This window comes from Miscanthus floridulus, chromosome 9, assembly GCF_019320115.1.
Source record: "Miscanthus floridulus cultivar M001 chromosome 9, ASM1932011v1, whole genome shotgun sequence".
NCBI lineage: Eukaryota > Viridiplantae > Streptophyta > Magnoliopsida > Poales > Poaceae > Miscanthus > Miscanthus floridulus.
In genome coordinates this window covers 126,265,767-126,337,855 of record NC_089588.1, presented here as the reverse complement: position 1 = coordinate 126,337,855, position 72,089 = coordinate 126,265,767, and the positions used below count along the sequence as shown (strand labels likewise).

At 46.8% G+C, this 72,089-nt stretch overlaps 2 protein-coding genes and 1 pseudogene across 8 annotated transcripts; all 3 read left to right on the top strand.

Moving 5' to 3' along the window:
• Positions 1–16,424: 16,424 nt before the first annotated feature.
• Positions 16,425–29,822, top strand: LOC136480863 (uncharacterized; annotated as a pseudogene).
• Positions 29,823–43,784: 13,962 nt separating this feature from the next.
• Positions 43,785–46,335, top strand: LOC136482889 (uncharacterized). 7 transcript variants are annotated; one of them, XR_010765237.1, is made up of 7 exons: positions 43,785–44,096; positions 44,174–44,241; positions 44,869–44,946; positions 45,020–45,116; positions 45,210–45,288; positions 45,741–45,952; positions 46,055–46,099. XR_010765237.1 is itself a non-coding variant. In XM_066480051.1 (7 exons), exons 4-7 carry the CDS (start codon positions 45,072–45,074, stop codon positions 46,157–46,159), a joined length of 336 nt encoding a protein of 111 aa, XP_066336148.1. In that variant the 5' UTR covers positions 43,785–44,096; positions 44,174–44,241; positions 44,869–44,926; positions 45,020–45,071; the 3' UTR covers positions 46,160–46,335. The 7 variants fall into 7 exon arrangements, 5 of the variants coding, with proteins under 5 accessions (XP_066336148.1, XP_066336147.1, XP_066336145.1 ...); XR_010765238.1 differs by having other exon boundaries at positions 45,856–45,952; positions 46,055–46,087; XM_066480051.1 differs by having other exon boundaries at positions 44,869–44,926; positions 45,207–45,288; positions 45,849–45,952; positions 46,055–46,335.
• A 1,314-nt stretch (positions 46,336–47,649) lies between these two features.
• LOC136482888 (probable glutathione S-transferase GSTU6) lies at positions 47,650–48,713 on the top strand. Its single transcript, XM_066480047.1, has 2 exons — positions 47,650–48,081; positions 48,188–48,713. Exons 1-2 carry the CDS (start codon positions 47,653–47,655, stop codon positions 48,581–48,583), a joined length of 825 nt encoding a protein of 274 aa, XP_066336144.1. The 5' UTR covers positions 47,650–47,652; the 3' UTR covers positions 48,584–48,713.
• The last annotated feature ends 23,376 nt before the right edge of the window (positions 48,714–72,089 follow it).

Sequence of the window (72,089 nt, the reverse complement as noted above, 5' to 3'; positions counted from 1 at the left end):
CACGGGATCATCCCGAGCAGTTCGGCGATCTGCTCCAAGTTCCCGGGCTTCTCCGACCAGCTACTTTTCTTCTCTGGAATCAGCCCCACATCGCACAGCGTGATGGTGTTTGGCTCTTCATGGATGTAGAACCACTTCTTGTACCACTCGTCCAATGAGGTGTTCCAGGGGCTGTGCAGGTATTGAGCCTTCATGCCGTCACGCAGGTTCAGGTAGACGCCTCCGGCGATCTTCGAGCCACCGCTTCCTTTCTTCCGAAGACAGAACAGGTGGCGAAAGAGGTCGAAATGGGGCTGGAAGCCACCATTAGCCTCGCAGAGATGGATGAAGGTAGAGACAAGAAGAATTGAGTTGGGATGCAGATTGCAAATCCCAATCTCATAGTACAAGCAGAGACCCTGAAGGAAAGGGTGCACTGAAATCCCAAAACCCCGTTTGAAGAAGTCTTCAATGACCACAATCTCACCTGGTTGTGGATCGGGGAAGCTTTCTCCTTCCGGCGCACGCCATCCCGCAAGTGCCTTGTTGTGGAGCACTCCCATGGCGACGAGGTCCTCGATGGTCTGCTCGTTGCTCCGCGACTTCCACCATTCCTTCGCCATGACCCCGCCTTTCTTCTGGGCGTCTCTCTTCGCCATTAGTTCGTCCTTACTAAGTGGGTGGATGCGGGAGACCGAGGGGATTGGCGATGATTTTTGGGGGAATAGGGTTTCGGCAGGAGGAAGAAGAAGGTTGTGGCGGCGGATGGCAATGGGGAACGGTGTGAGTAACTTACCAGATCTACATTATATAAAACAAAGAGCACCGTCATTTCGTTCGCCCGAGAATATTGGGAGTCGTGCGCACGCGCCGCAGACGGTTGTTCACACAACCTCGAAATCTGTGCCAATAAACACGCTCCTTCGTTAATAGTGTACGCACCTCTTCGTTGATGGTGTAAGAGGGCCCACACTGACACACCTCAATACAGGTGTCAACCGACTGTTTGCAAAAAAAAAAAGATAGAATGACGTACTATACCTATTTACTTTTTTGACCAGACGTGTCAGACTGGACTTGGCAAAGAATAGACAAAAATAAGTACACCAAATAATAGTACGAGCAGCGCAAGTGATCGTGGATTTGCCCAGACCACTACTGTGCTTGGATACTTCCCAGACCACTTTTGTGCTCGGGGACTGCTCCGACCACGGCCGTGCCCGGGAACTACTATGACCACCGCCGTGCTCGGGGACTCTCCCGACCACTTCTTATAGTTTTGCTCTCCTCAGCTACATGTGATTTGTACTCACATACAGTTGAGAGACATTTATTTAGACCTTGCTACAAGGCTTATACTTCGCCTTCCAGCAAGCTCGGGGACTAAGTGGGCACACTTCACCTTGCGGTGAATGTGTTTGTTTAAATCGACCCCTGTGCTCTGAATTATTATAAGGATTATTAATATGCTCGGGGACTGCCCCGACCACTGCTTGAATAATGGTTCTCCTTGGCTACATGTGATTTATACTCACATACAGTTAAGAGACATTTCTTTAGACCTTGCTACAAGGCTCATACCTCGCCTTCCAGCAAGCTCGGGGACTACATCGGTACGATGCACCTGTCGGTGCATCTCGTATCGCCTGTACGACGATTGGGTTCTCAATTTAACTGGGAATTCTTTTTAGACCCTGGCACCATGTGCCTAAGTCACCTACTACCAGGCTCGGGGACTAAGTGGGCACACTTCACCTTGCGGTGAATGTGTTTGTTTTTTGACCCCTACGCTTCTGATGTTCAAGGACGTTATGCTTCAAGACCACTTACATTTCTTATCAGAAATACAAGTGGGCACACTTCTCAGGACAGAAATCTTTTTCTTTTTTCTTAAAGAGCACCATACATTCTTCGGACAACCTACTTCTCCGGTGATGACGGTGGTCGGAGGCGTCAAGGATTCAAGCCTCGTTTGTCGGAGAAGGTTAAAATGGCGTGTCGCAGCATAATACATGATGCTCGGGGACTAGCTGTGGGGGTATTAACCCCTATACCCTTACGGCTAAGCTTGGGCTGGCCCGGATCGATGGGTTCAGTCCACCCGAAAGGCGACGTGCGGCCCAGTTAACCTGATCGGAGTCCCGCACAAGGAATCAAGACGGATTTGGTGACCAAGCAGGATCCTGGTCGGTTAGAATAGGAATCCTTATCCGGCTACATATGGCAATTGTAACTGACTAGGATTAGTTTCCAGATCTGTAACCCTGCCCCCCGGACTATATAAGGCGGGCAGGGGACCCCTCTAAAAAACATCTCTCATTGACATACAGCAATACAAATCAGACGCAGGACGTAGGTATTACGCCTTCTTAGCGGCCGAACCTGGATAAAACCTCGTGTCTGTCTTGCGTCACCGTCTTGTTTGGGGCTTGCGCATCTGTCTGCCGATAATCTACTACCTTGGGCATACCCCTAGGTAGACTGCCGACCATATTTCGTCGACACCAATACAAATTAATGATGTAGTGTTTTCATCCGCACGTTCCTATGGTGAGGTAGTTCAGGAGGAGGTGGAGCCGACATCCCGGGAATGATGATGTAGCGCTTGCGCCATAGAATGAATGTCTTCTCCGCTTCTCCTAGAGTCTTCTCGCTGTCACCTCCAGGAATGTCAAGAGGCAAATCACTAAAACCTTTTTCAGCTTTACCTACTGAGATGGTAGCATATCCTTCTTGGATTATATTCCCATGAATCCTTGGTGTCTTGGTTCGGTCGATAGGATTAACAAGACCGATAGCCACCTTGATTGTGGAATTCCCCTTCGGAATGTGTAGCTCACACGATATACAAGGTTCAGTGACGTCATCCACAGGGAAGCGCAGTCCTGTGTCCCCTTGATTTGGTATCTCTGTGGAAGCGCAGCTGCTTTTCAACTGAACAGATTGGCTAATGTTGATTCCTGGCTCTGATGCCTGCTTGCTTGCACTCACTGCTATTTGCACTTGCCTTCTAATTTCCTCCTACATTCTCGCTTCAAGGTTTTTTTCTCGCTCCTGTGCTTCACGCACCGCTTCCTCCAACCTTTGGAGCCGCTGTGCCTCTTCTTCCTTCTTTCTCTGGCGGCTTCTATAGAAAGGTCTGTCCTAAGGGAATCCATGCTCCCACGAGACACTTCCTTTGCCTCTAGTTCGGCCACCATGTTCAATAGTCCCGATGGCGTATGTCAGCTCATCCTTCTCTCTGTTGGGCCTGAACGCACCACTAGCAGTAGCTCTCTGAGCATAAAACAATCTTTCTGCTGCTTCTTGCAGTCTTGCGCCATAAACACACTTCCCTGTCTCCTGGTCTAGTGTTCCCCCATGAGCGAAAAACCAATTCTTTGCACGTTCTCCCCACTCGAATGATTCTGGTCTGATACCCTTGGCAAGAAGGTCTGCTTCCATTTTGTTCCACTTCTTAATAGCAGTCGGGTAGCCACCTGATCCCAAGTTATGGTGGTATGTCTTCTGTTGGGCATTATGTTGGTTCTTTATCACCCGACTCACACCCTCTTCCGAAGTCTTGTATTGTACAGATTCATCCCAATAGGGCCTCTACTTTGAGATCGGGCCTGGGACAGTAAAATCTAGTGCTATGTTCTTCTTGACATACGTCGTGTATAGGTGTTTCTTCCAAGTCTGAAACTGGGTGGTCATCTTCTTCATTGCCCAATCCCTAACTCGCTCCTTCAATTCATCACCATCTATTATATCATCATAACCATCTGTTTGGAGCGTGAAATGTACCAAGACATCTTTCCAAATTAACGTCTTATCACGATCAGAGACAAAACTGATATGAGGAGCATTGGTCTTCTTCTTCCATTCGCGGGTCCTGGTCGGGTGCTGGTCCTGTACAAGGTAACCACAGTGGTGCACGAATTTCATTTTATTCGGCTCCCCCGTTTCTCCTGTATCCATATTGAACTCCGAGATGATGAAGCGGCCCTCCAATGGCTTTTTGGGACCTCGAACATTTTTACTCTTCGTTGTAGTTGTTGATGTCGATCCAGAGGGCTACAAAACATAAACATTATTTTTAATGTCATGAGCACACATAAGACATATGATAATATATATAGCTAATAATAAAAAATATATACTTGGCCAATATGTTGTTGCTCATTTTGTTCAAGAGCTAAGTACTGACTCCCGTCATCTGCATCCTCTTGCACGTTATTTTTAGCACCATCATCGCCGGCAACTTGAGTGCCAGTGTTGATCAAATTCATCATCAACTCCTCATCCATGTTTCTCGAGTCGGCCATCTAGCTTCAAAAAACAAAACCAATATATAGTACGTCAAATCTTTGCTTACATGCGTAAAATCTACGAACAATATGCATTATTAAATCTTGCCCCTCGGTCATGGACGCAATTCGCCATACTAGGGCGAACTGCGTCGGTACTAGGGCGAATTAGGGCTATACATAAATGGCCGAGGGCGAATTGCGTCGGTGACTAGGGCGAACCACGTCGGTGACATCAACAGCGCGGTTCGCCCTGGTGTGATTGTTTAGCGTTAACGATAACGATAATACGAATGTTGATCGACTAGGCCGCGAGAGACGGCGGTGTGACAAGAGTGGCGGTGCTCCACTCCGCCGTATATATGTCTGTACACATGGGTGAACGAGGGCGGCGGTGCTCCGCCGTATACATAGAAACGCATGGGCGAACGAGGGCGGCGGTGCTCCGCGACGTATATATACATGCATATGAATACAAATGACGTATATATACGTGTCGGCGCGGTGGCCGGTGTGTTGACGACGACGGCGTGAGGCGGGCCGGCGTGCTGACGATGACGACGTGAGGCAGGCCGGCGTGCTGACGACGACGACGTGAGGCGGGCCGGGGCGGTGTCGGTGCGTGATGTTGTGATCCTATGTACCATGTGAACCATATAGTCATTCATCATATGAGAAAATTCTATGCAGATAATGTAAGTATAAGTCATTATGAAATGTAAGTATATGTGTCTTATTGCTAATATAACTATTACTATTTCTGAAATGATAAGAATTTATTTTCTTCTTCTCCAGGCACAGTATTTCTCTGATGCTATGATATAAAGTTTGAAGATAGTCTTCCCAAAAAAATATGTAATGCTCATATTACTTTAGCAACATTAATATATTATATCTGTATTCAAAGTTCACAAATGAAGAAACGTTGAAGTTTTCCTTCATTTTTATATGATATTTGCGTATATAAAATCTAGGACATTTGTAATTTACTTTAGAAGATCTATATTCGGTATCACAGCAAAATATAACATTTTTTGTTTGTGCAGATTTTATTTGCTGTAACGTTTTAACTACTTCGCGCATGCCAAAACTGTCTGGTTTGCTGTTAGAAAAATACTTTGACAGTTTTGCTTATTTCATTCATTCCTTGACGGTTTCGAACAGCTAGGAAAATTCCAGTCCCAATAGTGTTCATCGAAACAACTACGAATAATTGAACCAGAACAAATAAGATTGTTGCCCATATCAACATACGATCATTAGCTAGTGATGTTTCCAAACATAATACTCGATCCACCGTCTGAGAATGTACGTAGCTATAGAGAGACGAACTGATCACCTCGGCGGGCGCGGTGGAGGGGCCACGGGCGCGCGCGGTGGAGGCCGCACGAGGAAGAAGAGGGCGGCGGTGTCACGGAAGATGAATGGACGACGGCGCGAGGAAGAAGAGGGTGGCGGTGTTCGACGAGGAAGAAGAGGAGCGGATCGATCTACGCCAGGCGCTGGCGGTTATATACCAGGGAGATTTACTCCCGGTGCCAGCCACCAGCCGGGAGTAAAGGTCCTTTACTCCCGGTGCGTATTACCAACCGGGAGTAAAGGTCTCTTTACTCCCGGTGCGTACTCCCGGTTGGTAACACGCACCGGGAGTAAAGGATTTTTTTTGGCAGGCAACGAAACTGTAGCCCACCTTTACTCCCGGGTGGGCTTCCCACCCGGCCACCCGGGAGTAAAGGTGGCCTGCAGTTTCGTTTCCCGCCTGTTTTAAGCAATAGTCTTGTTAAATACAATAGAAATGCAATAGTTTTTGTTAAATACATAGTAAATTAAATAAAAGGCATAAAATTATTTTGTTAAAAATATGGATTTTCTTTTTCTTTATTGCACATAGGAAAAATCTATAACCTAACTTTTTTTAATTTTTGTTACAATTATAAAACATAATATAACTAATATTTATTATTTCGTTAATGCAAAAATGTAGTGTTTAATTAAAATTATTAAAACTATTGGTTTTGGACAGGAAATTTGTTTTCACGTCATTTTAACATTAATATTTTAATTTTTCATCACTCAATATCCTAATTTACCTTTTTGAGAGAGAAATCCCACCAAATCAAACATTGATTTAATTTGAAACATGACATAATAAACATCTGAATTCACAATTATTACATAATATCTCAAACACACACTACATTAAATCACTATATCATCAAGTGGGCACAACAGTGAACTTCTTCTTTACGTATATCCCTTGGTTATGATCGCGTCGTAACCATAGAGTGTCCTCATCATTTACCAAGATGCTAGGGTCTTTGTTCACATTGAAGGGCGGAATTCGGTCATCCTTTTCATAATCTTCTGACATGTCCGACTTATCCTCAATTCCCATAATGACTCTTTTTCCTGAAAGAACTATGTGGCGCTTTGGCTCTTTGGTTGAGTCATTATTGTTTTTCCCTCTTTTTGGTTTGGTAGACATATCATTGACATAGAACACCTGATTCACATCCTTGGCAAGGACGAATGGTTCGTCTTTGTACCCAATATTACTAAGGTCTACTGTTGTCATTCCATACTCGTTGTCTACTGTTACCCCGCCTCCGGTCACCTTGACCCATTGGCACTTGAACAATGGGATCTTCAAAGTAGGTGCATATTCTAGTTCCCATATTTCATCTATGCGTCCATAATATGTTTGCTTATTCCCATTCGGGTATGTGGCATCTATGCGGACACCACTGTTTTGGTTGATACTCCTTTTATCTTGGGCTACTGTGTAGAATATGTTCCCATTTATCTCGTACCCTTTGTATGTGACGATATGCCATGATGGTTGCATAGCCAATAAATACAGTTGCTCATGGATGCTCTCATCACCTTGACATTTTTTTCGCAACCAACCGCCGAAAGTTTCCATGTGCTTACGGGTAATCCAAGCTTCAGTCTTCCCTGGAAACTCGGATCGTAAGAGATCCTTGTGTGTCTCAATATACGGATCCACCAAAGAGGAGTTCTGTAGAACTGTGTAGTGCGCTTTATTGAAATAATCATCATCCGTACCAATATATGTTTTCTTCCCTAGTGTCCCCTTTCCGCTTAGTCTCCCCTCATGTCTTGATTCAGGAACACCAATTGAGTCAAGGTCAAGAATAAAGTCAACGCAGAACTCAATGACCTCTTCTGTTCCATAGCCCTTGGCGATGCTTCCTTCTGGGCGAGCACGGTTGTGAACATATTTCTTCAGGACTCCCATGAATCTCTCTAAGGGGAACATGTTGTGTAGGAACACAGGACCGAGAATGAAAATCTCCTTGACTAGGTGAACTAGGAGGTGTGTCATGATATCAAAGAAGGAAGGAGGGAACACCAACTCAAAGCTGACGAGATATTGAACCACATCATTCTGTAGTTTAGCTAGATCAGTTGGATCAATTGCCTTCTAAGAAATTGCATTGAGGAATGCACATAGCTTCACAGTAGCTAGACGTACATTTGGAGGTAGAATTCCTCTTAATGCAACTGGAAGTAATTGCGTCATGAGAATGTGACAGTCATGGGACTTTAAGTTACAGAATTTCTTCTCTGGCACATTTATAATACCCTTTATATTCGAGGAGAATCCAGATGGTACCTTGATGTTGTTTAAGCATTCAAACATGATTTCCTTCTCCTCTTTGCTTAGAGTGTAGCTAGCAGGACGTAAGTAATGGCGTCCATCATCTATCTTCTCTGGATGCAGGTTCTCTTTCTCTCAAACAACGCAGGTCCTATCGTGCTTCAAATGTGTCATTAGGCTTTCCATACACACCCATGAAGCCTAGCAGGTTCACACAAAGATTCTTCATCAGGTGCATCACGTCGATCGAGCTGCGGACCTCTAGGACTTGCCAATAGGGTAGGTCCCAAAATATGGACTTCTTCCACATGGGTGCGTGACCGTTAGCGTCGTTCGGAATAGGTTGGCTTCCATGTCCTTTTCCAAAGACGACTTTCACATCATTGACCATATCGAGTACATCCTCACCGGTTCTGTTGCGAGGCTTGGTCAGGTGGTCTGCCTTCCCTTTAAAATGCTTGCCTTTTTTTCTTATGGGGTGATTTGCAGGAAGAAATCGATGATGGCCAAGGTACACGACCTTTCAACATTTTTTCAAGAATACACCTCTAATATCACCGAAGCAGTGTGTGCATGCATTATATCCCTTGTTTGACTGTCCTGAAAGATTACTTAGACCAGGCCAATCATTGATTATTACAAACAACAATGCTCGCAGATCAAAGTGTTCCTGTTTGTACTCATCCCACACACGTACACCTTCTTTATTCCACAAAATGAGAAGTTCATCAATAAGTGGTCTTAGGTACACATCGATGTCATTGCCAGGTTGCTTCGGGCCTTGGATGAGCATAGGCATCATAATGAACTTCCGCTTCATGCATAACCAAGGAGGAATGTTGTAGATACTTAGAGTAATAGGCCAAGTGCTATGACTACTGTTCTGCTCTCCAAAAGGATTGATACCATCTGTACTTAAAGCAAACCTTAAGTTTCTTGCGTCATTTGTAAACTCTGGGAATTCTTTGTGGATTGCTCTCCACTGGGACCCATCAGCAGGGTGTCTCAACATATTGTCTACCTTACGGTCTTCTTTGTGCCATCGCAACAATTTTGCATGTTCTTTATTTCTGAACAGACGTTTCAAGCATGGTATTATAGAAGCATACCACATAACCTTGGTAGGGATTTTCTTCCGCGGACGTTCGCCCTCAACATCACTAGGGTCATCTCGCCTGATCTTATACCACGATGCATGGCATACCAGGCATGCATCCAATTTCTCGTACTCTTTGCCACGGTACAGGATGCAGTCATTAGGACATGCATGTATCTTCTTGATTTCTAGCCCCATAGGACAGACAACTTGTTTAGCTTCGTAGGTAGTGGCGGGCAATTCATTGTCCTTCAGAAGCATCTTCTTTTGGATTTTTAGTAACTCTCCAAATCCCTTGTCAGATACACCATTCTTTGCCTTCCATTGCAGCAATTCTAGTGTGGTTCCCAACTTTTTCTGCCCTGCATCATAAGTTGGGTACAACAATTTCTTGTGATCTTCTAGCATCCGCTCGAACTTGATCTTCTCCTTTTCACTTTCACATTCTCTTTGTGCGTCACGAATGACCTGAGAAAGATCATCAGCCGGCTCATCTTCTGCGGCTACCTCTTCTTCAGCTTCTCCCATTGCAGTATCATTGAAGCACGCACCAACGGGAATAATATCATTGTTGTCCCATTGTTCTTCTTCACCTTCTTCCATTACAACACCGGTTTCTCCGTACTTCGTCCAACAAATATAGTTTGGCATGAAACCTGACTTGAACAAGTGTGAATGAAGAGTCCTTGAGCAAGGATATTCCACCGTATTCTTACATATGGCACATGGGCAGCACATGAAACCGTCGCGTTTGTTTGCCTCGGCCGCACGTAACAAAGAATGCACGCCGTCAATGAACTCTTGGGAGCGGCGATTAGCATTATACATCCAATGCCAGCTCATCTGCATTACATGACATAAATACCATATTAAAACCTAGATCATAATTAATTATCTATACAACATGCGTGCCACCACAAAAGATACAAATTTATGAAAGCATCGCTACAATGTAGACAATCCCAACTACCACTAAAAGAACTAAAGCTAAAATACATTTTAGGAGCACAAGGATTTCGCGACCAATCTCAACTAAAACAGACAGATCCCCCGATTGTGCAACATCTTTGGGCTTCTTCGGCTGGATCACTGCCTCATTAGCCACCGTATCTGCCTGTTGTGCAAAATATTTTTGCACGAGTTCAACATACTCTTCCTCCCAGTAGAAGCCTGAACATCGTCCACTGCCATCCCACTGAAATTAAAACAAAAAATTAGAACTTTAATCACAACCATCATGAAAATAGGTATAAACTAACCATAATCATTAAATACGATAAAATAACTCACATTGCGATCCGGACACTTGTAGAAGATACGATCCTTGTTGGGACCCTCCTTCACTCGGTACTCCATCACAATCTTTGTCTCATTACGACACTTGCTGCATGGAATGAGAGGGAGGCCCGGCCTAAGTCGCTTTGGAAACCCATGAGAGGCCGAGGACCCGGAAGCAGTTGCCATCTACTCTCTATACTCATTTTTTAATACACTATAAATTTCTCCTTTTATAAACAAATAAAATTAAGAAACTATAAAATTATCTATATCTCTATACTCATTTTTAATACATTATAGCTCAAAAACATGTTTTAATAAATAACCATCCGTACTAGTTGACCTTGCTTACGTGATCATCTCGGCGAGCATTTCTCCACCGGACGGCACCGTACTTGGTCAAGGAAGAGCTCCGATTCTACGAGGAAGGGAACATGGTCTTCCACGACCGTTGTCGCTCTCCCTCGTAGAATGAAAGCTCCTCCTTGACGTCCGTTACCGCTCGGCAGAGAACATGCTCGCCGAGATGAACACGGTCCGCAAGTTCAACTAGTACGGATTTTCTATAATTTTCTAACTATTTTCTAAGTTTATATTTATATATATACTACGTTTGGGTATGGTGATTGACAGACTACTGCGACAATATCGGGACATGTGAATAAATAATCATCCGTACTAGTTGAACTTGCTTACGTGATCATCTCAGCGAGCATTTCTTCACCGGACGGCACCGTACTTGGCCACGAAAGAGCTCTGATTTTATGAGGAAGGGAACACGGTCTTCCAGGACCGTTGCCGCTATCCCTCGTAGAATCAAAGTTCCTCCTTGACGTCCGTTACCGCTCAGCAGAGAACATGCTCGCCGAGCTGAACACGGTCCACAAGTTCAACTAGTACGGATTTTCTATAATTTTCTAACTATTTTCTAAGTTTATATTTATATATACTACGTTTGGGTACGGTGATTGACAATCTACTGCGACGATATCGGGACATGTGAATAAATAACCATCCGTACTAGTTGACCTTGCTTACGTGATCATCTCGACGAGCATTTCTCCACCGATCGGCACCGTACTTGGTCAAGGAAGAGCTCCGATTCTATGGGGAAGGGAACACGGTCTTCCACGACCATTGTCGCTCTCCCTCGTAGAATCAAAGCTCCTCCTTGACGTCCGTTACCGCTCGGCAGAGAACATGCTCGCCGAGATGAACACGGTCCGCAAGTTCAACTAGTACGGATTTTCTATAATTTTCTAACTATTTTCTAAGTTTATATTTATATATATACTACATTTGGGTATGGTGATTGACAGACTACTGCGACGATATCGGGACATGTGAATAAATAATCATCCGTACTAGTTGAACTTGCTTACGTGATCATCTCGGCGAGCATTTCTCCACCGTACTGCACCGTACTTGGCCAAGGAAGAGCTCCGATTCTACGAGGAAGGGAACACGGTCTTCCACGACCGTTGCCACTCTCCCTCGTAGAATCAAAGCTCCTCCTTGGCGTCCGTTACCGCTCGGTAGAGAACATGCTCGCCGAGCTGACACTACCGGACTCAGTGAATTTGCCGAGTGCCAGGGGCACTCGGCAAAGCCCAATTTGCACTCGGCAAAGGCTTTGCCGAGTGCTGCACTCGGCAAAGAGCACTCGGCAAAAAAAGAGTCGGCAAAGACGTCTTTGCCGAGTGTCTTTTGTCGGGCACTCGGCAAAGCCTTTGCCGAGTGCCGACACTCGGCAAAGTTGGAACCGAAAAAAAAGCCGAAAAAATGGGAATTTTTACCCAAAAAAAATGAAATTTTTTTTTAATTGGTGGAGGCCCCCACCGGTCAGCGCCCATCCATCTCCGGCTTTTTTCGCATAAATTTCACGGCTACGTGGCCGACGGGATTTGAACCCAATACCTCCCGCTGCGCACAAACCTCCTCTACCACTACACCACACTGTCACTTGTGTCTAGATTCCGTTTTAGTTCCCAATATATTATACTAAACCGAGTGTAAATTGCTTATTTGAGACCCTAAATGAATTCAAATCAAAAAGTGGTCAACTACAAAGTTTCATAACTTTTTGAGATCTACAATTTTCATTTAGTAAGTTTTTCCATCCGAGGTCGTTTGAAAAATTTGAATTTTAAATTTGAGAGATTCAAACGTAGTTTTGCATGATAAGATGATTTCAAATCAAAAAGTTGTCAACTACATAGTTTCATAACTTTTGGAGATCTACAATTTTCATTTAGGAAGTTTTTTCATCCGAGGTCGTTTGAAAAATTCAAATTTTAAAATTTTCAAATTCAAACGTCGTTTTTGCATGAAAAATGATTTCAAATCAAAATGTTGCCAACTACAAAATTTCATAACTTCTCAAGATCTACAAAGTTTATTTTGGTCATTTGTTCATCCGACATAGTGGTAGTAACATTGTTCACAAATCATATATATCTCTCTTCTATTTTCATGAAATTAATGAGAGATGTATATTTTATGAACAACGTTATTGTCGCTTTGTCAAATGAAGAAATGACCAAAATAAACTTTGTAGATCTTGAGAAGTTATACAACTTTGTAGTTGAAAAGTTTTTCATTTGAATTCATTTAGGGCCTCAAAAATTGATTCGAAAAACTGATTTGCCGAGGGCCAAAAAAATGCACACGGCAAAATACCTCTTTGCCGAGTGCCAAAATATAGGCACTCGGCAAAATACGGCTTTGCCGAGTGCTAGAAAAAAGGCACTCGGCAAACTGAGAGTAAATTACTTGTTTGAGGCCCTAAATGAATTCAAATAAAAAAGTGGTCAACTACAAAGTTTCATAACTTTTTGAGATCTACAATTTTCATTTAGTAAGTTTTTCCATCCGAGGTCGTTTGAAAAATTTGAATTTTAAATTTGAGAGATTCAAACATAGTTTTGCATGATAAGATGATTTCAAATCAAAAAGTTGTCAACTAAATAGTTTCATAACTTTTGGAGATCTACAATTTTCATTTAGAAAGTTTTTTCATCCGAGGTCGTTTGAAAAATTCAAATTTTAAAATTTTCAAATTCAAACGTCGTTTTTGCATGACAAGATGATTTCAAATCAAAATGTTGCCAACTACAAAATTTCATAACTTATCAAGATATATAAAGTTTATTTTGGTCATTTGTTCATCCGACGTAGTGGTAGTAACATTGTTCACAAATCTTATATATGTATCTTCTACTTTCATGAAATTAATATGAGAGATATGAGATATGTAGATTTTATGAACAACGTTATTGTCGCTTTGTCAAATGAAGAAATGACCAAAATAAACTTTGTAGATCTTGAGAAGTTATACAACTTTGTAGTTGAAAAGTTTTTCATTTGAATTCATTTAGGGCCTCAAAAATTGCTTCGAAAAAATGATTTGCCGAGGGCAAAAAAAAATGCACACGGCAAAAAGCTTCTTTGCCGAGTGCCAGAAAAAAACACTCGGCAAAGACGTATTTTGCCGTGTGTTTTTGTTTGCCGAGTGTATTTTATTTGGCACTCGGCAAACACGGTATTTGCCGAGTGCCCGATAAAATACACTCGGCAAAGCCTCGGCACTCGGCAAATCGCCGGTTTCCGGTAGTGTGAACACGGTCCGCAAGTTCAACTAGTACGGATTTTCTATAATTTTTAACTATTTTCTAAGTTTATATTTATATATACTTTAACCTTCTTTCATGTAAATATGCAAGCTTGAAGTGATTTTGAGCTCAAATTGCTTACAAATGAAAAAAACCACAATAAAGAACCATATATATATATATATATATATATATAGTGAACAAAATGACATAAGACAATGGTAAAAAATGAGAGTATGAGATTGGTAACCTTTACAACTGAAGAATCGACGGAGGAATCGAAGAAATCGACGGAGGAATCGAAGAATGGATGGAGGAACAATGGAGGGAGGGAGGAAGCAAGAACACTAGTGTAGTGAGCTTCAAAATGTGCTGAGCTCGGGCTCGGGGAGGAAGAAGGAGACGACCGATATATAAAGGGGGGACATTTAGTCCCGGTTGGTGGCTCCAACCGGGACTAAAGGTAACTTTCCAACCCCGGGCACAGCCACGGCCCGGGAGTAGACCTTTACTCCTGGTTGGAGCCACCAACCGGGAGTAAAAGTATACCTTTAGTCCCGGTTGGTGGCTCCAACCGGGACTAAAGGTCCCTGCCACCTCTGTCTGGTGCAGTAGCCATTGGGCAGGGACCTTTAGTCCCGGTTGGAGCCACCAACCGGGACTAAAGGTATTTCTAGTCCTGGGCGCAAAAAATTCCGGGACTAGAGTCCATTTTGACTGAGGATCAAAGGTCTGTTCTCTACTAGTGTATGTATGTGAAGCGTGCTGGTGAATTCTGAGCACAACCATGTCTGCATGACAGCAGATGTTGCTATGCTGAAATTATTGTCATTTATCATTGCGTGCCCCTGTGAAGTCAAACAAAAAAAAATATGTGTACAGGTTTCATTTTGTTTGACATTCTCTATGGATAAAATCGTTTATATGACAATGCATTCCTTTCATGTTTGGATGGTTGAATTAAGTCAAAGAAACCTCTTAATTTTGCCACGTGCATGACCTCAACTTGCTCAAGCATGCTGTTATCTGTGACCTGATCAGTGATCACAGTAGGATCGGAGGCCCTTGTCTTGATATCCTCCGCTGCAGTCGTCCTGCAGGCCCGCTCAGGTTTCATTTAAGTCAAAGAAACTCTCACGCTTGTGTCAACACTGGGCTGAGCCATCACTTATGCATGTTTTCCTGCATGATGGGCCTCACTCAATGCTAACGACGGTGAACAGGCCCTTGATGTTACTCCGTGATTTCCGGATCGAAGTGCCCCTGGCGACCGTGACCTCCCACCTGATCCCGGATCTAGATCTCGGCCATACTCCGACAGGATCTCATCGCCGCCATGGACTTCCCGTCTACGACGTCCACGCCACGCTTGCGGCACTCCAGCCGCCTGCGGCCACCCGCATACCGTCGGTTAGCCAGTTCCGCGCCGACGTCCTAAAAAACCCTAGACTTCCCGTTGGGCCTAGAGCGCGCCGCTTAGGACCCTATCCTAGGATCACGTGTGCTGCCGGTCTTCTGTGATAGGTGCCATCCTCCTTCCCCCACCCTACGCGGCTGCTATGGCGGAGATTGGTGGTAGTGGATCTTTCTCAGGGGCGTCCGATGACCGGGAGGATGTTACAGACCTCCCGGATCGACTAAACCTAACCATGGATGAAGGCGAAGTCGCTGCCTTCAGTGATGATGAAGATGGGATGCTACGGTGGTGAAGTGGGCTGCGATCGCCAAAGTTTTCTTGCCATCAACCCTCCACATTACTACTATCTGTAATGCAATGAACCCGGCGTGGGGCAACCCATTCGGCCTCAAATTCCGCTCGGTCGGGGGCAAGACCGAAAACCTTTTCATTGCGGATTTTGGTTCCTCGGATGATAAGAAAAAGGCGTTGGAAGGCTCGCCTTGGATGGTGGGCAAGCACGCTGTAGTCCCGCAGGAGTATGATGAAACCCTGAAACCGTCTGACGTGAGCCTCGCTAAGATGGAGATGTGGGTGAGAATCCTCAATCTCCCCTTCGGCTGGATGAAAGAAATAGGGGATCAAGAGCTGCTGGTCTCATTGGCGAGGTGGTCTGGATGGACATCGATGGCGATGGGGAAGCTAGTGGGTCATTCTTGCGTGCCCGTGTGCTGGTGGATGTGGACATGCCGCTTCGGCGCGGGGTTATGTTGAAACCTAACAAAACCTCGAAGTCAGAGTGGTTCGAGTTACAATTTGAGAAGCTGTCGTTCTACTGCATCTCGTGTGGAATAATGGGTCATACAGAACTGGAATGTGCTACTCTTGCTCCGAGGAATGTGCTGGGGAAGCTGCCCTATGATCTCAGGCTTAGGGTGCCGGAAGAAAAGAAGAAGAAGTTCTAGAGCTTTGCACAAGCGGCGGAAGAGTCCTTTGGCAGTACCACGGGAGTGAAGAGTTCTTCTTCTCGCAACAGCTCTGAACGACCTCGTCATGGGCCGAAGGAGACAGGTGCAGAAGAAGATGAGGAATTGTCTTCACCTATCAAACCCAAGAGCAAAGGAGAACATGAGCTACTGACGGATGGGTGCCGATGAGCCTGTTCAAGGAAAAAGCCAGGGACAACAATAATGGCCAAAGGAAGAGGACACTGGGTGCTAGGAACCCACCAGACCTCAACCTTCTGGCTCTTGAAGCAGAGGAGGTCCTGAGCAGGTTGGTCCATGATAGAATTACTCAGCTTGGATCCACCTCAAGCCACGCTGAGGATGCTACAGAGGTACAAAAGAAGTAGAAGACCTCTACCGCCCAACATACGAGATCGGTGGCGATCGCAGGCAGCGACCCCCGCCGGGCACAATGAATCTCATATGCCTGAACTGTCAGGGTTGCAGGCGGTCCGAGGCAGTTTGTGAAATCCACGAGGCTACGGAGAGGTACAAGCACACGTGCTCTTTCTTTTAGAGACAAGGATGAGTGCCCAATGATCCCAGGAGTTGCGATAGCGTTTGGGATACCGAAATGCCTTCGGGGTTAGCATGCGTGTTCGCTAATTGAGTTAGAACTCTAGATAAATGCATTGCTCAGACATGCATGTCAATCAAACAAACAGAAACAATCTTGGGATATCTCAACCCGGACGTACTTGTTTGCAGATAGAGTCCGGCCATTATCCAAGACGTGAAGGTCGACACGGAGGACCAGACATGCTTCCTAGCAACAACGTACAACGTACACACAAGGACTCCATGTCAACAGCTCGACTCTCCCTGAAAAAAAATACAAACACACACAAAATCCACATTATCAGGCTTCATGCTGAAACCCTTGCTTTCTGACAAATTACAATAACAAGAACCAGGAGACCTGAGGCCAGTGAGGCCACGGTCGATGACTCGGCCAAGCTCAATTCCTGATTCCCCACGATGCCCAGGCTCGAAGGCAGGGTTGACCATGGCTCTTACAGACTTGTACCCGCTTGCCGGGAAATTTCAGGGGAATCTAAGCGCGCGACGCGCTCAGCAAATATTCCACACGGTCACTGTGTAGTATGTATGTGGACATGCCGTCACTATATCACCTTCTACTTGTATCTCTTATCTTTCCTTCTTGCTTTCATGAGCACTGTCTTTCTTTCTTTTTTTGCCTGTACTACTTTGTTTTAATTTTGGAATAGATTCCAGAAGGGGCCTCACCCCCTCCTGTCTCTTTACAAAAAGCTATTTATGTCGACATGCCGTCACTATATCACCCTCCACTTGGTACTTTTGTAGTTGCCGGTTGGTACAGAAGCTTTCGGAGCATTCCAGGAAACATGCCACAATCACCAAGCTCCAAACACGGAAGCGCAATGGCCGCTGGCGTTCATTACAAGCGCTACCGGTGAGCTTCGACTCCCGCCACTGCGTCTGGAATCAACTCTGCAGCTACCACGGAACCCAACTTCCTCTGGAAGCAGGGAAAGTATGTGTTGCTGCAGGCCATGCTGGTGGCCAGCATCACCTACTCGGCGGGAATGAGCCCGCCGGGGTGGCTTTGGCCCGACAACGGCGAGGCTCTCCAGGTTACGTATCCCCGCCGCTACAAGGTCTTCTTCTATTTCAACGCCACCGCCTTGGTCGCCTCCATCGTCACTATCAACCTCCTCCTCTTGGTCCACTCGCTCAGCCGCCACAGCTGGTGGCTACGTGCGCTCCAGGCCGCCGTTATCCTCAACCAGTTCTCCCTCCTGGGGGCCTATGCAGCCGGCAGCTGTAGGGAGGTGGCCATGTCCACTTACGTCATTGCCCTTGTTGGCATGGTCTCCCCCTACGTCAGCGCCCATGTTCTATCCTTCCTGCGGCGTGCCCTGAGAACACACGATGGCTGCAAGAACTTAGCACCACCTGATGATCAAGCGCCAGAATCCGTGGAGCTCGTGCCTAACGTCTTTCTAATCATCTCGCCTTTGGTGGCGACAGTGACTTAGCAGGCCGGGCTGAGCATGCCGTGTGGGTTCTTGTCGGACAGCAAGGACGGTGACCACGTCGCCAGGGACCCTATGCTCCGCGGTCACCATCCAGACTGCTTCACGGTGTTTTTCTACTTCAACCTAACGGCGTTCGTGACGTCTCTGGTCATAACAACGCTGATCATCAGCGGAACCGCGACGCGCACGCACCTTTGGCTCTGGGTGTGCACAGGTGTGTCTCTAATCGGGCTCACCGGTGCCTTTGCCATCGGTAGTAGTATGAGCGTCAAGGCAACCATCAATGTCGTCATTGCATTGGTGGCCACCATTACATTGTACATGGTCGTCCACAGCCTGAGTTCAGCAGCATCTGATCATCCGGTTCATGCAGTATCTGATCCACAAGTAACTGATGCTGATCAACTTCTCCCGGAGTCGCGCAAGTATCTGGTTCTGCTCGGAATTCTTGCGGCCATTGTAACATATCAAGCTGGACTGAACCCACCGGGTGACTTTTGGCAACAAAATGCTCCTCATGATTACAACATCGCCGGTGACCCAATCCATGACATCACAAATCCCCCGACCTGGAGATATCTGGTTTTCTTTTACTGCAATGCAACAGCATTTGTTGCGTCGCTACTTATTCTTATCCTACTCGTCAACAACATATTGAGCAACCAAGTCAAGGGGCTTGCAATCAAGGTCCCCATGATCTTGGACATTCTTGGGTTGGTTGGCGCGTTTGCAGCCCGAAGTTGCAGCATCACAGTGATTGTGCTTCCTGTGCTCCTCTACGTTGGCATCCGTGCTGTGGTACTCATGTTACAAGTCTGCCCAAATAGCGCAACATGGTGGAAAATGGTGAGAGAAAAGTTGAAACGATCTGTGCCCGATTGGCTCAAGAAGTTCTTTGAGCTGCCGCCTGAGGTGGAAGATGAGGGCATGAAATGGAAATTAGAGAAGAGTCGGAAGCATCTGCTGCTCCTTGCCATTCTTGCGGCCAGTCTGACCTACGAGGCAGGCATGAGTCCCCAAGGCGGATTTTGGCAATAGAATAAGACAGGCCATGTTGTCGCCGGCGACCCGGTGCTAACTAACGACAACTACGGACGTCGCTACACGGCTTTCTTTTACTCCAATGCAGCTGCCTTCGTTGTGTGTTTGGCCTTGATCATGCTGCTGCAGAATAGAAAGCTTTCGCCAAGAGGAATACTGTCACATGCGCTCAGGGTGTGTGTGATCCTCGACCAGCTGATTAGGCGGGTTCGTTACCCAAATATGCCGGAAGGTATCAATATCCATATATGTCTTCATCCTGGTCTTTGCAGTTGTAGTCTGCATATCCCGCTCCATGGTATTCTGGTCGTGCCAGAGTCGATCCCGGGTAGCCAGATACTTCTTTTCTTGTTCATCATAATGGAGGAAGAAGCCGGTCACATATTGCCGCGTACTGCCGTCGATCACTACGGAAAACAAAGCCTTTGCCGAGTGCAAACTGCTTCGCCGAGTGTCAAAAATCGGGCACTCGGCAAAGACCTTCTTTGCCGAGTGCCGCACTAGGCAAAGAATTGCACTCGGCAAAGGACTTCTTTGCCGAGTGCCAGGCTCTCGGCAAAAGCTCGGCACTCGGCATAGGCTGCCCCGCGTAACGGTGTTCGGCCACATCCTTCTTTGCCGAGTGCCTGCTGTTAGGCACTCGGCAAAGATTTTTTTTTTTGGAAAATACTTTGTCGAGAGCTTGTTTGCCGAGTGTCAAAAGATGACAGTCGGCAAACTAATTTTTTTTTATTTTGACCTCCAAACTTTTTCTATAGTCCTCTTACAGTACTGGGTACTCCATGTCGAAATTTGGTACATTTCCCGAACTGTTTGCTATTTTTAGTTACTTTATTTCATTTACTTGATTTTTTTTGAAAAATGCAAATTTCAACTGCACGTGCATCGAATAATGGAATTTAATGATTCAAAAAATGATATTCATGGTATTGAGTGTAGTGTGAGGCCGTATCCAGGAACAGATCCGAAATTTTGAACATCTTGTTCACGAAGCATGACCACGAACTTGTGGACGAATTGTTTTTAAATTCTATAAAATGCAAACGAAGTCCGAAAATCATGAAACTTGTCGAGATGTCATGATATCATATGTGGAGGATGTGAAAAAAATTTGAGAAGGTTTGGTGCACGTTATCACGTACGATGCTTACAAACGAGGACATCTCCACATGTGATTTTAGATATCATGTGATAACGTGCACCAAACCTTCTCAAATTTTTATCACATCCTCCACATACGATATCATGACATCTCGACAAGTTTCATGATTTTCGGACTTCGTTTGCATTTTATAGAATTTAAAAACAATTTGTCCGCAAGTTCGTGGTCATGTTTCGTGAACAAGATGTTCAAAATTTCGGGTCCGTTCCTGGATACGGCCTCACACTACACTCAATACCATGAATATCATTTTTTGAATCATTAAATTCCATTATTCGATGCACGTGCAGTTCAAATTTGCATTTTTCAAAAAAAATCAAGTAAATGAAATAAAGTAACTAAATATAGCAAACAGTTCGGAAAATGTACCAAATTTCGGCATGGAGTACCAAATACTGTAAGAGGACTATAGAAAAAGTTTGGACGTCAAAATAAAAAAAAAATTGGTTTGTCGAGTGTCATCTTTTGACACTCGGCAAACAGGCTCTTTGCCGAGTGCCAGCTACCAGGCACTCGGCAAAGTGTTCCCTTTGCCGAGTGTCCGTGGGAACACTCGGCAAAGAGCGTGGCAAATTTTTTTAAAAAATGTTTGCCGAGTGCCTCTCCGCCCGGCACTTGGCAAAGTGGTATTTTTTTAAAAAAAACGATGCAGTGCGGTTTAGGGTTTAGATTTCAAAAAAAAAGGAAAACACGTTTGCCGAGTGCCCCGATCTGGCACTCGGCAAACCGCCCTCCTTTGCCGAGTGCCAGATCGGGGCACTCGGCAAACGGCCCATCCACTTAGGCAAACCAGCCTGTTACCGCCCTCCCTCCCACGCACGCTCAGACGCACAGACGCGCGCCGCCGTCCCGCCCCGCCCTGCGCCGCGCGCTGCCCACCCTTCCCCGCGCTGCGCGCCTGCCCCCGCGCCCGCCAGCCACCGGGCCGCCACCCTTCCCCGCGCCGCGCGCCACCCGCCGTAGCCCCTCCCCGCGCCATGCGCCTGCCCCCGCCCCCACGCCTGCGTGTGGCCGAGCATGGCCAGCTCGCCCAAGCCGGCCCGCCAACGCCGGCGGGTGGAGGAGGAGGAGGAGGAGGGGAGGAGGAGGAGGAGGAGGAGGAGGAGGAGGAGAAGGAGGAGCTGGCCCTGCCCCTGGCCGCGCCCCGTGGACCGCCCTCCCCGACGCCGCCCGTGCCCGTTCCCGACTCTGGCGACCCCGACCCCGACCTTGACGCCGCCCGCCCCTACCCCCGGTGCCCATCAGGTATGCCCTCTCTCTTGTTGTTGTCGTGGTAGTGATAGTTGTAGTAGTATTAGTTGTAGTAGTAGTGCTTGTGGTAGTAGTAGTATTAGAAGTAGTGGTAGTAGTAGTAGAACTAGTGGTAGTAGTAGTAGTAGAACTAGTGGTAGTAGTAGAACTAGTGGTAGTAGTAGTAGCAATTGTGGTAGTAGTAGTAGTAGTAGTAGAACTAGTGGTAGTAGTAGTAGTAGCAATAGTGGAAGTAGTAGTAGAAGTAGTGGTACTACTTGGATATATTCTTCTGCATGGATTGATATCAAAACTACATGGCTTCTCTTAAGACATATGTGCTTGTCGGCCATCGTGCCGTTGTTTTTTGCAGGTTTTGGAAACCTCACCATGCAGGGGAGGTTCTGCCGATTTTTTTTAAATGACAGTATTTTATTCCATTTTTGTAGAGAAGAGCCCGTCGGAGCCGAGTTGGAGTTCCCGTCACCGTGCCGGTCTGCCTGCACCACGTCGCCTCGCCACTGCACTGACCCGCCATGACCCTGCTAGCCTGACTCCGCCACCACCCTAGGTATAACCCCTCTTTCCGTATCATGGTCGTAGATCGCGTAACCCAGTTAGGTGTCTCCCGTTCGAAAGAGATACGGTTGGAGGTATGCAGATCTTTGCATATCTATGACCGTATCTGTTTCGGATTGTCCACGTATTTTGGACAGCCCGCGGATGCGTAGATGGGTTAGTTTCCATGGTTTGCTCCGGTCTGAGACAGAGTTTCGGCATCACCTCCCCGTTGTTCTCCGGATACGCACTCTTCTTTGGCGGGACGTGTATCTGGAGAACAGCGGTGAGGTGCTGCCATAATTCTATCTCGGATAGGAGTAGAGCATGGAAACTAACCTCATCTACGCATCTGCGGGTGGGATTAGGACCTATCCTCAGCTATTAGACAGTAGGAACACCATGTAGATGCAATTGATGGTTACATTACTCGCTGATACATATGTTAGAGGATGGATGACCGTCAGTGGATGTACACGGGCTGGAGAAGTCAGAGTGATTACACCACGGAATGGATGAATAAGACCGATGCTTTCTTGAACAGTGCATTTGGCAAGGCTGCTAAAGGACATTGCCTAGTTTTGTGTCCCTGCAGCAAATGTGGAAACAGGAGAAGGGTAAACAAGGTGGAAATGGGTAAACATCTTGTGAAGAATGGATTTACGCCGAACTACACCCGGTGGGTCCACCATGGTGAAGCCCATCGTATGAGAGAGGAGGTGGTGAGACCACGGGTGGAGGCTTTTGATGAGGGACGTGAGAAGGAGGAGATGGAGGTAGCCGCACAGGCGTTCTACGACATGATGGACTCGGCACAGAAACCCCTTTCACTTTGCCGAGTGTTGCACTCGGCAAAGGACCCGTTGCTGAGTGCCATGACAATGGCACTCGGCAAAGAATTTTTTGTAAAAAAAAGAAATTCAAATTTTACCGAGTGCCGGCCAGAGGGCACTCGGCAAAGAAATTTAAAAAACAAAAATTCAAACTTTGCTGAGTGCCGGCCAGAGGGCACTCGGCAAAAAAATTTAAAAAAAAAAATTCAAACTTTGCCGAGCGCCGGATAGAGGGCACTCGGCAAAGAAATTTAAAAAAAATAAAAAATCTTTGCCGAGCGCCTGCAGGGTTGGCACACGGCAAAGCGACCGTCAATGGGGCCAGTGCCATGACGGTCGCTTTTCTTTGCCGAGTGCCCCCGGGGCTCTCGGCAAAGCCTTTGCCGAGTGCCCGATAAAAGACACTCGGCAAAGAGGGCTTTGCCGATCAATTTTTTGCCGTGTGTTCTTTGCCGAGTGCAATTTGGCCTTTGCCGAGTGCCTCAGGCACTCGGCAAAGAACCTCAATCCAGTAGTGGATGGTCCCTGGTATGGAAAGTTGACCATATACCTGATGCTCTCTTTAATTTATTCATCTTGCACAATAGCGTTGATCTACTCATATAGGTACTTTTCTAATATAAATAATCTTTATCTGATTGTAATACCGTTCAAGTTAATTACTTTAGGTTATTTCAGTCGGGGAGGGCGCCTGAAATTTTAGGACGGGCCGACACATAACTAATGGAAAAACACATTCTTATTGAAATCACACATTAATGGTTAATATAAATTGCAAATTAAAAGAATAAAGATGTTACATCCCATTAGAGCAACTCTAGCAATAGCCCTTAAAACATGACCCTTATTTTTTATTTGAGGGCTCCCCTACTTTGGAGGGCCCTGTTTCCTAAGTTGCACTCTAGCAGGAGCCCTCAAAACAGAACCTTCAAATTCATTCTTAGAGGGAATGGCACATAGGACCCACTCATCATCATCTTTCTTATCTTATTCCTCAATGAGGAACTCTGGCCTTGTATCGACAACGGAAGAGGAGACTTGGCGAAGGGACTGTCGCAAGGGAGGAGCTCACTGAGGGGAGCCATCAAGGGAGGGGTAGATGCTAGCCTCTCGACAAAAGAGCTGGGAGGGTGATGACGAGCCGCGCGGACGGATCGCGAGGGCTGGCCCCTCGATGGAGGAGAGGGGAGGGTGTCGCGAGCTATCGAGGAGCCACGGGGACGGAGTCACGAAGGACACCGGGGAGTGATCTGTAGGGAAACGCCTCATTAGGGACGGAGGATTCTCACCGAGGGAAAAATCACCTGGAGAGGCCTCGCACGTATACGGCCTCGCCAGAAGACGTGCATTCGGGCAAGGACGGGCTGTGGGGGGGGTGGTCAGCTTTGGGTGGGGGCAGGCCACCGGAGGGGAAGAAGAAACAGGTAGAGGTTGGCGAGCCACGCGGAAGGCCGAGTGGAGGTTGGCAGAAAAGCCTATGGGCAAGCGAAAACCATCAAAACAGAAAAGTAGGGGCTTCCTCTAGACCCCCAAGATTGAGTGCTTGACGGGAAGATTTGAGGGCCTCCTACTTTTGTCGGCCAAAGTAGAAGCCCTGCTGGAGTGAGTATTTTTGTCCCCCGACCCTTAAAAGTAGGATTAGGGCTCAAGTATGAGCCATGCTCGAGTTACTCAAGGTAGCACGGATGCCTGTTAGGGGCACCTTAGCCTCGCCCAACGCTGGCCCTCACCGATGAGCAATGAATCCCTCTTCCTCGGCTTCACGTCAGCACCAACATCTCATCCAAGGTTTCAACAGAATATGTTGGGGAAGTCGCTAGGAGGAAGGTGGAAGAGGGTAGGGGTGTGGGGTTCCTCACCCGTGGTAGGCAGGGCAACTATCCCATCCTACTGCATGGGGCTCTGGGTTTGGGTTATTTGCCGCTACTCTAGAATACAATGCCACCTATTATAAAGATGCTTCAGACTAGAATGAGTGAGGTGGATAGCTCACCTTCCTCTTTTTCAGGGCCTGCTTTAAATTTTTAATCAAGTTTACAGAGTTGGTGCTTTATGCCCACCTCTATTAGGCCTTGTTTAGTTGGGCACCAAGTTGGCGCCGGCCGAATCTGCCACGTACTGTAGGTACAGTAACTTATTTGTTTTTATTTGGCGATAATTGTCCAAACATTGACTAATTAGGCTTAAAACGTTCGTCTCGCAAAGTACAACCAAACTATGTAATTAGTTTTTAATTTCGTCTACATTTAGTACTCCATGCATGTACCGCAAATTTGATGTGACGGGGAATCTTCTTTTTGCATAGTGTCAAATTCTGGAATTTGGAGGAACTAAACACCCCCTTAACTAAAAATGGGCCACCCACCTGGCATCAAATTCAGGTTGCTCGAGGCCTCCACCTGGGCCGCTGCCACGAGCTTGGTAGTGTTGATCTGGGTGGCGCCGCCCCATTCGGATTGATCTGACATTAGAGGTGCCACCACTGCACATAGGCATTGGAGTCTTCCTCCGGTCTCCTCGGCCCGACGCTAGGGCATTGCCAGTCATCATCCACCTTGGATCTGGCAAGGACGGCAGCTCTATGGATTTGACTACAGCTCCACACCACTGCCTCCCTCTGACTGTGACACCACTTTGCCACCGTAGATTGCCACGGCAATATGAGTGAAAAGGGATTGGAGATTAAGGGAGAGAGCGGTGATTGAGAGATGGGCAGAGTGAAGAATATAAGGGCCTGTTTGGTAGGGCTCCTCTCCCGCTCTGACTCCTCCGGAGGAGCTGTACCAAACTGCTTATTCTCTAAATTGTGGCTCCTCCAAAACGGCTCCGGCTCCTCCGGAGAAACCTCTCAAGAGGAGCCTTGCCAAACACCCCTTAAGAAATGAATAAAATAATAATGTGGTGTCTTACTGTAAATAACCATAATTTTATACGATAATAAATTTTAACTTTCACTGTGTGAATTGGTCAATACCATGTCTGCCCGACAACCCATAGCAAAATTTTCAAAAAACAATTGGTTGGACAGTGTTTGAATGATGTGTGTCCATTGGTCTGTGGTTTCAGTCCAGAAAGCCAAGATCTGATGGTTGTCGAGATCGAGTCAGAACACGATAAGATCGAGACGACGCTGGATGGCGACGTGTGGGTTCTTGATTGCAGTGCGCGGATGCACTACACCTCCGACGTGCAGCTGCTCGATGACAGTGAGACGCTGCCTTCGTTTCGGGGCGACGAGGCTCACATCCTTGCACGTGGGTACGTATCGGACCAATCGGTTTGAAGTCCCGATCCGAACGTCAGCTGCGTCCGGGGAGACGCGAGGAACGTCATCTCCGTGGCCCAGCTCGCTCGCAGCCGTGGCTTGGTTTCGGTTTTTGAGCTGACCGTTGGTTATGTGAGGGATACATCGACAGGGAAGGACGTTGGCCGGGCCTATGTACGAGAAGGCGACGGGGTATACGTGCTGGAGTATCTGCTCATCGGTGAGCCACAGGTACGTACTCCAACTCCTACTCCAGTAGGCACCAAGCATATACGGCGGTAGCAATAAAATAAAATGTAATAATAAGTATATATGTGTGTAATAATAAGTATAATGAGAAACTTTACTGTTAACAAAGCTAACGTAACTCAAACAAACCATAACCATAAGCTCCAACATAAGGGCAAAAGTATAGATTCAACTAAGAGCATCATTTTTGTTATAACACATATGTCCCAACGATATATATAGCTCAAAAGTGATGTGCGTACGTGTCGCTACTCCCGCCCCACATATACATCCTCAAAGCTCAATTACCTAAGAGGGGGAACAATGTATGAGATTATGGAAAACCTCAGGAAGCAAATTGCTTTAACAAAGTTATTTGAATCATAGTTCGATTAAGCATCAAATTTGAATAGCATGGTAATAAAGACTTCAATTGCTCCATAACTATACTTCATAATGCAAATACGAATGATGCAGTGCAATGAATAAGCTCACTTCTACCCACATGTTCCAAGGAGGGAGGGAGGGCAGCAACCACATTGCTCATTGATAATTTAGATATAAATTTGAGAAACATCATGTGTTTAGTCAGATGCAAATTTATGGTGTTACGTGTATTGTCTATCATAATAACATATCGGTACTATCATGTTTCTTAATGGCATAGGTGTGTAACTTAAATATAGATTCATGCTCTACTTTTAACACAATAGCAAACTTGGGTAATTATTCTTCAATTGTAGAATAGAGAGATGTTTTTGTTTATTTTATATAACAACTCAGATGGATAATTTAGTTACAAATTAAAAGGTTTTACATTATAATATCTTTTATAATAGCAAAAGTAGGTAATATTTGAGAACTGCCGAATAGAGAGATGTTTTAGTTACAAATTTAGTAATAGCGAGATGGCTCACTTTGGATTTATCTTAAATCAAACTTTAGTTTATAGAAAAAAGTACACCAACATCTAGAAAATTATATTAGTTTAATTAATTTTTTATGCCAAATATATTTTGATGGAGCATTTATTTTAATTTGTAGATGGTACTATTTTTTTAAATCAGTAAAAATTAAACAAATTTGATTTATGACGTAAGCCAGAGTATTCTTGAAACGTTGTGTAATAGGGTGCTGTTTGGTTCGCTTGTTTTACCGCGTGAATCGATTACAGTGCCAACCAATCGCGTTGGTTTTTGTTTGTCTAACGTCGGATGTAACCTGATGCCAGGGCAACATATGCCACCCGGCCCCTTCAGAAATCTGCTCCCCTCCAATTTAAGCCCTAAAGGATCCCTGCAACGATTTCGGTTCCCGTGGGCTCAGCCAAACCAAACTATTAATCAATTGTTCCATTTCCGTTACCGATGCTTATACATTCCCTTTCCATTGCCATTACTTTTTACGAACCAAACAGCACCCTAGTGAATTGCTATGTCCTGTGATGTCTCAACTTTCATCGCATATTAAGAAAAGTATTGTGCTGTTTTTTCAGTGCTAAGGACCCCACTGTTGCAAATGTTTTTCCCATGTTGTCGCCATATGGAGAACAAGGCGGCACCCGCACCAAGCAATTTTACATGGACTCAGGCGTATGCCACCACATGACATGGAACGGAGATGTCCTAAAAGCCTACGTCGGCACACTAAATATCAAGCCACCCGTAGAGTCAGTGATGGGAACCAGGGACATACGGTGGTCTGCCACCAGAGTCAATTCTGATGAGTTGTCTCATCCTCTCAAAGTTGGAGGAATTGGGTACATAGATAGTACAGGAGGGTCACTAGATGGTGTGCTATTTGTTCCTGGCTCCGACGTAAATCTGGTTTCCGTCAACCAGGTTACCAGGGATTATTCTGCGAGGGTGGTGTTTCACCGGGATGAGTTCTGGATAGAGAAGCTTGAAAGCAAGGAGAGGATTGGGCATGGCCAACGGGTTGGCGACAACTACGTGGTTGCAGTGTTTGATGTAGGAGCAGCCACCGGCTGGGCTCTGGACAGCTCCGCATGGATCCACCATACCTCTAATCGGCAGATGTTGTACGACTTCCAGGAGGCACCTGAATATCTGCTCCAGGCCCCGGCGGGTGTGGACCGTCTGCACATTCTTGGGCATGGGTCGGTAAGGACCCAGCGCTTCAAGGTGCCAGGCATCCGCTACATTGCATCATTAGGGGATGCAAGGAATGTCATCTCAGTGGCTCAGCTTGCTGATGATCATGGCTTCGTCTCCACGTTTGAGCCAGGATTTTGGTACGTCAAGGATAAGGTTACAGGACAGATCGTTGGCGTGGGCCATTTACTGGACGGCGTATACGTGCTGCAAACTCTTCGAATCAATCAGGTACCTATGTTAGACCCTTGGATCATCTAGGTGTAGATCAGAGGGTGATTTCTTTAACAATTGAATCAAATGTACCTAGAGCTTCCTTCGGGAGTAGGAGACAGAGAGAGAGGGAGACGTAGGAGCATCTGACCGTCGGAAGAGCTCCCTGCCTTCGCTGGTTCGTCGGTGAAGATCTGCGCTAGGGTAGCGATGGGCGATGAAGAAGGAGTGGTGCAGTGAAGTGGTGTTGGCGCAGTGCCGTGGCGGCAGCGGTGCGTCCCGTCACTGGCTGCGCCCCTCTGTTAGATCGGAGTAGGGTTTTTCCGGTGGGGCGTACGGCTCAGGCCAACCTCGTACTGAGAGCCGCCGGCCCCCACCTCTATTTAATGCGCAGTGTGACGGGGGCCCGCCAGTCATAGATGGACTGGGAGCCCCCGATCAGGGCGCGAGGTCAAGGCCCAAGTGGCCGTTGGGCCACTATGGTTGGGAGATCAAACCAACATTCTCCCCCTTGATCTCAACTCATACTTTAACTTGAAACTTTGACTTTAATCCCTTTCACTTTTATTTGTTCCATCACAAATTAGTGCATAGAGCATGCTTCATCGTCACGGTCAATCGCCGACAGATTTAACAGCTACAATACACGTCTCTGTTCTGAAACAGATTCTTTAACTTTGGGCCCTTTATTGTCCGGAAATCATAGGCTATACCATAAACCCATGTCGACTGTGTGTTCTCTAAACACACTGGGTGATAAGCCTTTTGTACGCGGATCCGCAAGCACTAGCTTGTTACTTTAATGCTTTTAGTATGATTCCGGACTTTCTCCTTCACAACGTATAACTTTAACGTCAATGTGTTTGGCAGGACATTTGACCCGTTGTTATAGGAGCGAACTACTTAAATGATTATTGCTGTTGTATACCATTATCAATTCCGGGTGTAAGTTCTTTTAACCATTTCGCCTGTCCTTTAAGCCTCATAACAAGCTATACTGTAGGTATGCATCTTTGATGACACCACAACTGTTTCTTTGGAGCTTTTCGACAATAAAACTCCAAATGCGAGTGTTAGCTACTATGTGGGTTTCACTAAACATCTCGCCAAAATTTAACATTTGTACCCACAACTATTTGAGAGTACTTATTCTTTCTTACTCACCATGAGGCCTATAAATCTTTGCACAATTGCAAAAACATTCTCAACTCCATTCCAGTGATCTATATCTGGACTGGACTTCTGCCAAAACATCCCGGATACATGAATTATATCAGGGTAAGTTCTTACTTATAAGCATTCATTAAGCTTCCAACAGCTGAAGCATATAGGACGTCCTTTCGATCGATCTCACATTCGTTCTTGGAACACTGAAAGTTTCGAAAACTATTACCCTTGACTATAGGAACAGGCGCAGGTTTATTCACATATATACTTTATTTCTTTAGGATCTTCTCTAAGTATACACTTCAGATAGTTCTAATACCCCTTTTTTCTTTTGTCTCGGTAAGTTACAATTCCTAGAACGAATGACGCTTTACCAAGATCATTCTCATTGAAACTTGAGGACAAGAACTGTTTCTTCTCCAACAGTAGATTAACACCACTACTTGCGAGTAAGGTGCTACCCACATGCAGGGTTAGAAAAATAAATTTCCCATGTTTAAACTTTGCATAAATACAATTGTCCTCTACATTCTCTTTAAAACCCAAACTTTCTTATTGTACTGTCAAACTTCAAGTACCAATGTCTTGAAGCTTGCTTTAATCCATAAATGGATTTCTTCAGGCAACATCCCTTACGTTCTTTTCCTTCCACGACAAAACCTTTTGAGTTATGCCATGTAAACTTTTCCATTCAAATCCCCGTTGAGGAATGTGTCTTTACATCTTTCTGATGTAACTGTAAAACGTAGTGTGCCATTAACGCCATCATGATTCTAAAAGAATTGTTGCGTTCTCATTATAATCTATTCCTTCTCTTTGTGTAAATCATTTCACCACAAGTGGCGCTTTATAGCTTTCCATATTCCCTTTGGAGTCACATTTGTCTTGCAGACCCATTACAGCCTACTATTTTGGCTCCATTGGGAATTTCTTCTAAGTCCCAAACATCATTGGTATTTATCGATTTCATTTCATCTTCCTTTGCTTCTTGCCATTTAGACGAGTGAACGCCTCTCATGGCTTTTTTCAAATGAGGTGGAATTACCCTCTATTTGAATTTCTTTCTTAACATTGACCTCTTAGTCACCAGAAATATCTGATTTTCTTATTCTTTGAGACCTTCTGGGGCCTCGTGGCAGTTCTTTCATATAGGGCTATTGTTGCTCTTTATTGCCAAAAGGTAAATGTTCTATAGCCTCCTGTATCACAAGATCCTTGTTTACTTATTCATCTTCTTTAAGAGCTAACATCAGGTGTTGTATATGTCATACAACATCAACATGTATTAAGCAATTTGTTGCTCTAAAACACTGTAGTGGATATGTAATCCCACTTCTATTCAAGCTTTAGGTATCTACATACCATGCTCCCCCAGATTACTCTATCTTCTGTAAAGATGGTGTATCTTCAAATTTCTTATTTTGGGTTTAATCTGCTAAAACTCATATGACGTCGTCCAGTATGAATACTAGCTGACTATGCTATCTTCCTATCAAAACTATAAAAGGTCCAGGAATTTAGCTATTTCTTTACTTTAGGGGTATCGTTATTATGTCCGTCTTACTCCCCAATGATCACATTCATCTTTTATAGATTACTTTTACCTTCAATGCATAGTATGCATTGCATTATCTGAAGTATGGGGAAGTATCTTTCTTAATTATCTTTCTTAATTAATCTTACATTTCTTCCCCTCGAAATGTGGTATGAACTTTTCTACCACAATTTCAAAACATTCTGAACTCTTGTGAATGAGGAAACTTTGATTACTTACTTCATCCACATGATTACATCATGCAAACAAAATTCGTATGGGAGTACATTTTCCTCATTTCACTTCAAAACTCAACATAGTCTATTATTTTCAATACTTCTGCAAGTCACGCTTGCATATCATTCTTATCTTTTGGTTCACATGCAACTTTCTTTTGTTCTTAAACTCATTGAGTACTTAATGACCATGACACAATCAGAGTGTACGGTCAATTCTAGGATAGCATAAGAGCTACCCTAAACTTCTCTCCATGTGCGGAATACACTTAGAGCACATGAGTCATCATATCCTTCTCCCGCCATGCAGGATTGGTCAACATATGTACTATGCCAACTTTACCCCATCATGCGAGTATTTTCTCAAACTTTTTCCGCCATGCGGGAACTATCATAAACTTTTCCCGCCATACGAGATAATTCCCTTGAACGGACATAATTGCCAGGATTGGCTCGTGTTCAATCATCAAATTCAGAAATATATCCAAATATACTTTTAACATGTATATGACTTTTACAACTCTCATAAGTGAAACTTAAAATAAATTCTTCTTCACAGAAAGTACATAAAAGACATTTCTCAATGAAGACTCTCATTGATCTATCTCTTTTCTTGGATCAATATCCTAGAATTCTTTTCTTTTGAAGCCATTCTTTAAAGAGAACACAGTCCCTTGAGCAATGGCATTCTTTCATACATAACTTGCCCTTAGGCATTTCATCATCTGAGTCACAAGTACCCAGCTCATTTCTCTTACTGCCTTCAAGAATGAAAGCATGGAGGTCTTTTGTCTGAAAAATATTCAACAATAATGCTCATTAAACTTTGAAATCTTTATGTTCTATTCTATATCACCGTTGGGCAGAAATAGAATAAAACATCATTCTTCTACATTAATTCCACATCACTGTTGGGCAGAAATAAAATTAACGTATAGAAATTCAATAATCTTGAAATCATAGAACTGCTCCTCAAAATTAAATTCTCCCGTTGGTTCGAATTTAATTAGAAGACAATCAACTTCATTGCAGCGGAAAAATGAAAATACATTTATCTAGTTTAAGAGCATTCTTTGATCTTTATCTATTCTCTGAAAATTGGTCACTTTGATACAAAATTATCAGAGATTTAAACTTTAAATATAAAACTCATAGAATTATAATATTGTTATCATCAACGTTGGTCAGAAAATAACAATACCATAATTTAACTTTAACTATCAACTCATAAATAAACTTATAATATTGTTATCATCAACGTTGGTCAGAAAATAACTATATTATAATTTATCTTAACTATCAACCGACTATTCCTCCAATTAAAAAAATTTCTAGTTGGTTCAAATTTTAACTGGAGGATAAACTTTTCATCATTTACTGAATAACTATAACTGCTCTTCAAATTAGAAGACAATAAACCTTTAACTTTGCAGCGGAACTATGAACATAATTGTTGAATTTTACCCACAGGAAAATTCTCTTTTCCAATTTTCTTTGAGCCATTTATCACTGGAAAAAATAGAAAAAGAAAATGGCTTAACCTTTTACTGCGCTGTGGCCCAAATCGGCACCCAGCCCGGCCTTGCTCCCTTGCGCGCGCGCTCTGCCACACAGGCCGCAACGTGGGCCTGGGCCGGCAAAGCGCCGCGGCCGCGAGCCCCCGCCTAGGCCGCGATGCAGCCCGCTCGATCTCGGCCGTCCGTGCGCATCCGACGACCGATCGCGCATCTAGGGCCAACAAAAACGTCGGGCCGCCCGCGATGCAGAAACCCTAGCTTCATTTCCTCTTCTCCCTTTCTCTCTCACGCGTCTCTCTCTCTCAGCAGCGCGACGCATCTCGAGCGACAGCGAGCCACGCCGGAGGAGAAGACGAAGACGGCACCACCGCAGGCCCTCTTGCCGGCGAGCGCGCTCCCCATCGGGAGAGCGCGCCATCGTCAAGCGGCTCCGTGTCAGCACCCTATACCCGTACCCGCGTGGATGCAGCTCGGCGATGAACACCGACGAGGTCCGGTCTTTCCCGCACGACGGCGGAGATGGCAGCGGTGAGGTAAGCCACTGGCCTTGCTTTTCTTTTTCCCCTTCTACGTTTCTGCTTGTTTGGATCTTGCTTCTCTCGGTTTTGACCGATTTGGGGATGGGGATTGGATCTAGGGTTAGGGTTTCGGTTCCTATTCTTCTTCCCCTAGTTCGAGTCATGGGTTTAGGGTTCGGATCAAGCGATCTTGAGGCCGAGCCCCTTCTATCTTCACCCAGTTAGGGTTAGGGTTAAGGAACCCCTTCTGTCTGCTCAAATCCGAAGGATCTAATCCGTTCTTTTCTTTGCTGTTCTTTTGATTCTCTTCCCGCGCGTCAGCAAGCCTGCGGTGGGTGCTGCATCCCGCGTGAGGTGGTAGTGACGGCGGCGGGGAAGCCCTGGTAAGACTTCCCCTGGACCGCCGTCCATTTCTTTTCCATTCTGTTAGGGTTAGGGTTATGGGTACCCCTCCCCTTTGTCTCTATTCTTTGCGAGGATTAGGGTTTCTACTTCTTCCGATTTAAAAACCGTTCATCTTCCCCACGCGGTTCTTCGTTCTCTGTCTAGATCCGAACGGATCTAGTCTATCTTTTCTTTTCTAATCGGTTTCTGGCCCCTGACAAGATCCACACACTAGATCGATGGCTCTGATACCATTGTTAGACCCTTTGGATCATCTAGGTGTAGATCAGAGGGTGATTTCTTTACCAATTGAATCAAATGTACCTAGAGCTTCCTTCGGGAGTAGGAGACAGAGAGAGAGGGAGACGTAGGAGCATTTGACCGTCGAAAGAGCTCCCTGCCTTCGCTGGTTCATCGGTGCAGATTTGCGCTAGGGCAGCGACGGGCGATGAAGAAGGAGTGGTGCAGTGAAGTGGTGTTGGCGCAGTGCCATGGCGGCGGCGGTGCTTCCCGTCACTGGCTGCGCCCCTCTGTTAGATCGGAGTAGGGTTTTTTCGGTGGGGCGTACGGCTCAGGCCAACCTCGTACTGAGAGCCGCCGGCCCCCACCTCTATTTAATGCGCAATGTGGCGGGGGCCCGCCAGCCATAGATGGACTGGGCACCCCTGATCAGGGCGCGAGGTCAAGGCCCAAGTGGCCGTTGGGCCACTATGGTTGGGAGATCAAACCAACAACCTACGCATGCATGTATCTTGGGCTTGGGGTATTTTTTACGTCTGCGTTGTACGGTATTAATGTCGATCCATCCATCCTTGCAAATTATAGCACTTGCTCACTGCTAAAAAATGATTTCGAGATACCATCATTTTTGTGTAGAGGCGGCTCAATCAAAATCCACCTCTAAACATCTACCTGCAGGGCCCTAGATACAAAAACCATCTTTTAAAATAAATTTTTAGAGGCAGATGGTTTTACCAACTGCCTCTGAAATTAATCTCAATTTCTAAAGGCGTTTGGAACAATAGCTATCTCTGAAAATTATTTCAATAGACGATTAGAACAACAACAACCGCATCTAAAATCAATTTTTAGAAGGATCACTAAGTACAGTACGCCTCTCTGTGTTGACGCCCACCTTTAATTTGTGTTTGGTTCTGGGATGGCCTCCTCGGCGGCGCGCGGCAGTGCCTTGTTTAGGTCAGAGCCTTCTGAATGCAGCGATATCTGTCCATTTCTGATCTAGCACTGCATAAATGTTTGTTTGTCTATGTCTGTAGGACAAAGCAGGAAGCAGCGGCTTATCACATCAGCCACGAGACCATTAATTAGTGGAACCAAATCGGTGATTTCAGAGAGAAAGGAGGCAGTATGACGTTGGTCTGAAGGCGCGTACACGTTAGTGACGGTAATAATGGATAAGTCAGACATTGTTGAGAGGAAGGCAGTTTGTAAGAGCGTAGGGCCGCTGGATGGTGTTTGTGATGCATAAGGTGTTACCATCCCAAGCAGTAATAATTCCACCTCTAGCACCGTTTGACGGATTGAAGGTATAATTAGTTGATAGTTTGGTGTGTAGGAAGGTTTTCGCTTTGAAGGAGCTGAAATCGTGCAAGTTTGATTCTTGAAGACAAGCAATATCTGGATTTACAAAAAGTAAAGCATTTCGAACGGTAGCGCATTTTTCCGTGTCGCCTAAACCGCGAACGTTCCAAGAAAGAACCGACAAGCCACGGGAAGGGTTCCTATTCATCGAAAGTTACAAAACACCCTGAAAAGAGGAAAGGAAAACGACCCAAGATTGACACAACCTGAAATTAGACTGAAGTGACAAAACTGGTATTGGCAACGAAGAGCAGGCCCACATGTGGGATACCAGCCAGGAAAGATAAGACAAGTAACAAGGTTCAACCGATTAAGGATACAAAAGGGGTCGAACAGGCATGCAGGAAGACACATGCCAAAACTAATCGAAAAGGCGTCACTCATTCAGCCACATCATTCTCCACACCGGGGGTGTCGGTGGGACTTGCAGCTGACCTTAGCAGAAAGAACGAGCCTGTGCAGTTCTGAAACGCCGACCGGAAGCTTGCTACGGGACAGGATGCTGCGTTTGTTCACCTGTTTCTTGAGGCCAGCAGAGCAGAGCCTTGCGTTTGATCGCCTGGCTAGCAGTGTCAACAAAGGATCCTTTAGTTTTTGCAGCTAAGCGGGCAGTCTGATGCTGGGTTCTTGGGAGAACATGGTTCTTGGGGCGTCGAGGCTTGTAGGACCGGCTGCAGCAAATCAGTACCAGCAGGGAGCTCAGGGGCAGGTTGAGGCAGCGTGGGAGGCGAGCTAGTGACTTGGGTCTCCGCAATTTCTGGCACAAGGTTAACAGGTGTTGCACTGCGGAGCAGTAGATGAGCAAAAACAGTAGCAAGGCCAAGGACCTGCAGCGAAAACTGTAGATCCTCAAGCGCAAGCTGCCTGCCACGATGAATCCAGCAGAAAGAAGGACGTACACGCCCAAGCTGAAACTTCCCTCATCTGCAACTGCAATGCAAGGGTAAAAAGCAAGAACCAGACACCATGAGTACATCATAGCATAGGAGAACGAAGCGACCCAGAGCAACGGTCTGCTCTGCAGGAGGCTACATCCATGAGATCATAGATTGTTAGATTCGTTGGCTATTCTTTTTGAGTCAAGGAATTACTGTTACTATTATAATCAGAGTTCACGAAGCAGGAGGAGATTTATTTATGAAGCGCCGTTTATTTATAATCAGTTTCATTGGTGCCTTTATTATTGGTTTTATTATTATATATACACAGCTCATGATAAGCTAAGCACATGCATCTCTGTGATGTCACTCTGATGTAGGCGCGGCAAATATGCATGCTTTGGTGAGGAGTTTAGATTAGTTGCCGGGCCTAATATAAAGTCGTAAGAATGCGGCCCATTTCTCTTGAACAAAAAAATATATAAATTCCTTACCGGGCCCCTTGCTCCGCGGGTGCCGACGACCATGCCTGGCACGCCAAATAATAATTGGGAGCGCCCGCTGAGGGTATGCCCATGTTGCGCTAACTAGCTTGCTACATCGTTTTAAATTTCTCTATATGGATGCTTTAAGTGATCGATGTAAAAGAAATCTTGTTTTTGAAGGATGTAAAAGAAATTTAGCATATATCATAGCAAGAAATGATATAATCATGAGCAATATGATACGACCTCTACACATCTCTAACTAGTCCCATATTCATAGCAAGAATCAAGTCCATTCCTCCTACGCGGGGCATTAAAAAACAAAAACTAGACAACGGCTACAGGTGGTAGGAAAGCGGTGCAACTCTACCTAACGCCTCCATCCTCTTTTTAGAAAAGGCGAGGCCTACACACACGAGTTGAAAAATGGACTACTTGTCCTAGCTTATATATTTGCATAAAAAAACTCAACATTTCCTATTCGTTCTATTGTTTTAATGCACTTGTTGCAAAATCTAAAATATCATAAGATGTAAGAGCATCTCCAAAAGTTTCCAAAACCAACTCCCAATGTTTTTTTTTTTTGCAAGATTGAATAAAACAGCTCTCCAACAACAACTCCTAATCTTTCCGCACTTGGAAAAATCGACCAAATCGCGGGGAAATATACAAGCGCGTATCGACCGGCCAATCTAGAGGTGGTAGGACAGGTTTTCAATGCAAATATGCAAGAGAGAAAGAAAATATAAAAGTGGTTAGGGTGATTTGGAAATGGTCCGTGCGGAATTCCTGATGCAAAATTGTATTCTATATTTTAGGTGCGAGGTTTTATGAAATATTGGAGAAATTAAACTTAACAAATGTGCTCCTAACTTTTTTTTATCTACTTGGAAAACTCATTGATTTACCAATTGCTTTTTTAGAACTATATTGGAGATGCTCTAACTTCATGCAAAACACGCGGTGTAAGCCTAGTACATAATACCTTTAGCTATTGAATTTTATAGATTCATTTCCTGTGTACGATATATTAACTTTATATGTCGGTACTTACTTCTAAGATGAACAATTCTCTATTCTAATTTTTCCTAGGATTCTTCTAATTAATATGAAACCTTTATAATAACAATACATTAACTTTATATGGTGGTATTATTGGTTCACTAGCGGGCTCTTACTTCACGGGAGCACCCTACCACTATATCATACACTAGCATGTGGCAAGCGTAGGATGCTAAATGAGTTTAAATGAAACTAGCTTGAACCACAGAGCTTTAGATCTTGTTGAGCACTGCAACTTTGGTACAGAGCATGTCTGTCATTTGTAAAATTTCGATGAATCCAAGATTCAGGCCTTGTTTAGATTGCAAGTTTTTTCACTCTCTCCATCACATCAAATCTTTGGACACATACATGGAGTATTAAATATAGAAAAAAAAAACTAATTATACAATTTGATTGTAAATTACGAGACGAATCTTTTGAGCCTAGTTAGGCCATGATTGGACAATAATTGTCAAATACAAACGAAAGTGCTACAGTACCAAATATCGATTCCTAACCTCAATCTAAACAAGGCCTCAGAACATATACTTGGGACCCTTAAAAAAAGCTGAACATGTGACCCACAGACGGATGCTTTTGCATTTGCATGGACTCAAAAAACTGAACATGGATGCCGCAGGCTCAGGCAGGTGAGTCAAGCAACGCATATGATCGGAGTAGTAATAAAAATAAAAATAGAACATGAGGAGGGACTCATACGGTGGTTTTGGGGGATTGGGGTGATCGAGCCCACGCGACAGTCCCTTGGCCATCAATCAAAATCGCTGGCAGCGTGGCATACGCGAACTCCTAAGATTTTTGTGTCGATAGCAGGCAGCCAAGGCTCCACGTGCCTCCATCAATTGTTTCGATGAACAATTGATAGCAGTCAGTCAGCCGGCCATGTGACCTTGTCCCCCTGGCCCTCCATTATTGCCGACGTCGACGCGACCACAGGCACAGGACGAGCACGAGAGAGCGGCGTGCTACCAAACCTTTCTACGAGTAGATGGCATAAGGTCCTGTTCACTTTGCAAAAATTTTTTTAACTCGATGAATAGTACCACTTTCGTTTTATTTGGCAAATATTATCCAATCGTGGACCAACTAGGCTCAAAAGATTTATCTCGTGATTTCCAACTAAACTATGTAATTAGTTATTTTTTTACATACATTTAATACTCCATGCAAGCGGCTAAAAATTGATGTGATGAAAAGAGAGTGAAAAAACTTGAAATTTGGATGGCATCTAAACAAGACTTAGGCGACAAAATAAAGGTCATAATAAGTGCACCGGCCCGCGATCGATGGCAGTAATAATTTCGAGTGGTTCCCTAGGGCCTGTTTGGTTCGCGTACCAGTAGAGCGTGGCTCGTATCTGAGAGCCTGGCTCACATGGGATAGGCTGAGTGCATGCGACCTTATCATGTTTGGTTGACTGCGTCGACTTAGCCTGGCTGAGAAGAGATACTGTTTAATTGCTTGTATGAAGATATATTGCATGAGATAAAAATATTATAAGGTTATGAATATGATTTTTTATTTTATGCAAATACACTCGTAAAGTACTTATTTTATCTAACTATGTCTTAAACATCTTTAAAATACATTAATATCACTTGATATTCACTAATCATACACTAATAGTGTCATTAGGTGTGAAAGCAGCTGCATCCAGCGAGCCAGGCCCGACAGGAACGGCCAATTTGCTCGTTCCTGCAGAGCCTGGCCGCAGGGTGCCTCGTGCACGCGCCGAGCCTGGTTCAACTAGGTGAGCAGGCAACCAAACGGCCAGTCCCTGCATCCCGCCGGCCTGGTTCAGGTGGATGCAGGAACCAAACAGGCCTTTACATGTTCTTTCCGAGTGGTTAGTTCCGATAAGTGTACGGGCTTATTAGGTATAGATTTTAATTGATAAATCGACAGATAAGTTTAATCGAACAGGGTCTGAGTACGAGTTACCAAAGAGAGCTCTCACCTTGCCCACACCCTACCATTGTGTGTTCTCGACAACTCCGCTGAGCGCCCGTAATTTGGTAGTTAATTTGGTACATAAGTTAATTTGGTAGTTGGCTTGTCAGTAAACGCAAGAATATTGGCAATATTTTGGTTTGAACACCCCATCCCCGGAACGAACAACTCTAAGGCGACCCGGAGGAGATGCAAGTATCCGTTGAATAGCATTCTGCATGATATAAATGCCTGCTACTCTGCGGGCGTGTTTAGTTTCAGGAAGTTGGAATTTGGGGTTACTGTAGTACTTTCATTTTTATTTGGCAATTAGTGTTTAATCATGGACTAATTAGGCTCAAAACGTTCGTCTCGCAATTTCCCATCAAACTGTGTAATTAGTTTTTTTTTTTCGTCCACATTTAATGCTCCATACACGGACCGCAAACATTCGATATGATAGGTACTGTAGCATTTTTTGGGAATTTGGGGTGGAACTAAACAAGGGCTGCTTCCTGCTTGGGCTCGCAAGAGCAGTGCCATCAGGTCACGTTAGGGGGTGTTTTGTTGTCTCTCCTAAATTTTAGTCATTGTTCCATCGGATGTTTGACACATACATAGAGTATTAAATATAGACTAATTATGAAACTAATTACATAGTTTACGACTAATTTGCGAGACGAATCTTTTGAGCCTAATTAGTCCATGATTTGACAATGTTTTGCTCCAGTAAACATGTGCTAATGACGGATTAATTGTGCTTTAAAAAATCGTCTCGCGGCATACCGACGGATTATGTAATTTGTTTTTTTTATTAGTATCTGAACATCCCATGTAACATTCTCGCGACACACCTCCTAAATTTTAGTAGCCGGATCAAACACCCCTTATCATTCCCGGCCAACAAGCTCATCCCTCGTGCACAATCTAATATATGCCAACTTAACAAGAGATCGACGTATCCTGATCAAGACTCTTGATGAATTAAGCAATTAGCTCAGCCTTCCACGGCATTGTGGAAAATATAGAAACAGATTCCAGTTTGAACTAAACTTGTCATTGGGCCTAGAAAAGCCAACGAGGCCTGTTATCCACAAAACACTAGCAGGCTGAACCCATCTCGATAACAACGGCGGCCTGAAGGATTAGGGTCCTTGGATAAGTATTAAGAGACCGAGACTACAAGCATGCTGAACTAAATTATTTTTGGTTTATTTATATTCTTGCATGTGTTGCTCATCTCGTGACTACAGTACTGTAACTTGCAGCTTCATTGCCTAGTCATTATTGATCCCCACCAACGTAAGCATAAACTAATCCACCATTGCTGTTCCGTCATATCCACTGCAGTGACCGAGACCGCCATTGCTGCCTGTCCAAATCCAAGCCATCACTGTCGGCACTGCGCTGCTGCCGAGGACAATAATGCAAGCATGCGTGGAGCCTACCAAGAAGGCCCGCTGCATGCAGTGGTGTACGGTGTTGTGGTCGGGTGTTTGGTTCCTCCCATTATGTCACATCGGAAATTCTAATTACAAAACAAGACTAATTTAAGAGATCAATTTATTAAGCCTAATTAGTTCATGATTTAATAATTGTGTGCTACAGTAAGCATATACTAATGATATATTAATTATGTTTAATAGATTCGTTTCGCGAATTAATCACGACTTCTGTAATTAGTTTTATGATTAGCTTATATTTAGTCCCTCTAATTATTATCCGATCACCCCTTCAACAAAACAGCCCCTTGCCCCGCGCGGCAGCTGAGCCAAGTCGTTGTGCTCAAATAAAAAATGCTGAGCCAAGTCGTTGGCCTGGCCCCACGCCCCACTCACCGGCAGAACAGAGTGCGTGGTACAGCTGAAGCCACTCAGACGCAGTCTATATGAAAGTTATAGTTCTCAATACGATCTATAATTTTATTGTTGAAAAGTTTTTTTTTGTTTAAAGTCATTTAGTGTCTAAAATATAATTTTAAATTTTAAATTTCAAAGTTTATAAACCTATAATAATATTTGGGACTCTAAACAACTTTAATTCAAAAACTTTTCAACTAAAAATATTTACGAGTTTAGAGACCAGAATAACACAGCGGTATAAGTTTAGGAACCGTTATGCACTTTACTTCATAAAAAATGCTGAGCCAAGTCGTTGGCCTGGCCCCAGGCCACACTCACCGGCAGAGCAGAGTGCGTGGTACAGCTGAAGCCACTGAGCCCTTGTTTAGTTTCACCCCCAACTTCCAAAAAGTTGCTACAGTATCTGTCACATCAAATGTTTACGGCCCATACATGGAGCATTAAATGTAGACGAAAAGAAAAACTAATTGCATAGTTTGGTGGGAAATTGCGAGACGAACGTTTTGAGCCTAATTGGTCCATGTTTGAACACTATTTGTCAAATAAAAACGAACGTGCTACCGTAGCCCCAAAATCCAAAATCCTGGAACTAAACAAGGGCTGAGAGAAGTCCATATGCTGCGTCAGTGACATGTCAAGAAGATGCCCTATGGCAGTGGGATGGAAGTAGTAAACCTGAAGCTGTACCAAACGCTTTTCAGGATCTTATATCCATGTAGAGCTGCTCTAAGGTGGGGCTCCACGTATCCGTAAATTCAGAACTATTTTTTTTTAGAGTTGAAGCTCGGCCAAACAAACTCTAAGCTCCATGTGCAGTTCTACGAGTGAAGCTAAACTGCCTGAATATGGTTTGGTGAACCATTTGATAAAACAACTTCTCACAACGAAAAATATGAAATAACCATAATGCCTCTCTCTTTATTTTTTCTTCTTCTTATTTCTAGCTCTATATTTCCTCCTTTGATTATTCCCGTACCATTCATTGACAACTACAGTCCCGTACCATTAGAGTAAGACTATTGTGCTATCTTCAAAATCACACAAAATTGTGCACCTTAAATCGCAAGCTACATATCATTACTAAAAATTTCCAACAATCTACAAAAATGAAATACCAAATGTGCACCATATCCTTTAATTTACCGCCAACCACACAGAAAATTAAATACTAGTGCCCCTGTTTTATGTGTGAATCTATGAGCTACGTGAGGAATTGTGGCCGTGAATAAATTAAATATGAGTTATATACTAGTATATATAAAAAAATCGGATATGCATGATTGGTTGTTTATGGTTCGTTAGCGTGGGATGACGCAGTCAGGTATCATGCATCCTCCACAACGGAATTAACACTACACCACAATACTGTTTCACCGTCAGACATCTGACGCTAAAAATTATATTTGGCGATGGATGATCTGACGCTAAAGATAACTCAGAGACCATCTGACGCTAAATCCTCATTTAGCGATTTAGTGCCTGACGCTATAGGTATTCATATTTAGCGTTGAACCGTCTGTCACTAAAGCCAAGTATACCGTCAATTTGTCTGATGCTAAAGAAAATGGGCCCCATGCTAACTCACGTGCCCCACCTCTATCAAGCTCGCTCGCAGATTTTTGTTTGGCCCACAAAAGAACCTAGACTCTCCTCTCCCCCGAAAATTCCCTTTTCCCTTATCCCCTCCCCCCTCTCTCTCTCGTCTCGTCTCTCCCGTGCTTGACACCCGAGCGCTCCGCTCGCTAGAGCCCGCCAGACGCCGGCGGCCGCCATACCGGGGCCGCTGCTCCCCAGTCCACCCCGCCCCCTCCTGCTCGCATCCAGGCTCGTGGGTCGCTGGCTTGTCCCCAGGCCGCCCACCCCGACGCTGGCTCGCGGCCAGGCCATGCCGCCCGAGGCCACGCCACCCGCAGGCCAGGGTGCGGTACCCGCAGGGCGCAGGCCCAGGCTCGGCAGCACCCTCCTCCAGAACTGAGGTGAGATTTCGATTTGTCCCAAAATCTACATTGATTTGTGGATTCAGTTGGTAAAGTGTTAACTTAGGATTTCACAGGAGTATGAAACAGTGATTCTCTGATTTGCTTGTGCTATGGATTGCAATTGGACTGATCTAGTTCCTGGGTACGCATCATTATTTTCTCTCTGTTTTAAACATCTATCTTGCTGTTGTGCGAAGTCAGCACCTGAACCGTAACTTAAGCTATTTGGCTATTTGCATCTGGATCTAATCTAATTACAAGTGTATGCATGCCTACTAACTTCTTCTTTTTTTTGCAAAAATTATCGAAACTGTTAACCTATATAAGTAACTAACCCTAACTTAAGCTATTTGACTATTTGCATCCAGATCTGATCTAATTACAAGTGTATACATGCCTACTAACTTCAAATTTTTTTGCAAAAATTATTGGAAGCATAAGTAACTGTTAATGTATATTTATGGGTAAACTTTGATGTGGATTTCGCAGCAGATCAGAAGTTCAATATGAATACTGACGTTATAAATGGTAGAGCATCAAGTGCGTAGTATCATACTGCTGAAAAATTAGCTGAAATACTGTGTGGGAATGTCTGTATCTATGTCTTGTTTTGTAGGAATTATATTTCTGGAATTCATGTGCAAGCAATGCTACATAGTAGATTCTTGTCTAGGATGATTTCAACATCAGATTAATTATTCGATCCTCTACAAACTGAGCATCATGTTGAAAGTGATCTGAGCTGATTCTAACTTGTATCTTTTTCCAGCTGAATTTTTCTACTGCAATAATGGTTCTCATTGATGCTTCTATGCAGTGGTGCAAAGGTGTGTGTCTTCAACAACCGGTGAGTACTTGTAAGTTAATGGAAAAATGGCATACCTTTTTGGCTTTCTCTAGACTCCATCTTACTGTTGCAGGAAACAAGGACAATTTGTAGCACAACACCAGTTGTGTGGGGCCTGTGGCTGCATGCCTGCATCACCAACATGTAGGCAAGCAAGCAGGTCGACAAAGGTGCAGCTCTCATCCAGTCCTCATATTTGTGAAATGTCCCTTTCTAGCTACAAAGACGTTCTATTTATCCTAAAAACTGATTGTCTGCAGCAGGCTCATCTTGAAGGATACAAAATGCTTATTGATCTAAAGGCTGCTCTTCACCAGAGTAATCTGAACCCTGAGAGGCCTGGTATTATCTTTTTTTCTTCTTCGAGTAGTGACTATTTTCATGGAAATCACTGCAATTTGGTTTCATGTGTCTATTTTCTTTCTTGATGGAGGCAAAATGGATATGCAAGTCCTTGTTTGAATTTATTCACCGAATACTGCTTAAGTTAACTGCCAATGTTTTTTTATGTATCTATTTCTTTAGCAGTCTAGGTTTAAATTGATGTTCTTTCCATAAAAGCTATTTGCAAGGGCTCTCCACACCTTTTTTGCTTCAAACTTCTCCTTTTGGCCTATACTTGCAATTACTTTCAAGCTTAAGGCACTATTAGATAGCTAGATGTCTTGTAGAAAAGAATCATATTTCATGCATGCATTCACTTGTGTTCCTAAGAAGTCTACATTGTATGCAGCTCTGAAATGTTGACATTTACGATGTGCATGAAGGTTTTCAACACCTAATAAAAAACATAGTTCCTAGGAAAATGTTTATCTGGTACCCTAATGAGACTAAGAATCAGAGTCATACGAAGGGTATATAAGGCAATATTTGTAGTTTTCAACACCTAATAAAAAACATAGTTCCTAGGAAAATGTTTATCTGGTACAAGAACAGCAACAGCGCCAGCATTGGTGTGGAGAACTTGCAAGATCAGATGAACGAGATAAAGATTAGAGATGATAAGGTGAAGATGCAATGACATCTTGTTTCGGGCTTACTGTAATTTCTTCAAGATTATGTGAGAAATGGACCGTGCTATAACATTTGACGTGAATGCCAATTGCAGGAAGTTGAAGCAACCATAATTAATGGGAAAGGGACTAAAACTGGGCACATAATTGTTACTACTACTGGTGGCAAGAATGGTGTTGGTGTATCTCAGAGCAATTAGTGTTTGACTTTGATGGATGTGATGTACAAGACAAATTGGATGTTATATGTATTGAGCTGCTTGTGATATGTGTTTGTGTATCTTCACGTGACATGTGGACACTACATGAGCATTGAATATCGTTTTGATATGTGCCAAAAATTGTATTTTTTTCTATATTAAATTGTTCTGTTGAATAGTCTGTCGCTGTAAATGTATGGAGTGTTGGATGATCCGACGGTGAATGTGTGGTAACAGATTATCTGTCGCTAAAGAGTGGCAACAGGCTATCTGTCGCTATAAATATTCACTGCAACAGACCATCTGACGCTAAAAGTACCATCTGACGCTAAAGATTTTTAGCGACAGGACTTACAGCGTCAGTTCATTTGTCGCTGTAGCCACTTTTAGCGTCAGATTGTCCATCGCTAATCTTGGTGTTGTTGTGTAGTGTAACAGCACTATTCCTCCAACAGGTCCTATAATAATACAGCAGTGCTAGCACCCGGACATCTGGACGGACGCCCATGCCTACACTCCGTGTACTGCTCGGCCCCACACAGCGTCTGTGCCCCACCCAACCGGCGTATGCGCCCCACCCGGCCCCTCGCGCCCCTCCAGCAGCTGCAGCAGGCAGGTCACACATAGCAAATATGTGTAACTCCTGATCTACTTTTGAAACATCCAGATACAACACTTGTAATGCAATATACGTTTAAAGACAGATGAAACACTTAGAACATGTGTCTGAAACGCTTGCATAAACACCAGAAAACACTTGAAAATCATTGCAAACATACGCAACATCCATATAAAACCATACGTGCGAAATATATGCAACATCCATATAAAAATACTTGCAACATACGTCTGAAAATAGATGAAACATTGAAAATAGACTCTTGCAACATACATGTACTACAATTGCAACATATACAATATCCCCATCTATATTTGCAACATTTATACGAAACACTTGCAATATATCTTTGAAAGATCGGAAACATTTGAAACATACGCTTTCAACATGCACTTTGAAGCGCAACATCTATAGTTGCTGCTTGGACAAAATGGAGGCTTGTTGATGTGGAGCTCGACGCCGGCGCAGAGCTCGATGCCGCGGAGTGATGCGGGGATGCCAGCAAGCGGGAGGCTATGTGTGGCCTCGGGGAGCGGGTGGTGGATAAGGCAGCAACGGCGTGAGGAGGAATGGGGAATCGAAGTTTCTTTAGATGGAGAAGCTGTCAGGACGAACGGACGCCCGAGGAGAGCATTACCTATAATAATAGACTAGGCTAGCCCAGGCACTACATATATGAGATCTAGAAAATCCAGATCAACACCACGTCATTGGTGACGAACGGTAACCAACCAAAGCACAGGACCCACACATGGGCTGCACCAATTTCTAGCTGCAGTCGCGTGAGAACGAAGTAGAATTTGCTACTCTAAGGTCTCGGAAGACAAGAACTAGTCCCATGTGTGTGTTTATATATAGATGCACACACACACGCATGACCACCACGGCTCACACCAAACAAGTTCAAAGATATCACCAGTACCAGGAGCAGTTACAATTCTTTTCACCTTTCTTAAAAAAAAAAGTGAGCGTAGCTAGCATGGCAGCAGAAGAGCTTACGCTGCTTGGTTTGTGGGCGAGCCCGTTCGTGATCAGGGCGCGCATCGCCCTCAACCTGAAAGGCCTCACCTACGTTTACGCCGAGGATAGCATCTACAACAAGAGCGAGCTTCTCCTCAAGTCCAACCCCGTGCTCAAGAAGGTGCCGGTGCTCATCCACGACGGCAAGCCCGTCTGCGAGTCTCAAGTCATCGTGCAGTACATCGACGAGGCTTTCCCGGCCGCCGCCGGCGCTCCCATCCTTCCCTCTGCCCCTTACGACCGCGCGGTTGCTCGCTTCTGGGCCTCCTACGTCGAGGACAAGGTCTGTACTAGCAGTCATGGCCATGGCACCCTCATACGACACACAGATATATGCTTCTAGCTCCACAGTAACTAACACCGACGCATACATGCTACATGACATACAGTGGTTCAGCACGTGGCTACCGGTTTTCAGTGGCAGGACGGCCGAGGAGAGGGTGGACGCCGCGACGCAGGTCGTGGCGGTTCTCCAGACGCTGGAACAGGCGTTCAAGGAGTGCTCCAAGGGGAAGGCGTTCTTCGGAGGGGACACCGTGGGGCTCGTGGACGTCGTGCTTGGCGGCCACCTTGGGTGGCTGTACGCCACCGAGGCCATCTGCGGGGTAAAGGTCGTCGACGCTACCAAGACGCCGCTGCTGGTGGCGTGGGCAGAGCGGTTCTGCGCGCTGGACGCTGTGAAGGGGCTGATTCCGGACGTGGACAGGCTTGTGGAGTATAACAAGACCAGGCGTGCCGCCCTTGGCCTGCCGCTGCTGTTTCCGTACGCGGAGCTGCAGCAGTAACAATAATAAGCTAGCAAGCTTATTAGGCTGGCTCCAATCAAATTTATAATGGATAGAATAATCGTTGGATCGGGTTTCTTTACCGTTCCGGTGTTAAAGTTAAAATAAAGTGCTGGTACAGTGTTGCATATATACTCCATTTATTTTTTTAATGAACTAAGCGACTAAGGAGAAGGTCTGCCGATTATATTAACAAAGAAGAAGACCTAGACTAGGCAAACGGCTTCAAGAATGAGCAAACTTTAGAAAAGAAAGCAAAACAACAAAACAAACAAACCACATCAAAGACAAGCCCTATGACACTTAAAGAAGAGGGCAAACAAATCTCTGCCATAAGGTCCCAAAAACCAAGACCTTTTAGACCCATCAATGGCTTGAGAAGGTCCAGTGACAACAAATTCTTTAGGCGTTCTACAATTTCTTGCATTGCATTCTCATTGAACTTCCCATCCGTCCCAACAATGTCCTAATCTTTTTTGCGTTGTGCAAGACGGGCATTTCGACGAAGCGATGATTTATCTCAGGACTTGCGTCGACATTTTGTTGTTGTGGCCGGTGGTGAAGGGGGATGTATAGGGCATGCCGAGTCCACCTCCTCAATAGCTATGGTAACCAGTGAAGACCTTGCATTTCTCGGTACTGGGGCACATCTGTTTTGACCTAGTATGCAGAATGTGTGGGGCTGCTCTAGATGGTGATGAGAACGATGGGGTCCACAACTGTTAGTTGTGAGAACATTTAATCAACATTTGATGCATCTTCAACTAGAACAATATATCTTCAATGGGATTGGCGGCCTGTAGCGAAGTCTGCTCTATTATCTGAACGGTGGAGGTCTTCGAGGGCACTACAATGTCATGCTCTATGGTATTCTCACCGGTGATGTAATATGCACTCATCACACCTGTGTCCTCACACAGCAGTGAGTTGACACGCATGCAATCCTTAATAGGAGAAGTGTCGGGGACCAATACTGGGGTACCCGAAGAGGAGGAGCTAATGACCACCAACGTTGATTCATTCATTCCGTCAAGAGCGCGACTACAGTACCAACCGACCCCTAGGTGCGCGGGCTCCGCCTCACCCAACCCTAAGGTCGTGCACTACGCCTCGCTTGACCTCTGGGAGGGGGCTCCATCTCACCCGACCCCTAGGGTGGTCTCTGCCTCGTCCGGCCCCCAGGTACGTGGGCTCTGCCTCGCCCGATCTCTGGGGCAGGCTCTGTCTCGCCTGACCCCTGGGGCGGTCTCCGCCTCGTCCGGCCCCCAGGTACACGGGCTCCGCCTCGCCCAATCTCTGGGGGCAGGCTCCGTCTGGCCCGACCCCTGGGGCGGTCTCCGCCTCGCCCGACTCTGGGTGCGAGCTCCACCTCGCCCAGCCCCTAGGTACGTGTGCTCCACCTCGTCCGATCTCTGGGGGTAGGCTCCATCTTGCCCGACCCCTAGGGCGGTCTCTGCCTCGCTCGACCTCTAGGTGCGAGCTTTGCCTCGCCTGGCCCCTAGGTACGCGGGCTCCACCTCGTCCGACCTCTGGGGGCAGGCTCCGCCTCGTCCGACCCCCGAGACGGTCTCCACCTTGCCCGACCTCGAGGTGTGAGCTCCGCCTCGCCCGACCCCCAGGTACGCGGGCTCCGCCTTGTCCGATCTCTGGGGGTAGGCTCCGCCTCACCCGACCCCTCGGGTGCGGGCTCCATCTCGCCCGATGAGGTCCCATACCGCCGCTAACCATTCCAGGTCCAAGCGTATGGGCCTGGGTCAAAACTCTGACGCCAAGGAAGAGACCGACATGCCCCGATGTAACCCATGATCATGACGAGTCATACCAAGAGATTCACATCAGGAATAGCGTCGGGCGTACCGGTGCTGTTCTGCCTAACCCCCGTATGAACACTAACAGACACGTCGGTTCACCACGACGTCCGTCGGGACGGAGTGGAGCACCATGACCGACAGACGACGCCTGCGCATGGCGCCAGTGACGGACAGGACCGCGACGTGGCACCATCCCTGTTGACATCTACAGTGTCGGGGGACCCGCATGAAGGGGAAGAAGGACCCGGCGATCCTAAAGGCCTTCGGCTCTCTCTCTCTCTCTCATTCTTCTCTTTCACCCGTTGTAACTGTTGACACAAAATGTGACGCACTGTGCCTCACACACAGCAAGCCGGAAAGCGTAGCTTCAATCGGGTTCCCGGGTGCTTCGTAGTCCGGAAGCGTGCCAGTCAGTTTGACCTGAAAACTAACAAGGGATAAAACAATTAAATACCAAACTGGAACATGTCGGGTGAGACCAGACAGTTCCATATATACGGCCCTGAAGCCACTTACAACGACATACAGCTATAGGAAGCTGTCTGTCAACAAGTTTATAAACCATTCAGCTAATCGTAAGATGAACGCGCGTAAAGGTCCGATTTGCCGAATGCATGTGCATGGGAAGACATGTTTAAACAAGTGAAATTAATTATGAATCAATGCGTAACCAAGTTCAGCAATCCAGCCAAATTGGGGTCCATGAAGAAGGAACGTACAAATAAGAACGATTAAACTAATCTAAAACCTACATCTGCCGCAAGACACCTGGTTTCGTTAAAGCTTAAACGTGATTAACATGCATGAACTCGCGACATGTGACAATCTAGATTAAGATAATTCAGCCATTATGAGTGTGTTATTTATTTGCAAAGGTAATATGAAAAGTAATGATCGTTGAAGCACGAATAAAACCATAAGAGAGAGAGAGAGCCGAACAATATCAATCTAGATTGGGCAGAAGTGTGTTACAAATATATAAAATGTTTAAAAACACGCAACACTGGATAATTTAATGAATCTATTTAGATTTGCCATATCTAATAGAGCCGATAACTATCTTGCTTTCACTAAGCATATTGAGCAAACGCCTGCCGCACGGTATCTACTCATAAACAAAGCATAAGCAAAGACTTCTTGATTGTCAAGCAAAGATCCGCCGCACGATCATTGAAAACAAACAAGACTACTTGCATCACGTCTAAATCCACCGCATGATACTAAACATGATAACAAGGTTGTCGGAACTTACGGAGGTCGACGGATCGATGACTCCTCTCGAAGAACTCGACGACACGACAAAAGGACTCGAAAGTTGGCACGGGGCCGGTTGTATTGATTTGGTTGTGAACCCTTATTACAATGGTCGAGGGTCAATATTTATACCCTAGACAAAACACGAGTCCTAGAGGACTACGATTTACAAAGGAACTTTTAAACAAACTTGGAAACTTACGATTCCTTACCCTAAACTTTTAGATTCCTTTATTATTACAACTTTCATCTTTCCGATCGGTCTTGCCTGCCATCTTCTGTTTTCCCGAATGAAGTCACCGCCTTCTGGAGTAACCGACCGCACAAGCATTTAGCCGACCGCTTGTTTTGTTTGCCGAACACCCTTCTTCCCGCATGCGGGTCCACCTGTCATCCTCCAGAATCGACCAAAATCCAGTGTTAACAGTAACCCGTGCTTTCCCTTGGCCTATAAAAGGAAAAGTAGGGCACCCCATTAAAGGGCATCGAACAAACGATCGGACAATCTGATCATCGACCGATCAGAACACACAAGCACACGGCTAAGCAGCGACCAAGCTCTCGGCACCCATTCATTCTTTCCACCAGAGACTTGGGACCTGTCCCTCTCTCGCCCGTTTGTAACCCCTACTACAATTTTTCAGTGCTAGTAACATGAGCAGCAGCGACGAACTAGACGTAGAGACATTCTGCCCGAATCAGTGTAAACCTCGTGTTCTCTTAGCACACCATCCAAGTCAGACGTGTAATATTAGAAATATACTAGTCGGTGGTTACTCGAAACACCGACCAGAAGGCATGAAGAACTCGACCAGGATTGAAATGGAAGTATGCTCGCCACGCGGCTCCCAAGAGGAACCAAAGAGGCTAGACACGTCAACAGAGGGGTCCCAGTATGGCAGCTCCACATGGTTCAAGTATGTGGCCACTCGTGTGAGCCACAACTTTGATGTTGAGATCATCTCCATTTGGCATTGTTAATCATCCCAAATCTGATCTAGGAACTTATATTGCATATTTGGACTTGTAAATCATCTCAAATTAAAAAGTTTTCAACTACAAAGTTTTCTCTTTAAACTCTACAATTTTGATATAACGTTTATCTTAATCCAATGCCATACGATTTTTTTTTGCAAAATAGGCTACCACCATCGGTTAGTGGCTCTAACTGACATTAATAATACAATGCCTTTAACTGCTGATTGAAGCTATGAACAGATAAAGATAGTCCATCTATCACCGTCGGTTGAAACCACGAACAGGCATCGATGAATTTAGCACCACTGACTCAAGCTAACTGACAGTGATGGTCGTGACCGTGTGTTCTGGCGTACACATGATGTCACCAGCATATGCATCTTACTCACCGCCAGTCTGATCTATTACTGCCTCTACTTCTGTGATAGGTTATGTTACGTCAGTGTTATATAACTTTGCGATGCATGGTGGGATTGGAGGGTGTTTGTAGTCAAATGGTGCTGATTGTTTTAAAAAAAATTGATTTAAATTTGTTCAAGTTTGATGCGATATTTCCAAAATTTCATGTTTATTGGTAGGGACCGAATTTTTTTTGTACCAGTATTGTAAACGCTGAGATGCCGCTGAGATGCATGAATCCTTGACAGAATCAAAGCACCACAGCGCTCCTCCAGCATGTGGCAATGAGACTAGTCCAACCACTATATGAGAGCTCTAGCAATGCTATCCAAATTAGATCCGCTACTTATCTGTTTGATAGCCACCTATTTCAATACTACCTAATTTTTATTATTTTCTCCAACAACACTACCTAAAGCAGGCCATCTAAAATCATCCTCCTAGAGAATGACAAGTGGGACCCACATGTCATCCTCTCTTATGTTCTTCTCACCATATACGCTGGTGTTGTAGCATGGCTTCTGGCGGATGGCGAAGGCCCCTGGCAGCGGGGTGTCGCCAAGGCATCTTCGAGCGGGCGGAGACCAGGCGCTGACTAGGAGATTTCTCGACCATGCTCGAGGGGTCATCACAGACTCCGCCGAGGCCAGGCACACACCCCGCCGACCGCCTAGGCGGGCGTCTCCGGTATTACGGGCGGAGGCAGCCTTATCTCTAAACTAACCAAACAAATGATTTTGCCCAAGTGTGCGCAGGTACTCAAGCGCGGGCGCTCGCGGAGGGCGCAAGCGCGCCAGCATGGCTCCCGCGCGGCCGGGCGGAGACCTACAGATGATGTCTCCGCCTGGATCGGCGGGGACCCTCCGAGGCAACGGCGCGCCACTGAGGGCAGAGGCTCGGAGGCCAGCGGCCGAGCAAAGACCAGCAGGTGATGCCTCCGCCCGGACCGGTGGGGACCCACCAAGGCAACGGCACGCCATTGATGGCGGAGGCTCCGAGGCCAGTGGCCGGGCGGAAACCAGCTGGTGATGTCTCCGCCCGGACCAGCGGGGACTCTCCGAGGCAACGGCGAGAACCACGGCCCCCGCGTGGCCGGGCGGATACCCGCGGAGAACGTCTCCGACCATCCGGCGGAGGCCCGCCAGGGGAGCGGCGCGCCGTGGGGGATGAAGGCCGGCGCCGGGGAGTCAAGCCTTTGGGCCGAAGACCAGCTACAGTGGGCCGACCGCTCATGGAGGCCCATTGCTTAGAAACAGTGTGGCAGGACTAGCCCCGCGAATAAAAGGCTAGCGGCAGAATATTCCAGGAATGTACTGTAGTAGTTGAGGGGCATTGTAATAAATTTGTTATGTGGTAGTTGAGTCCTATAAATAGGGGGACACTTGTAACCATGGAGGTTGGTTGGTGGGTGAATTAATGAAACCTTAACTTCTCGTGCCATTCCCTTACTCTCCACTATTCCCCCTGTCGCTCGTACCCCCAAGCCTCCGCCCGAGGCCGGCCGTCCGACGGACGGAGGCCTTGGTCTTCGCCACGCAGGTTGAAACCTCTAGTTTCAACATTGGCGCCCACCGTGGTTGAGCCAAGGCAAACCAACGATGGCAGGGAAAAGAAAGACCACTTCTAGAGCAGCAGCGGCCACAGGTCAGCGAGGAAGGCCTAGGCGCAACATTCGTAGCACCTACGCAACCTCGCCAGCGGAGGATGACACTAGAGCAGACACCCAGGGTCAACCACCGGAACCCCAAGACCAAGAGATTCAAGATCCGGAGGCCCAACCAAACTCAGCCACAGCACCCGAGCAAGAACTACAACAGCTGTAAGCACAGTTTGCAAAGAGCGCAACAAGAGAGGGACAGAATGGCAGCATCATTCGTAGCTAATCAGCAAGCTATCCAAGCGTCAGCACAAGAAGCAGAAATAAGGCAGCAGTTGGCAGTCCTACATGCTGAGATGCTAAGTATGCAGCATGCAGTACCAGCAACAACCTCCGCAATCCTAGCCTCCGCAGCAACACCAACTGCAGCCATGCTTCAGGGTTCTACGCCAGTGATCAGCCAGCCGACAATGCCATCTCAGGTAATGCGGAGGCCTATCGATCCCAAGTCCCCACTATCTGAAGGCATTCAACAATCGCCATGGCCAACATCGTACAAGCCAATCACACTACCCAAGTTCAACGGAAAGACTGACCCCCATCAGTTCATTAGGAGTTACGAGGCAGCAGTAGCCTCCGCCGGCGGAGACGATGCCATCTTGGCAAAGTCATTTGTCATTGCAGCCGAAGGTGACGCACTGGCTTGGTATTCTATGCTCAAACCAAGCACAGTCTATTCTTGGGAGAACCTTCGGGACAAGATATTGGTAAACTTCAAAGGGCTAATAGCACAGTCGCTGACTTCCACAGATCTTTTTTAGTGCAAGCAAATGCAGGGAGAAACACTACATGACTACTTCCGAAAATTCGTGCAACTAAAGGCGAAGGCACCAGATGTCCCAGACGAGATCGCCATTGAAGCGCGATCAAAGGCCTCCGAATTGGGCCATTCGCAGCACACTTAGCAAGAGAGAAACCAACCTCCATCCAGCAATTGTACGACGAGTTTGAGAAGTACTTGCAGATCAGACAATGACCTACGCAAGAGGCTGGAGGAGCAAGGTCAGAACAGACAACAAAACAGCAGCAAAAAACTCCCAGAAAACCTATATGAACCAGAATGTATCAAATCAGAAGCCAGGCCAGGGACAAGTGCTCAGTATCGAGGGTCAACCCCAACACGAGCAAGGGCAACAGCCAGCGCCAACACGACCGGAGACCCAAACAAGGAACCAAGGTCGCCAAGGTTACCAAGGAAAAAACTAGAACAGAAACCAAAGCCAGAAACAACGCAAGCCATATTGCGTCTTTCACGGTGAAAACGCAGGGCACAGCACCAAAGATTGTCCGGAGACAAAAGAAACACAAGAAAGGATGAAGAACAAGCAGACTGCCCAACCTCCGACATAGCAGAGCGCAAGAGAGGTCAATACCACATACACAACTAGCCACCAGCAGTACTGCCCAATGTACCCAGCGCTAAACGCAACACAAATACATCCCTCCACACTGGCCTCTGCCTATTACCCAAACTTCTTACTAGCATGGCAGCCATCACCCTCCGCAGTAGACTCTGGCGAGCAACTACAGGTTGGAGGCAAGCCTGACCTACATAAACCCAAAATCTCCCCATATAACCTACCTCGAAACAAACCCGCCAGAGCAAAACCGAATAAGGTTCGAGCCTCCGCAGCCACAGCACCACATGCAGCAACTGCCTCCGCCACCACCACACAACCAGCCCGCAACACCAAAAAATGAGCCAAACCTAGAAAACCAAGTCAACCCTCATGGAGCACTGCCAACAATAGGCATGATATTGCCAATCGCTAGAGGATCATCGATGGAGTTTTAAACGAAAAAGCAGAAAAAAGATCACCTCCGCCTGGTAAACAATGTAGCAGTCCAAGGCCCGGCAAAACACACAGATTGGTCCAGAGTCCCAATCACCTTCACAGAAGAAGATCTCCAGCTAGAAAGCTACCCTCACGCAGATGCAATGGTGATCAAGGCAAACATAGCAGCATGGGAGATAAGCAGAATACTGGTCGACACAGGCAGCTCGGCAGATATCTTTGCAAATACATTCGACCAAATGAAGCTCAGCAGAAATCAACTACAACCCTCCGAATCCCCTTTAATAGGATTCAGAGGCAAGCAGATACAAGCACTAGGAAAAATATCACTCCCGTGTCGTTCGGAACCCAAGCGAATGCCAGAACTGAGTACATAACCTTCGACATCGTCGATCTGTATTACCCATACAATGCCATCTTGGGCAGAGGATTTACAACCAAATTCAACGCAGCACTGCATATGGCCTACCTGTGCATGAAGATACCAGCACTCCATGGTATTATCACAGTTCGAGGCAGCCAGAAAGAAGCAAGAAACATAGAGAAAGCTATCTACAGAGCCCAAAGAAACATCAATGCAGTCGAGTCGGCAAACAAAGAACTAGAGCCTCCGGACATGCACAAAGGAGAAACAGATATGGCAGGTCAAGAAGAGACAAAGCTGACCCCTCTAGAAAAAGAGTTACCGGACAGAAAAGTAACAATCAGCTCAAAATTGTGCAAGGCAGAAGAGGAAGAGCTCATGGCAACTCTAGTAAAAAACAAGGACATCTTCGCCTGGTCAGCCTCCGACCTCCAGGGAGTCAGCAGGGACATCATATAGCACGAACTGGATATCAACGAAAACATGAGACCAAGAAAGCAAAAACAGAGAAAAATGTCGGAGGATAGAATCCTGGCAGCAAAGGCGGAGGTGCAAAGATTGCTAGATGCAAAAGTGATCAGGGAAGTCAAGTACTTAGAATGGCTCGCAAACGTAGTCTTGGTACCAAAGAAAAATGGCAAAATGAGAATGTGCATAGATTTCACAGATCTGAACAAAGCTTGCAAGAAAGACCCTTTCCCATTGCCAAGAATAGATGCCTCCGTCGACAAGGCAGCCAGATGCCAGAGGTTCTCCCTCCTCGACTGTTTCTCTGGGTATCACCAAATCTAGATGAAAAAAGAAGACGAAGACAAGACAAGTTTCACCACCCCATTCGGGACATACTGCTACACCAAAATGCCGGAGGGACTAAAGAACGCCGGAGCAACCTTTGCTAGAATGACAAAGGAGGTTTTGGGGTCACAACTAGATAGAAACATCATAGCCTATGTCGACAACATAGTCGTCATGAGCAAGAACAAGGGACGATCATGTCTCCGACTTACAGGAAACCTTCGCCAACCTCAGGACAGCAGGCCTCCGCCTCAACCCAGAGAAATGTATATTCGGAGTTACAAAAGGGAAAAATGCTCGGTTATATCATAAGCAGCGAAGGCATCAAAGCAAACCCGAACAAAACCAGAGCAATAATAGCAATGACAGAGCCCAAAAACAAGAAGGAAGTACAAAAGCTAACGGGAAGAATAGCAGCGCTCAACAGATTCATCTCAAAATCAGCAGAACGCAGCCTACCCTTCTTCCAAGCCCTGAGGGGCGGAGACAACTTTGAATGGGGGCCCAAGCAGTCGGAGGCATTTCATGACTTGAAAGAGTATCTGGCAAAGTCACTGATGGTCTCCGTCCCAGAATCAGACAGCCACCTATTGCTGTATGTGGCGGCCTCCGACCATGCAGTTAGCGCAGTTTTAGTCCACGAGATGGAAAAAGAATCAGGCAAAACTCAAAAACCAGTTATTTCATCTCAGAAGCACTGTCCGGAGCCAAGCTAAACTATACAGAGGTAGAAAAAGTCACCTCCGCAGTGCTGATGGCATCAAGAAAACTAAAGCATTACTTTCAAGCCCACGAAATCTCAGTTCCAACATCTCTGCCACTACAAGACTTGCTCAGAAACAAAGAAGCCTCTGGTAGAATAGGCAAATGGGCAACAGAACTATCACAGTTTGGAATCTCATGTCCCTAGAACAGCAATCAAATCACAAGCATTAGTTGATTTTGTAGCAGATTGGACACCTCCGACAGAGCCCAAGACGCAACCTACAGCTCAAGGCTAGATAGCATTCATGAATGGAGCCTGGGGCCAAGCTGGAGCAGGAGCCTCCGCTGTCCTAACGGGACCTTCCGGCGTCAGACTAAAATACACAGTAAGGCTAGAATTCAAATCAACAAACAACATAGCAGAATACGAAGGCCTGATATTAGCGTTGAGCAAAGCAAAAGCCCTAGGGGCAAAAACATTGATAGTCAAAACAGATTCTCAAGTGGTCACTGGCCAAGTAGAGAAAGAATACACAGCAAGAGAGCCAGAACTCATCAAATACCTATCCATTGTTAGAAACATGGAGCGGAGATTCGAGGGTTTCACCCTAAAGCACATCCCAAGATCAGAAAATGCAGAGGCAGATGAATTGGCAAAGGCTACGGCAAACAACCTGCCACTGCCTCCAAACACTTTTTACCAGATCTTGAAGGCTTCGGCAACTGCGGAGACATCGAAGGCACCAAAACCCATACTACACCTGCAAAATGAAGATTGGAGAAAGGTGATAACAGAATTCCTAGAAGGCAAAACAACCGAAGAAGATGAAGCAAAAGCAGTAAGAATACAGGCCAGGGCAAGAAATTACACAATTGTAAATGGCGTACTGTACAAGAAAGGAGTAGTCCAGCCTCTCCTCAAATGCATATCGCAGAGCGAAGGCATAGAACTGCTTCAAGAAATACACTCAGGAATCTGCGGGTCACACATTGGCTCCAGAGCTTTATCAGCAAAGGCAATAAGGCAAGGCTTTTATTGGCCAACACACATACAAGACGCAGAGCAGACAGTCAGAACATGCAAAGCATGCCAAACTTTCTCTCCAGGACAGTCAAAACCATCGGCGAAGACCCAGCTTATACCTCCGATATGGCCGCTGCAAAGATGGGGGATGGACCTGGTCGGCCCATTACCTCCATCCCAAGGAGGAAACAGATTCGCAGTAGTGGCAGTGGAATATTTCACAAGATGGATAGAGGCAAAGCCGCTAGCGAAGATAACCTCAGAAACTATCAGAAAATTCTTCTAGCAGAACATCGTTTGCAGATTTGGCGTACCAAGGATCTTGACAGTAGACAATGGAAAACAATTCGATTCAGAGAACTTCAAAGAATTCTGCAAAAGCATAGGGACGAAATTAGCCTTCGCCTCTGTATACCACCCAGAGTCAAATGGAGCAGTTGAAAGAGCAAATAGAATAGTCTTTTCAGCAATATCAAAGACACTGCTGGGCCTACGCAAAGGAAGATGGATAGATGAACTACCTAGAGTTATTTGGTCACACAATACATCCGTCTCAAGAACAATAGGATTCACACCATTCAAACTGCTCTATGGAGAAGAAGCCATGATGCCAGAAGAAATAAAGCACGAAAGCCTCCGCACAACAAGCCAGCTGATGTTGCAAGATGAAGAGTATGCAAAAGAAACAATAGAAGCCACCAGACTGGAAGCAGTCGACAACATTGCAAAATATCAGTCACAAACCAAGAAGTGGAGAGACTCTCAGGTGGTAAGGAAAGACATAAAACACGGAGACCTCGTACTCAGGAGAAAACCAAACGCACAACTTGTCGGTAAGTTGCAACCAAAATGGGAAGGCCCATACACAGCAACGGCAGTAGGCCGACCTGGTTCTTTCCACTTGACCGATAGCGAAGGTGTCACAACAACCCACACATGGAATATCGACAGCCTTCATAGATACTACATCTAGGCAATGTACCAAAGGGCAACCTCAGCAAAATATAAGCGGAGGCCCCTATATGCAATTACCTTACCTTAGTTTTTTTTACTTCACTCAAAACAAAATGTAAAAGAGCCTGCACTCTTTTCCTCACGGGGGAACTCCAAACGGAGGTGAGGTTTTTAACGAGGTAGGCTCAATGTAAAAATCCTCTACAAGTATAAAGAGGTAATTCCCCAAAAGAACACCACACAGAACCCAAAAACCGAAAGCGGCCAGCTCTGGCGCCGCAATATTCGGTAAACAAAAAAAACAGGTCCTTTCAAAGCGCCAGCCATAGGCAAGGGCAATTTGAAACGACCTCTGTGGCCAAATAAGGCCTCCGATCCTTGACAAAGACCTGACCAAAGTCAGGCATCAAGGAATAAATCTATGGCCAAATAAGGCCTCCGATCCTTGACAAAGACCTGACCAAAGTCAGGCATCAAGGAATAAATCTATGGCCAAAAAAGGCCTCCGATCCTTGACAAAGACCTGACCAAAGTCAGGCTTCAAGGCAAAAAATCTATGGCCAAAAAAGACCTCCGACCATTGACAAAGACCTGAACCAACTCAGGCATCAGGGCAACAACCTCGGTGGAACAGGCCTCCGACCTTTAAAAAAAACCCTAGCGTCAGGGAAAACAAAATTGTGGCGCAAAAACTAGGAAAAAGGTCTCCGCTATCCATAATAGGAAAAATAGAAAGTGCCTGGCAAAACACTGCCATCACTGCGGCGCCAGGCCTCTTTACTTCAAAGATCTCAAGGAGAACGATTAATTCAGGCAACACATAGGCCATCAAAGCCAAGATGCGTTCCACCTAACAACGTACAAAAATGTTAACGCCCGAAAGCCACCACCCCACTATAAAAACGGATTCCCCCCATGCCCTTAAGAAACTCAGTCAGCATAAGGCGCAAGGGTGCAAGGGGGGAGCGAGGCATAGTGCAGGCAAAAGCCATAGCAATAGCCATGGAGGCAGGTCTCCTTAGATATTCAAGTCGGCCATGGATATTGTACGAAAACTCATAAAATCGGAGGCAAAGGTAGATAGTCGGAGACAGAGGGAAAAGGGAGAGGGCCTACGGCACGGTGATGAACAGCAAAGGCCTACGGGAGCAGGGGGATATTGCACGAAAACTCGTAACATCCCCCTGACGCCGGAGACCTAACCTGCCATCTCCAAAGATCAACCATGTCCCATGGGCGCGCAGCGTCGGAGACCCACACCTCCAGACAGCTAAAACACCCAGCTAAAGAAATATCTAGAGTCTCCGCCGTCTGCACAAGCTGCGCCGAACCCCTAGCCGGATCAAGTGACGGATCGGCGAGCCTCACCAGGTGGACTTCGAGTATGCCTCCGCCGGTCAAAAAGCTGCGGAGACTTCTACCCCGGCCATCAAGCAAATACAGAGAATGAGAAAAAATGGGCCAAAGGTCCTGGCCACCACCTCGGTATCGCGCTCGATCGCGCGAGCTCGGGACTAGACGAGATATGTAAACTACCACGACGGGCTCAAGATACCGCACAAACAATCAAGAAAGTAAACCTGTCTTGTATTCCATAAGGTGTCGAGAAACATTCTTACAGGACACCAACTTGAAATAAAATCCTAACTATTGTGGTGGAGGTTCGCGCCAAGCGAGCGCGCGAGTAAACCCAGCGCGCTCGTCGTCTATGTCAAACCTAACCGACTCAAATACGTCGTGCGCGATGCTGCGGGGGAAGGCCGAATGCCAATACTCCCAAAGCTCTCCGCTCACGAAAATACCGTCGTTGTAGAGAGTCAAAGGAGCAACGTCTTGCGCAGGCTCCCGATTCGAAACCTACGCAAGATTAAAATTTTGCACAAAACTATTCAGAACAAAATAAACTTTATTCACAAAAGCACAGTTGGACTGTGAGGTACACGCTAGAACAGCTAAATGCTACAAAGAGCCTAGACCTCCGGCGCACCGGCAGTGGCGGAAGTCCCTGGAGCGGAGCTCGCATCAGCGGTGGGCGGAGAAGGAGCCTGCGGCCTCCGACCACCGACCCCGCCGATGGTAGATCCCCCCGGAGCGCCACCAACGGCGGAGGCACCAACCGCAGACACCGAGCGCGGAACCAACGGAGGCCTGCCCACAAGACCCTTCTGCGCATCCTGCAGCGTAGGCTAGAATGTCAGGGCCAAAAGCAACAAAAAAAGGGACAAAAAGGGCGACTACAAAAAATGTGAGTACCTTCGCCGTCTTGTCCTCCGCCAGTTTCCGGGCAGTAGATCTCCCAAATGGAGCCCAAAAGTGCCCGATGAAATTTCTCAAGGTTTTTCGCAAGCCAAGAGAGGTCTCACCGAGCTCCTCCGGACCAGGCAGCGCCCCCTTCGGAATACTTTCGGTGTGCGTACACCTGCTGCGTGCCATGAGTTTGGCATAGTTTGCCACTCCCGCTAGCCCCCCCGTAGTCCGTGCAGCCATTGATCAGATCAGGGAGCTTTGCAAGATGACGCTTTAGCCAGGAAGCGAGGATGTACACGCTGTCTTCCTCCGGAGGAGCAGAGGTCTCGCCTCCAAGCTCGGCGATGGTGGCCCGGTAGTGACCAACAGTCGCAGCGAGGACCCCTTTGACCGAGTCCAAACGCCTTGTCGTCAGAGAAAGTTGCTCCCTCACCGCTACTACGGACTCCTTCTCAAAGGTGAGCTCTCGCCGGAGACCCTCGGCCACCTCACTCGCCCTACGAGTCTGCTCGGTGGACAAAACCTCCGCCTCCCGGGCCTTGGCAAGATCGACCCTCAGGCCATCCCTTTCTCGCTCTTTCTCCGCCAGAGACAGGCGGAGAGCTGTGAGAGAGTCCGACAGACTCCCTTTTTCACCTTCCAGGCGCTCGATTTCCACCTTGAGCGCTTCGATCGCGGTGTCATGATCGGAGACCTCCCGGGTGCAACGCTCTTCCATTACAACGCCCGTGTGATACCCCTACGACAAAAAAAACCCCAAAGCGATCAGCAGCGGAATCAAGAACAAGACTAGAAACAAGCATACGCAAAAAAATAATAAAACAATGAAAGGAGTAAAACCGTCGGAGGCGCACCAGGCTCTGGTGTTCCAGGTGAACGCGAAGAAGCTGGAAGAAATCCATATCCCTCAGACGCTGTTTGAAGCGATCTGTTCAACGAGGAACAAACAAACAAGAAACAATGAGGTGAGAAAGGCAAATTTCACGTTAAACGCACCAACAGCCAAAGACCACCTCCGATGTCTCCAAGAACGGCAAGATAACACTCCTCCCAACCTGAGATAGAAGTGTCGGAGGAGCCTACATAAAAAAGACACAACAACAGCTTAGGTCGGAGGGCAGATCACAAACAAACCAGATACCGCACAAACAATCAAGAAAGTGAACCTGTCTTGTATTCCATAAGGTGTCGAGAAACATTCTTACAGGACACCAACTTGAAATAAAATCCTAACTATTGTGGTGGAGGTCCGCGCCAAGCGAGCGCGCGAGTAAACCCAGCGCGCTCGTCATCTATGTCAAACCTAACCGACTCAAATACGTCGTGCACGATGCTGCGGGGGAAGGCCGAACGCCAATACTCCCAAAGCTCTCCGCTCACGAAAATACCGTCGTTGTAGAGAGTCAAAGGAGCAACGTCTTGCGCAGGCTCCCGATTCGGAACCTGCGCAAGATTAAAATTTTGCACAAAACTATTCAGAACAAAATAAACTTTATTCACAAAAGCACAGTTGGACTGTGAGGTACACGCTAGAACAGCTAAATGCTACAAAGAGCCTAGACCTCCGGTGCACCGGCAGTGGCGGAAGTCCCTGGAGCGGAGCTCGCATCAGCGGTGGGCGGAGAAGGAGCCTACGGCCTCCGACCACCGACCCCGCCGATGGTAGATCCCCCTGGAGCGCCACCAGCGGCGGAGGCACCAACCGCAGACACCGAGCGCGGAACCGACGGAGGCCTGCCCACAAGACCCTTCTGCGCATCCTGCAGCATAGGCTAGAATGTCAGGGCCAAAAGCAACAAAAAAAAGGGACAAAAAGGGCGACTACAAAAAATGTAAGTACCTTCGCCCTCTTGTCCTCCGCCAGTTTCCGGGCAGCAGATCTCCCAAATGGAGCCCAAAAGTGCCCGATGAAATTTCTCAAGGTTTTTCGCAAGCCAAGAGAGGTCTCACCGAGCTCCTCTGGACCAGGCAGCGCCCCCTCCGGAATACTTTCGGTGTGCGTACACCCGCTGTGTGCCAAGAGTTTGGCATAGTTCGCCACTCCCGCTAGCCCCCCATAGTCCGTGCAGCCGTTGATCAGACCAGGGAGCTTCGCAAGATGACGCTTTAGCCAGGAAGCGAGGGCGTACACGCTGTCTTCCTCCAGAGGAGCAGAGGTCTCGCCTCCAAGCTCGGCGACGGTGGCCCGGTAGTGACCAACAGTCGCAGCGAGGACCCCTTTGACCGAGTCCAAATGCCTCATCGTCAGAGAAAGTTGCTCCCTCACCGCTGCTGCGGACTCCTTCTCAGAGGCGAGCTCTCGCCGGAGACCCTCGGCCACCTCACTCGCCCTACGAGTCTGCTCGGCGGACAAAACCTCCGCCTCCCGGGCCTTGGCAAGATCGACCCTCAGGCCATCCCTTTCTCGCTCTTTCTCCGCCAGAGACAGGCGGAGAGCTGTGAGAGAGTCCGACAGACTCCCTTTTTCACCTTCCAGGCGCTCGATTTCCACCTTGAGCGCTTCGATCGCGGCGTCATGATCGGAGACCTCCCGGGTGCAATGCTCTTCCATTACAACGCCCGTGTGATACCCATGCGACAAAAAAACCCAAAGCGATCAGCAGCGGAATCAAGAACAAGACTAGAAACGAGCATACGCAAAAAAATAATAAAACAATAAAAGGAGTAAAACCGCCGGAGGCGCACCAGGCTCTGGTGTTCTAGGTGAACACGAAGAAGCTGGAAGAAATCCATATCCCTCAGACGCTGTTTGAAGCGATCTGTTCAACGAGGAACAAACAAACAAGAAACAATGAGGTGAGAAAGGCAAATTTCACATTAAACGCACCAACAGCCAAAGACCACCTCCGATGTCTCCAAGAACGGCAAGATAACACTCCTCCCAACCTGAGATAGAAGTGTCGGAGGAGCCTACGTAAAAAAGACACAACAGCAGCTTAGGTCGGAGGGCAGATCACAAACAAACCAGATGACGATCAAATTGAAAATATTTTTACTTACTCGGACCCGGCGCTGTCAGCCCCGGTTGCCCTAGACCGAACCTAGCACCAGCAGCAGCTGCTCGCTCCTCTAGGGTGAGAAGTCCAGCCATGACATCACCTGCAGAGCAGTAGGTGCATAGTATTGGCACTTGGCACAACATGCAAAGGGATGAACCGGGCGAAGACAATAAACATAAAGATGTCAACCAAACGAGCTTACTCATAAAGAGCCCGGGCAGAGCAGCTTGCCACGCCCTCTGAGCAGAAGTCTCCGCCGCATCGTGTGATGAAGGCCCAAGGGGACGGACTTCCCCAGCCAGCGGCCCAGTGGGCGGAGGGCTCAAAGAAGGCTGAGCCGCCGGAGCCTCCTCAGCAAGAGTGGCCTCCAGCCACCCTACGTCGGCCGCAGGTGCGGGCAAAAGCGTGACAGTGGCAGAGGGCGAAGGAACACGCCGCGGGACGGCCTCCGTGTCCTCTTCAGAGCTTGAGCACAGCCCGCCAAGAACGTCGGGCATAGGCTTGGCGGCAATATCTTCTGGCCAATCGCCGACGCTCGGAGCACCATGCGAGGAGCGCACCGAGATAACGCCGCTCTCCGGCCGCCCGGCACCACTCACCGCCATGCTCGTCGGGCACGCCGGAGCTACGGGGGAGCCGCGATCCCCTCTGCTCGCAACTCGAGCGTCCGCTGACGGGGCGGAGGAGCTCTCAACGTCTTCGCTGCCGGCGGAGGCAGCGCCCGCACTACCAACGGAAGACAAAGCCGGCGCGATCAGCAGGGCTCCGTTTTTCTTTTTCTTTTTCATAGGCGCCTGAGATACGGCGGCGCCCTTCCTCTTTTTGGATTCGGCCTCCGCTGTAACATTCTTCGCGTAGGCCTTCTTCTTCTTCTTTTCAATCGAGGCCAGGACCTCAGCAGGAACTTCGTGCTCCCGGTATATGATACCGACCTCCTCAAAAACTCTATTGAGCCGCGGCATGGTGCCTGCCACGGCCATCCGAGATGTGTACTCACGCTCAGAAATCTTGCCAACCAGTCCTATGGCGGCTTCCTCAACTTCGGAGATGAAACCCTCCTCCATCAGCCCCTCCCCCAAAGACTGACCAAAGCAGGGGAACGGAATCCTGGCCTCCGGCCCGAAGACGGGGACCTTGACCTGTTCCAGCTGAAAAGCTGGGTTGTTTTTGCCCAAGGGCCAGTAGTCGGAGGCCATGATCTCCTCCACCAGATCGCGACCACCAGAGTAGCGCCACGCAGCCGCAAAAGCCCGATCACAGGCCTCCCGCATCGGAGATACCTCCTCCGGCGGATCCACGCGCGTGTGTGGCGCCATCTCCTCCATCCGAGAAGTCAGTGGATACTTCGAGACTTCCTCGCCATCCTCGGTTGTGCTGCGGACCCCATAAGTCTTTACGTAGAACCATTGCTCGAGCCAGCTGTGGTCCCACTTGCCCTTCTGGCAAAAAGATATCTCCAGATGATCCACGCCTTGGTTCCTCTTGGACATGAAAGTGCAACTACCGTACTGATAGGTCACTTCCACCTCCTTGCCATCCCGCACCTCCGTCTTCCTCTTTGGCTGCTTCTGCAGTTCATAGTACGTGCAAAAGGTGTCCACATCCGGCTCGGCAACATAAGAGACGCACGCCCAGCAAAACTTGCTAAGAGTCAGGAAAGTAGTGGGAGTCAGATGATGGAGCTGAACATTGAAGGTCTCCAACACCCGGCGGAGGAAGGGAATGTAAGGAAATCGGAGGCCGCAGGTGAAGAAGTCCCGGAAGACCACCGCGTATCCTTCCTCCGGCTCCGGAACAGTCTGACCCGGCGGAGGGATCTTCACCCGAGAAGAAGGAAAACATGACTCCTTCAGCATCTCCGTGATTGCCTCCTCAGTAATAGAGGACGGGCCGAAGTCCCAAGATTTTATCGCCATGTCTCCGGAGTCCGCGGAGACTAGGTCTCTGATAGACGCAGAGACGCTCCCCAAATCCTCCTCCACCAGCTTTTCCAACTCCAACGCGGAGGCAGAGGCAAGCATGCACTCCTCAAAGCGTGCACCCCAGCCGACGGCCCTAACGCCGAGAAGGTGGCGGTAGGGTTCGGAGAAGGTGGGCCGGCGAGTTTGGGCGGAGGCGGAAAGGAAAGCCACCGCGACAGCAACCTAAGCGCGAGACGCGAACAGAAAGATGGAGCGAGCAAGGGCAGCGAGAGGCGAAAGCGAAGAGGGCAGAGAATGTTTTCTCGGATGCAATGAAAGCGAGTGAACGGTGTGTGGGGGGACCCCGCCACCAAGAGCACCCTTATATAGGCAGCGGGCACAATGGTCATCTCCGGAAGTTTCACCCGCTGCGCAACGGTCACCTCCGAAAAAATCGCGGGGAACGTACCGGACACTGACACAACGGAAACGGCCTCGACGTGGGGCAACGGCTACATTTGCCGCCCAACGGCTATTCTCGACGAGACCAACGGCTACGCCAGAGCGGGCCAGGGGGGAAGTAGCGGGATCTCGCTCGAAGACGCCGAAGGTGGCCTCCGCCCCCACGGACGCCTTCGGCTAAGGCGTTTTGAGCTCATGGCACGCTCTGGCGAACCATGGTCTCAAAAGGGGGGAACTGTTGTAGCATGGCTTCTGGCGGATGGCGAAGGCCCCTGGCAGCGGGGTGTCGCCAAGGCATCTTCGAGCGGGCGGAGACCGGGCGCTGACTAGGAAATTTCTCGACCATGCTCGAGGGGTCATCACGGACTCCGCCGAGGCCAGGCACGCACCCCGCCGACCGCCCAGGCGGGCGTCTCTGGTATTATGGGCGGAGGCAGCCTTATCTCTAAACTAACCAAACAAACGATTTTGCCCAAGTGTGCGCAGGTACTCAAGCGCGGGCGCTCGCGTAGGGCGCAAGCGCGCCAGCATGGCTCCCGCGCGGCTGGGCGGAGACCTATAGATGATGTCTCTGCCTGGACCGGCAGGGACCCTCCGGGGCAACGGCGCGCCACTGAGGGCGGAGGCTCGGAGGCCAGCGGCCGAGCGAAGACCAGCAGGTGATGCCTTCGCCCGGACCGGCGGGGACCCGCCAAGGCGACGGCGCGCCATTGATGGCGGAGGCTCCGAGGCCAGTGGCCGGGCGGAAACCAGCTGGTGATGTCTCCGCCCGGACCGGCGGGGACTCTCCGAGGCAACGGCGCGCCCCTGAACGCGAAGGCCAGCGGCGAGAACCACGGCCCCCGCGCGGCCGGGCGGATACCCGCGGAGAACGTCTCCGACCGTCCGGCGGAGGCCCGCCAGGGGAGCGGCGCGCCGTGGGGGATGAAGGCCGGCGCCGGGGAGCCAAGCCTTTGGGCCGAAGACCAGCTACAGTGGGCCGACCGCTCATGGAGGCCCATTGCTTAGAAACGGTGTGGCAGGACTGCCCCGTGAATAAAAGGCTAGCGGCAGAATATTCCAGGAATGTACTGTAGTAGTTGAGGGGCATTGTAATAAATTCTGTTACGTGGTAGTTGAGTCCTATAAATAGGGGACACTTGTAACCACGGAGGTTGGTTTGTGGGTGAATTAATGAAACCTTAACTTCTCGTGTCATTCCCTTACTCTCCACTATTCCCCCTGTTGCTCGTACCCCAAGCCTCCGCCCGAGGCCGGCCGTCCGACGGGCGGAGGCCTTAGTCTTCGCCACGCAGGTTGAAACCTCTAGTTTCAACAGCTGGGGAGATTCGCCGGCAGTGTGGAGGTGAGGCGTCCGCGGTGGAGCAGAGGCGAGCCGAGGCTGGCCACGTCGCCCAGGGCAGCGCTGCTAGGGCAGGCCGTGCCGCTAGGTCTAGCCTCACCGGGCAAAGGCCGCGCCAGGGGCTAGCCTCGCTAGGCAGGGCCTCGCCGCCCAGGCCGCGCCGTTGCAGCAGGCCGCTGCCGAGGGAAGAAGCCACCGCGTCGGGAGCAGTCACGGGGAAGAAGGCAGGCCGCCGTGTCAGGAGCAGTCACGGGGGAAGAAAATATTTGGCTAGTACAGTAGGGGGCAAACATGAATGAGCAGTAGGAGGAGGAAAATAGGAGGCCAACAAATCTCTGATACTAGTAGGGGTCTGTTCGAGCTGGTTTTTTAAATTGGCGATTGGTGATATAATAGGGGTGTTGCTGGAGTCTGGAGATGCTCTAAAACTTAGAAAATCCAGATATCAACAGCGCGTACGTCATCGGTGACGAACCTTAACCAACCAAAGCACAGGACACGCACATGGGCTGCACGTGTTTCAAGCTGTGTCGCCTGAGAACGAAACAGAATTTGCTACTCTCAGGTCTCGGAAGTCAACAACTAGTCCCGGTGTGTGTATGTATATATATACATGCACACACGCATGACCACCACCGCTCAGGCCCTGTTTGATTCCAAAAATTTTAATCTCAAAGTATCACATCGAATCTTGTGACATATGTATAGAGTACTAAATGTAGATGAAAAACAAAACTAATTGCACAGTTGGGTGAAAAATCATGAGACGAAACTTTCAAATCTAATTAGTCCATAATTAGACACTAATTGTCAAATACAACGAAAATGCTACAGTAGCTAGAACCAAATAATTTTACCAACTAAACGCGCCCTAAACACGGGCCAGTTCTCAGCTCTCTCTCAGAAAAAAAGAAAGAAAGAAGGCCCGTGGTGGTGAAGGGCTTACGCTGCTGGGTTTGTAGGCCCGTTCTCGGCTGTCTCAAAGAAAAGGGAAGAAAGGCCAGACCAAAGAAGCTAGCATGGGAGGAGAAGCCTCCGCTCCTACCTTAGCTTATTAGTTAGGTTGACTCCAATATATGATGGATCGAATAATAGTTAGAGCAGGTTTGTTTAATTACAAATTCTATGTTCATTAAAATAAAGTGTTGGTACGGTGTTACACATGTATACTCCATTGGTTTTAAAATGTAGGGTATTTATAAACATTTTCTTATTTAAGTCATACTCCCTCCGTCCCAAGAGAACTGCAATTTACTAGAATTTAAATTATATCCCAAAATAATTAAGGTTCTAATCTTGAAGTAGCTGTCTTCTTCTGATGTGAGCACACATCAAGCATACCCAGTGATGATTTAGGTAAACCCTGACGATGGTGTGTCCGAGCAGTCATGGTCGAGGAGTTGCCGGTGTCAATGTGATCGACTCGGAGAGGAGCCTGACGACGGCACGTGCTACATCGAGTGGAGAATTGATCTCTTATCTCGTATGCTCAAAGATTACAGTGATGCTAATATGTTTGTCTAGCTCAGTATGCTAAGGTTTGATGAAATACTAATCGGGGGCTCCCCATCTCACCTTATATAGTCCATGGGTGGGGTTAAGAACAGCTCAAGAATGCTACAACAAGGCCTTAGTGTTTGTTAACTTCACTGTTCATATAAAAATCACAGTATTTTATATCCCTCAAAGTATTGAAAACCATCTATATAACCCATATAAACGGTTTTGAAGACAATTTTGATGATGTGGTAAGTAGATGATGTCATGGATTTGAGTCTTTATTAATTACGATAAATAAAAAAAGAGTCGATTTGTGTCGAGTGTAAAATGATCGGATAAAAGAAGAGAAAAGACCAATTTACCTTCCTCAACTATCAGAGTCGTTCGATCTTTCTCCCTGGACTAAAAAAAAAACCGTTTTTGACCTCCTTAACTTTTAAAACCGTTTATTTTTGCACCTTAGTTGGTTTCGACGGTGGTTTTGCTGATGTGGCATCACGTCAGAGGGGGTAACTCAGACTAAGTTGAAAGTTTAGGAGGCAAATCGGACTAGAAATGTTTTTTTTAAAAATATATAAAATGTCAAAAAAATAAATTTTCAAAAATTTGTCTAAATATTCTACATGGAAAAGAAAAGAAACAATTAATGGGAAGTTAGACGCATGATGGTCCAGCAAGCACCGAAGAAAGTCATCGCGCATGGGCATGGCCGAATCAGGGTGGCCTCTCCATCATCTCGAATGCCGTGGAGTAGACATCAGCGTTTCTCGAGCCATGCCAGGCCGACTAAAAGCCCGGGTCCTTCTGGCTTGTAGACTTGTAGGCCGACTAAGCTGGTTGGGCCAGAGGCCACGCCAAGTCCCATGATGAAATACTAGTATGAGGGCGCGCGCGTGCAACGATACATGATTCTAAATATGGAGATTTTGCTATGTAAAGATTGCTCCCTCGGTCGGTTGTTGGTCTATGCTGATTATCAGAACTCCATATTCGTGTGGTCTTCTTGTAACTGACCTGTTTTCAGGTGGTAATTCAGGTGAGGTGTCTGAGCCAAAGTGAGCAAGATTCAGTAAAATGTTTTAGAATATTAGTGTTTTATTTACCAACCATGAAAGCTCTGCGCTGAAGCTGAAACCCCATTCTCCTGGGTTTGCCCTTTGCTGTCGATGTGGAAGATGGGTTGGAGGTCCTCTCAGTAGCTTCTTTGCTGAAAAATAAGTTCATCAGAGCTTAGTTCAAGGTAATTACCAGACTGCAATTAAAAGAGAGAATATGAGTGCTATAATCCTGAATGTAGCCTAGGGTGCATATTTGCAAG

Coding starts and splice junctions, on each gene's coding strand:
- LOC136482889 (XM_066480049.1), top strand. CDS start 44,903: ATGCTTCTATGCAGTGGTGCAAAGGTGTGTGTCTTCAACAACCG. Junction 44,947..45,019: donor GTGTGTGTCTTCAACAACCG/GTGAGTACTTGT, acceptor TTACTGTTGCAG/GAAACAAGGACAATTTGTAG. Junction 45,953..46,054: donor TAAAGATTAGAGATGATAAG/GTGAAGATGCAA, acceptor TGCCAATTGCAG/GAAGTTGAAGCAACCATAAT.
- LOC136482888 (XM_066480047.1), top strand. CDS start 47,653: ATGACCACCACGGCTCACACCAAACAAGTTCAAAGATATCACCAGTAC. Junction 48,082..48,187: donor CCTCCTACGTCGAGGACAAG/GTCTGTACTAGC, acceptor CATGACATACAG/TGGTTCAGCACGTGGCTACC.